Source organism: Nerophis ophidion, unplaced genomic scaffold (genome assembly GCF_033978795.1).
Source record: "Nerophis ophidion isolate RoL-2023_Sa unplaced genomic scaffold, RoL_Noph_v1.0 HiC_scaffold_45, whole genome shotgun sequence".
NCBI lineage: Eukaryota > Metazoa > Chordata > Actinopteri > Syngnathiformes > Syngnathidae > Nerophis > Nerophis ophidion.
The window spans coordinates 796,886-868,974 of record NW_026906967.1 but is presented as its reverse complement, the minus strand read 5'-3'; positions in this window follow the sequence as shown (position 1 = coordinate 868,974).

Genomic DNA, 72,089 nt, shown 5'->3' with positions numbered 1-72,089 from the left:
AAAAATCCTACCCAGGATGGAGTTCCAGAAGCCCCGCAGCGAGCTGCGCGAGCCGCAGGAACACCGGGAATGACCAAAAGGCACCCAGAAGTGAACCATCAAAAGTGGGGGACAATTTGAGAAAAAGTTGGAAAAAGGTCCGAAATTGTTTAAAAATCCTACCCAGGATGGAGTTCCAGAAGTCCCGCAGCGAGCTGCCCGAGCTCCGGGACCCCCGGGAATGACCAAAAGATACCCAGGAGTGAACCAGCGAAAGTGGGGGACAATTTGAGAAAAAGTTGGAAAAAGGTCCGAAATTGATTAAAAATCCTACCCAGGATGGAGTTCCAGAAGCCCCGCAGCGAGCTGCGCGAGCCCTGGGACCCCCGGGAATGACCAAAAGACACCCAGGAGTGGACCATCGAAAGTGGGAGGGAAATGGAGGGAAAGTCGGAAAAAGGTCCAAAATGGGTTGAAAATCATATGATCCCACCCAGGGTAGAGTTCCACAAGTCCCGCAGCGAGCTGCACGAGCTGCAGGAACACCGGGAATGACAAAAAAGCACCCAGAAGTGAACCATCAAAAGTGGGGGACAATTTGAGAAAAAGTTGGAAAAAGGTCCGAAATTGATTAAAAATCCTACCCAGGATGGAGTTCCAGAAGTCCCGCAGCGAGCTGCACGAGCCGCAGGAACACCGGGAATGACCAAAAGGCACCCAGAAGTGAACCATCAAAAGTGGGGAACAATTTGAGAAAAAGTTGGAAAAAGGTCCGAAATTGTTTAAAAATCCTACCCAGGATGGAGTTCCAGAAGCCCCGCAGCGAGCTGCACGAGCCGCAGGAACACCGGGAATGACCAAAAGGCACCCAGAAGTGAACCATCAAAAGTGGGGGACAATTTGAGGAAAAAGTTGGAAAAAGGTCCGAAATTGTTTAAAAATCCTACCCAGGATGGAGTTCCAGAAGCCCCGCAGCGAGCTGCCCGAGCCGCGGGAACACCGGGAATGACCAAAAGGCACCCAGAAGTGAACCAGCGAAAGTGGGGGGAAAATGGAGGAAAAGGAGGAAAAAGTACCAAATTGTTTAAAAATCCTACCCAGGATGGAGTTCCAGAAGCCCCTCAGCGAGCTGCGCGAGCCGCGGGAACACCGGGAATGACCAAAAGGCACCCAGAAGTGAACCATCAAAAGTGGGGGACAATTTGAGAAAAAGTTGGAAAAAGGTCCGAAATTGATTAAAAATCCTACCCAGGATGGAGTTCCAGAAGCCCCGCAGCGAGCTGCCCGAGCCGCGGGAACACCGGGAATGACCAAAAGATACCCAGGAGTGAACCAGCCAAAGTGGGGGACAATTTGAGAAAAAGTTGGAAAAAGGTCCGAAATTGTTTAAAAATCCTACCCAGGATGGAGTTCCAGAAGCCCCGCAGCGAGCTGCGCGAGCCGCAGGAACACCGGGAATGACCAAAAGGCACCCAGAAGTGAACCATCAAAAGTGGGGGACAATTTGAGAAAAAGTTGGAAAAAGGTCCGAAATTGTTTAAAAATCCTACCCAGGATGGAGTTCCAGAAGCCCCGCAGCGAGCTCCGGGGCCCCCGGGAATGACCAAAAGATACCCAGGAGTGAACCAGCCAAAGTGGGGGACAAATGGAAGAAAAGCCTGGCCAAGTCCAAAAAAGTTGGATTTTTTGCCTAAGTGTCAACATGCGTGATTTTGTCAGAGTGTCCACTTTTGGGATTTTTTCTAAGTCCAACAACGAGAGAGGCCTGGCCTCCAGCCTGTCTAGCCTCTTCCATGTGACACTTAGAAAAAATCCCGTGCAAAAAAAGTGGATTTTTTCTAAGTCCAACAACGAGAGAGGCCTAAGTTCCAGCCTCCTTAGCCTCTTTCTTCCGTGGAGCAAAAGTTGGATTTTTTGCCAAAGTGTCAACATGCGTGATTTTGTCAGTGTCCACTTTTGGGATTTTTTCTAAGTCCAACAACGAGAGAGGCCTAACTTCCTGTTACGCCACCTACTGTTTCCCCGCCTCTTCTTCTTCTTCTGACGTTAACTGACGGCAAACAACTCGTCATGTCCGCCGCCGTCTGATAGAAAGCGTAGATTTTCTAAATTGCCTTCCTTTGAAAGTTACTCATAGCCAAAAATGGCTATTTTCAGATGGTCATATAAGGAGAAAATCAACTTTATCTAAATTCTGAGATGTGCATCTCCCCGGTCCCAAAAATGCCATTTTTTTCAAAAAATACCCAAAAAATGCGGGGGCCGGATTTCGAAACCGGCGTACCGCTTTCGGCCCGCGTGCCCTAGATTGGAGACCGATGTCAAAAATGGACGCCGGTCGGGTATTTTTTTCCTTGGGGTCTATAGAGAGTAAATCCGGAGGAAAATTGGCCTTACAAGCAAAGGGAGAGATTTTAGGGGGCATAACGTCGAGCCGCGTGCCTCCCGGGTCCCGGGGAAGAGAAAGTCCAGAAAACTCATAAAATCATGCCCAGCATGGAGATCCACAAGTCCCGCCGCAGGCCCGAGGCTTCCCGGGTCCCGGGAATGACCAAAAGACAGCCAGGAGTGGACCATCGAAAGTGGGAGGGAAATGGAGGGAAAGTCGGAAAAAGGTCCAAAATGGGTTGAAAATCATATGATCCCACCCAGGGTAGAGTTCCACAAGTCCCGCAGCGAGCTGCACGAGCCGCAGGAACACCGGGAATGACCAAAAGGCACCCAGAAGTGAACCAGCGAAAGTGGGGGAAAAATGGAGGAAAAGTCGGAAAAAGTACCAAATTGTTTAAAAATCCTACCCAGGATGGAGTTCCGGAAGTCCCGCAGCGAGCTGCCCGAGCCGCGGGAACACCGGGAATGACCAAAAGGCACCCAGAAGTGAACCATCAAAAGTGGGGGACAATTTGAGAAAAAGTTGGAAAAAGGTCCGAAATTGTTTAAAAATTCTACCCAGGATGGAGTTCCAGAAGCCCCGCAGCGAGCTGCACGAGCCGCAGGAACACCGGGAATGACCAAAAGGCACCCAGAAGTGAACCAGCGAAAGTGGGGGAAAAATGGAGGAAAAGTCGGAAAAAGTACCAAATTGTTTAAAAATCCTACCCAGGATGGAGTTCCAGAAGTCCCGCAGCGAGCTGCCCGAGCCGCGGGAACACCGGGAATGACCAAAAGGCACCCAGAAGTGAACCATCAAAAGTGGGGGACAATTTGAGAAAAAGTTGGAAAAAGGTCCGAAATTGTTTAAAAATCCTACCCAGGATGGAGTTCCAGAAGCCCCGCAGCGAGCTGCACGAGCCGCAGGAACACCGGGAATGACCAAAAGGCACCCAGAAGTGAACCAGCGAAAGTGGGGGGAAAATGGAGGAGAAGGAGGAAAAAGTACCAAATTGTTTAAAAATCCAACCCAGGATGGAGTTCCAGAAGTCCCGCAGCGAGCTGCCCGAGCCGCGGGAACACCGGGAATCAACAAAAGGCACCCAGAAGTGAACCAGCGAAAGTGGGGGACAATTTGAGGAAAAGTTGGAAAAAGGTCCGAAATTGTTTAAAAATCCTACCCAGGATGGAGTTCCAGAAGTCCCGCAGCGAGTTGCCCGAGCCGCGGGAACACCGGGAATGACCAAAAGGCACCCAGAAGTGAACCATCAAAAGTGGGGGACAATTTGAGAAAAAGTTGGAAAAAGGTCCGAAATTGTTTAAAAATCCTACCCAGGATGGAGTTCCAGAAGCCCCGCAGCGAGCTGCACGAGCCGCAGGAACACCGGGAATGACCAAAAGACACCCAGGAGTGGACCATCAAAAGTGGGTGACAATTTGAGAAAAATTTGGAAAAAAGGTCCGAAATTGATTAAAAATCCTACCCAGGATGGAGTTCCACAAGTCCCGCAGCGAGCTGCACGAGCCGCAGGAACACCGGGAATGACCAAAAGGCACCCAGAAGTGAACCAGCGAAAGTGGGGGACAATTTTAGAAAAAGTTGGAAAAAGGTCCGAAATTGATTAAAAATCCTACCCAGGATGGAGTTCCAGAAGCCCCGCAGCGAGCTGCACGAGCCGCAGGAACACCGGGAATGACCAAAAGGCACCCAGAAGTGAACCATCAAAAGTGGGGGACAATTTGAGAAAAAGTTGGAAAAAGGTCCGAAATTGTTTAAAAATCCTACCCAGGATGGAGTTCCAGAAGCCCCGCAGCGAGCTGCGCGAGCCGCGGGAACACCGGAAATCAACAAAAGGCACCAAGAAGTGAACCAGCGAAAGTGGGGGACAATTTGAGAAAAAGTTGGAAAAAGGTCCGAAATTGTTTAAAAATCCTACCCAGGATGGAGTTCCAGAAGTCCCGCAGCGAGCTGTGCGAGCTCCGGGACCCCCGGGAATGACCAAAAGATACCCAGGAGTGAACCAGCGAAAGTGGGGGACAATTTGAGAAAAAGTTGGAAAAAGGTCCGAAATTGTTTAAAAATCCTACCCAGGATGGAGTTCCAGAAGTCCCGCAGCGAGTTGCCCGAGCCGCGGGAACACCGGGAATGACCAAAAGGCACCCAGAAGTGAACCATCAAAAGTGGGGGACAATTTGAGAAAAAGTTGGAAAAAGGTCCGAAATTGATTAAAAATCCTACCCAGGATGGAGTTCCAGAAGCCCCGCAGCGAGCGGCGCGAGCCGCAGGAACACCGGGAATGACCAAAAGGCACCCAGAAGTGAACCAGCGAAAGTGGGGGAAAAATGGAGGAAAAGGAGGAAAAAGTACCAAATTGTTTAAAAATCCTACCCAGGATGGAGTTCCAGAAGTCCCGCAGCGAGTTGCCCGAGCCGCGGGAACACCGGGAATGACCAAAAGGCACCCAGAAGTGAACCATCAAAAGTGGGGGACAATTTGAGAAAAAGTTGGAAAAAGGTCCGAAATTGATTAAAAATCCTACCCAGGATGGAGTTCCAGAAGCCCCGCAGCGAGCTGCGCGAGCCACAGGAACACCGGGAATGACCAAAAGGCACCCAGAAGTGAACCAGCGAAAGTGGGGGAAAAATGGAGGAAAAGGAGGAAAAAGTACCAAATTGTTTAAAAATCCTACCCAGGATGGAGTTCCAGAAGCCCCGCAGCGAGCTGCACGAGCCGCAGGAACACCGGGAATGACCAAAAGGCACCCAGAAGTGAACCATCAAAAGTGGGGGACAATTTGAGAAAAAGTTGGAAAAAGGTCCGAAATTGATTAAAAATCCTACCCAGGATGGAGTTCCAGAAGCCCCGCAGCGAGCTGCACGAGCCGCAGGAACACCGGGAATGACCAAAAGGCACCCAGAAGTGAACCAGCGAAAGTGGGGGAAAAATGGAGGAAAAGGAGGAAAAAGTACCAAATTGTTTAAAAATCCTACCCAGGATGGAGTTCCACAAGTCCCGCAGCGAGCTGCACGAGCCGCAGGAACACCGGGAATGACCAAAAGGCACCCAGAAGTGAACCATCAAAAGTGGGGGACAATTTGAGAAAGGGTTGGAAAAAGGTCCGAAATTGATTAAAAATCCTACCCAGGATGGAGTTCCAGAAGCCCCGCAGCGAGCTGCACGAGCCGCAGGAACACCGGGAATGACCAAAAGGCACCCAGAAGTGAACCATCAAAAGTGGGGGACAATTTGGAAAAAGTTGGAAAAAGGTCCGAAATTGATTAAAAATCCTACCCAGGATGGAGTTCCAGAAGTCCCGCAAAGAGCTGCACGAGCCGCAGGAACACCGGGAATGACCAAAAGGCACCCAGAAGTGAACCATCAAAAGTGGGGGACAATTTGAGAAAAAGTTGGAAAAAGGTCCGAAATTGATTAAAAATCCTACCCAGGATGGAGTTCCAGAAGTCCCGCAGCGAGCTGCACGAGCCGCAGGAACACCGGGAATGACCAAAAGGCACCCAGAAGTGAACCAGCGAAAGTGGGGGAAAAATGGAGGAAAAGGAGGAAAAAGTACCAAATTGTTTAAAAATCCTACCCAGGATGGAGTTCCACAAGTCCCGCAAAGAGCTGCACGAGCCGCAGGAACACCGATAATGAACAAAAGGCACCCAGAAGTGAACCATCAAAAGTGGGGGACAATTTGAGAAAAAGTTGGAAAAAGGTCCGAAATTGATTAAAAATCCTACCCAGGATGGAGTTCCAGAAGCCCCGCAGCGAGCTGCACGAGCCGCAGGAACACCGGGAATGACCAAAAGGCACCCAGAAGTGAACCATCAAAAGTGGGGGACAATTTGAGAAAAAGTTGGAAAAAGGTCCGAAATTGATTAAAAATCCTACCCAGGATGGAGTTCCAGAAGTCCCGCAGCGAGCTGCACGAGCCGCAGGAACACCGGGAATGACCAAAAGGCACCCAGAAGTGAACCAGCGAAAGTGGGGGGAAAATGGAGGAAAAGGAGGAAAAAGTACCAAATTGTTTAAAAATCCTACCCAGGATGGAGTTCCAGAAGTCCCGCAGCGAGCTGCACGAGCCGCAGGAACACCGGGAATGACCAAAAGGCACCCAGAAGTGAACCAGCGAAAGTGGGGGGAAAATGGAGGAAAAGGAGGAAAAAGTACCAAATTGTTTAAAAATCCTACCCAGGATGGAGTTCCACAAGTCCCGCAAAGAGCTGCACGAGCCGCAGGAACACCGATAATGAACAAAAGGCACCCAGAAGTGAACCAGCGAAAGTGGGGGACAATTTGAGAAAAAGTTGGAAAAAGGTCCGAAATTGATTAAAAATCCTACCCAGGATGGAGTTCCAGAAGCCCCGCAGCGAGCTGCCCGAGCCGCGGGAACACCGGGAATGACCAAAAGGCACCCAGAAGTGAACCATCAAAAGTGGGGGACAATTTGAGAAAAAGTTGGAAAAAGGTCCGAAATTGTTTAAAAATCCTACCCAGGATGGAGTTCCAGAAGCCCCGCAGCGAGCTGCGCGAGCCGCGGGAACACCGATAATGAACAAAAGGCACCCAGAAGTGAACCAGCGAAAGTGGGGGACAAGTTGAGAAAAAGTTGGAAAAAGGTCCGAAATTGTTTAAATTTGGACATTGCTTGTGGGGTTCCACAGGGAGCCGTTCTTGGTCCCAAGTTATTTAACTTATATATTAATGACATATTTACAGTATCAAATGTATTAAAATTAGTCATATTCGCAGACGACACTAATATTTTCTAATCTAACGATAATTATACAAATTTTGTACCCACCCTAAATAATGAACTTGCAAAATTAAAAACATGGTTAGATATAAACAAATGATCCCTTAATTTAAAGAAAACAAAAGTTATGTTATTCGGCTATTCCAATCCAGGACCAGCAATAAATATAGATGGCGTCATTCTAGAAACGGTGTCAGAAATTAAATTCTTAGGAGTCACTATTGATAATTAATGAAGCTGGAAACCACACATAAGAAGACATACAGTATACAAAGCAAAATCTCCAAAACCATCTCTATTATCAATAAATCCAAATTCTTCTTAAATGACACAGCTCTGCATTTATTATATTGTTCATTGGTCTTGCCATATCTAAATTACTGCATAGAAATCTAGGGCAACAACTACAAAACTTCACTACATCCCCTGGTTACACTCCAAAACAACTACAAAACTTCACTACATCCCCTGGTTACACTCCAAAACAACTACAAAACTTCACTACATCCCCTGGTTACACTCCAAAACAACTACAAAACTTCACTACATCCCCTGGTTACACTCCAAAACAACTACAAAACTTCACTACATCCCCTGGTTACAGTCCAAAACAACTACAAAACTTCACTACATCCCCTGGTTACACTCCAAAACAACTACAAAACTTCACTACATCCCCTGGTTACACTCCAAAACAACTACAAAACTTCACTACATCCCCTGGTTACACTCCAAAACAACTACAAAACTTCACTACATCCCCTGGTTACACTCCAAAACAACTACAAAACTTCACTACATCCCCTGGTTACACTCCAAAAACCTGCAATAAGAATTCTACACAAGGTGGGATATTGTGACCACACAAATATTTTATTTTTACAATCTAAATTATTAAAACTGCCTGATCTAGTTGATTTTAATACAGCTCAATTACTATTTAAAGCCAACAAAAAGGTTCTACTTGCCAATATTCAAATACATTTCAAACACAGAGAAGGAGTTGATAATCTAAGGGGGTGTAGTACCTTTACTATTCCAACAGTAAGAACTACCAGGGAAAGTTTGTGTGTGTCCGTGTGTGGAGTGAAACTTTGGAAGGGATTGGATGTGGAGCTCAAGCAATGTTCAAATGTCCATCAGTTCAAAACAAGATACAAAAAAATGGTATGTGCAATGTATATGAATGTGAACATGGAGGCCTAAGTGCTAAACTCCATCACTGGCTAATAAGGATTATTGTTATTATTATTATTATTGTTGTTATTATCATCATCATCTTCATTATTTTATATGTATTATTGTCATCATTTATTGTCATTGCTATTGCTATTGTTCATATTGTTATTATTATTGTTATCATTATCGATATTATTATTGTTTAGTCATTGTTGATATTACCATTATTATTATTACTTCTATGACATCACCCAACTAGTTAAACTATATGAATTAGTATCAACGAGAGGAATACATTGAATTGTGTGTGTGTGTGTGTGTGTGTGTGTGTGTGTGTGTGTGTGTGTGTGTGTGTGTGTGTGTGTGTGTGTGTGTAAAAACAATCCTATATGCAATTTGAGTAATACTAATATTCTGCAAATGTAAAAACAAATATGAATTCTGACTAAAGAATTGGTGCCGATGGAAACTAAGAAAAGGGATTAGGGTCCACTATCTGGAGTACAGGGCAGGCAAGTGGGGGATCTTATGTTGGTGGATAACTCCTCTGGCAGGGGGCTCCCCTCGTCTCTTTTAATGCACAGCATAGGACACATAATAAGTACACTATCTGGAGTACAGGGCAGGCAAGTGGGGGATCTTATGTTGGTGGATAACTCCTCTGGCAGGGAGCTCCCCTCGTCTCTTTTAATGCACAGCATAGGACACATAATAAGTACACTATCTGGAGTACAGGGCAGGCAAGTGGGGGATCTTATGTTGGTGGATAACTCCTCTGGCAGGGAGCTCCCCTCGTCTCTTTTAATGCACAGCATAGGACACATAATAAGTACACTATCTGGAGTACAGGGCAGGCAAGTGGGGGATCTTATGTTGGTGGATAACTCCTCTGGCAGGGGGCTCCCCTCCTCTCTTTTAATGCACAGCATAGGACACATAATAAGTACACTATCTGGAGTACAGGGCAGGCAAGTGGGGGATCTTATGTTGGTGGATAACTCCTCTGGCAGGGGGCTCCCCTCCTCTCTTTTAATGCACAGCATAGGACACATAATAGGTACACTATCTGGAGTACAGGGCAGGCAAGTGGGGGATCTTATGTTGGTGGATAACTCCTCTGGCAGGGGGCTCCCCTCCTCTCTTTTAATGCACAGCATAGGACACATAATAGGTACACTATCTGGAGTACAGGGCAGGCAAGTGGGGGATCTTATGTTGGTGGATAACTCCTCTGGCAGGGGGCTCCCCTCCTCTCTTTTAATGCACAGCATAGGACACATAATAAGTCCACTATCTGGAGTACAGGGCAGGCAAGTGGGGGATCTTATGTTGGTGGATAACTCTTCTGGCAGGGGGCTCCCCTCGTCTCTTTTAATGCACAGCATAGGACACATAATAAGTACACTATCTGGAGTACAGGGCAGGCGAGTGGGGGATCTTATGTTGGTGGATAACTCCTCTGGCAGGGGGCTCCCCTCCTCTCTTTTAATGCACAGCATAGGACACATAATAAGTCCACTATCTGGAGTACAGGGCAGGCAAGTGGGGGATCTTATGTTGGTGGATAACTCCTCTGGCAGGGAGCTCCCCTCGTCTCTTTTAATGCACAGCATAGGACACATAATAAGTACACTATCTGGAGTACAGGGCAGGCGAGTGGGGGATCTTATGTTGGTGGATAACTCTTCTGGCAGGGGGCTCCCCTCGTCTCTTTTAATGCACAGCATAGGACACATAATAAGTACACTATCTGGAGTACAGGGCAGGCGAGTGGGGGATCTTATGTTGGTGGATAACTCCTCTGGCAGGGGGCTCCCCTTGTCTCTTTTAATGCACAGCATAGGACACATAATAAGTACACTATCTGGAGTACAGGGCAGGCGATTGGGGGATCTTATGTTGGTGGATAACTCTTCTGGCAGGGGGCTCCCCTCGTCTCTTTTAATGCACAGCATAGGACACATAATAAGTACACTATCTGGAGTACAGGGCAGGCGAGTGGGGGATCTTATGTTGGTGGATAACTCCTCTGGCAGGGGGCTCCCCTCCTCTCTTTTAATGCACAGCATAGGACACATAATAAGTCCACTATCTGGAGTACAGGGCAGGCGATTGGGGGATCTTATGTTGGTGGATAACTCTTCTGGCAGGGGGCTCCCCTCGTCTCTTTTAATGCACAGCATAGGACACATAATAAGTACACTATCTGGAGTACAGGGCAGGCGAGTGGGGGATCTTATGTTGGTGGATAACTCCTCTGGCAGGGAGCTCCCCTCGTCTCTTTTAATGCACAGCATAGGACACATAATAAGTCCACTATCTGGAGTACAGGGCAGGCGAGTGGGGGATCTTATGTTGGTGGATAACTCCTCTGGCAGGGGGCTCCCCTCGTCTCTTTTAATGCACAGCATAGGACACATAATAAGTACACTATCTGGAGTACAGGGCAGGCGAGTGGGGGATCTTATGTTGGTGGATAACTCCTCTGGCAGGGAGCTCCCCTCGTCTCTTTTAATGCACAGCATAGGACACATAATAAGTACACTATCTGGAGTACAGGGCAGGCAAGTGGGGGATCTTATGTTGGTGGATAACTCCTCTGGCAGGGGGCTCCCCTCCTCTCTTTTAATGCACAGCATAGGACACATAATAAGTACACTATCTGGAGTACAGGGCAGGCGAGTGGGGGATCTTATGTTGGTGGATAACTCCTCTGGCAGGGGGCTCCCCTCCTCTCTTTTAATGCACAGCATAGGACACATAATAAGTACACTATCTGGAGTACAGGGCAGGCCAGTGGGGGATCTTATGTTGGTGGATAACTCCTCTGGCAGGGGGCTCCCCTCCTCTCTTTTAATGCACAGCATAGGACACATAATAAGTACACTATCTGGAGTACAGGGCAGGCAAGTGGGGGATCTTATGTTGGTGGATAACTCCTCTGGCAGGGAGCTCCCCTCGTCTCTTTTAATGCACAGCATAGGACACATAATAAGTACACTATCTGGAGTACAGGGCAGGGGAGTGGGGGATCTTATGTTGGTGGATAACTCCTCTGGCAGGGGGCTCCCCTCGTCTCTTTTAATGCACAGCATAGGACACATAATAAGTACACTATCTGGAGTACAGGGCAGGCAAGTGGGGGATCTTATGTTGGTGGATAACTCCTCTGGCAGGGGGCTCCCCTCGTCTCTTTTAATGCACAGCATAGGACACATAATAAGTACACTATCTGGAGTACAGGGCAGGCGAGTGGGGGATCTTATGTTGGTGGATAACTCCTCTGGCAGGGGGCTCCCCTCCTCTCTTTTAATGCACAGCATAGGACACATAATAAGTACACTATCTGGAGTACAGGGCAGGCCAGTGGGGGATCTTATGTTGGTGGATAACTCCTCTGGCAGGGGGCTCCCCTCCTCTCTTTTAATGCACAGCATAGGACACATAATAAGTACACTATCTGGAGTACAGGGCAGGCAAGTCGGGGATCTTATGTTGGTGGATAACTCCTCTGGCAGGGAGCTCCCCTCGTCTCTTTTAATGCACAGCATAGGACACATAATAAGTACACTATCTGGAGTACAGGGCAGGGGAGTGGGGGATCTTATGTTGGTGGATAACTCCTCTGGCAGGGGGCTCCCCTCGTCTCTTTTAATGCACAGCATAGGACACATAATAAGTACACTATCTGGAGTACAGGGCAGGCAAGTGGGGGATCTTATGTTGGTGGATAACTCCTCTGGCAGGGGGCTCCCCTCGTCTCTTTTAATGCACAGCATAAGACACATAATAAGTACACTATCTGGAGTACAGGGCAGGCAAGTGGGGGATCTTATGTTGGTGGATAACTCCTCTGGCAGGGGGCTCCCCTCCTCTCTTTTAATGCACAGCATAGGACACATAATAAGTCCACTATCTGGAGTACAGGGCAGGCGATTGGGGGATCTTATGTTGGTGGATAACTCTTCTGGCAGGGGGCTCCCCTCGTCTCTTTTAATGCACAGCATAGGACACATAATAAGTACACTATCTGGAGTACAGGGCAGGCGAGTGGGGGATCTTATGTTGGTGGATAACTCCTCTGGCAGGGAGCTCCCCTCGTCTCTTTTAATGCACAGCATAGGACACATAATAAGTCCACTATCTGGAGTACAGGGCAGGCGAGTGGGGGATCTTATGTTGGTGGATAACTCCTCTGGCAGGGGGCTCCCCTCGTCTCTTTTAATGCACAGCATAGGACACATAATAAGTACACTATCTGGAGTACAGGGCAGGCGAGTGGGGGATCTTATGTTGGTGGATAACTCCTCTGGCAGGGAGCTCCCCTCGTCTCTTTTAATGCACAGCATAGGACACATAATAAGTACACTATCTGGAGTACAGGGCAGGCAAGTGGGGGATCTTATGTTGGTGGATAACTCCTCTGGCAGGGGGCTCCCCTCCTCTCTTTTAATGCACAGCATAGGACACATAATAAGTACACTATCTGGAGTACAGGGCAGGCGAGTGGGGGATCTTATGTTGGTGGATAACTCCTCTGGCAGGGGGCTCCCCTCCTCTCTTTTAATGCACAGCATAGGACACATAATAAGTACACTATCTGGAGTACAGGGCAGGCCAGTGGGGGATCTTATGTTGGTGGATAACTCCTCTGGCAGGGGGCTCCCCTCCTCTCTTTTAATGCACAGCATAGGACACATAATAAGTACACTATCTGGAGTACAGGGCAGGCAAGTGGGGGATCTTATGTTGGTGGATAACTCCTCTGGCAGGGAGCTCCCCTCGTCTCTTTTAATGCACAGCATAGGACACATAATAAGTACACTATCTGGAGTACAGGGCAGGGGAGTGGGGGATCTTATGTTGGTGGATAACTCCTCTGGCAGGGGGCTCCCCTCGTCTCTTTTAATGCACAGCATAGGACACATAATAAGTACACTATCTGGAGTACAGGGCAGGCAAGTGGGGGATCTTATGTTGGTGGATAACTCCTCTGGCAGGGGGCTCCCCTCGTCTCTTTTAATGCACAGCATAGGACACATAATAAGTACACTATCTGGAGTACAGGGCAGGCGAGTGGGGGATCTTATGTTGGTGGATAACTCCTCTGGCAGGGGGCTCCCCTCCTCTCTTTTAATGCACAGCATAGGACACATAATAAGTACACTATCTGGAGTACAGGGCAGGCCAGTGGGGGATCTTATGTTGGTGGATAACTCCTCTGGCAGGGGGCTCCCCTCCTCTCTTTTAATGCACAGCATAGGACACATAATAAGTACACTATCTGGAGTACAGGGCAGGCAAGTCGGGGATCTTATGTTGGTGGATAACTCCTCTGGCAGGGAGCTCCCCTCGTCTCTTTTAATGCACAGCATAGGACACATAATAAGTACACTATCTGGAGTACAGGGCAGGGGAGTGGGGGATCTTATGTTGGTGGATAACTCCTCTGGCAGGGGGCTCCCCTCGTCTCTTTTAATGCACAGCATAGGACACATAATAAGTACACTATCTGGAGTACAGGGCAGGCAAGTGGGGGATCTTATGTTGGTGGATAACTCCTCTGGCAGGGGGCTCCCCTCGTCTCTTTTAATGCACAGCATAAGACACATAATAAGTACACTATCTGGAGTACAGGGCAGGCAAGTGGGGGATCTTATGTTGGTGGATAACTCCTCTGGCAGGGGGCTCCCCTCCTCTCTTTTAATGCACAGCATAGGACACATAATAAGGGTGGTCCTCAGGTCCTGTTGATCAGGGGAAGTAGCTCCACAGCCACAGATCCACTATTAACCACTAATATCACAGTCAAAATGAAAGCTTGTTCCCATAGGCACCATAAACTGTTAATAATGTTTAGACAAAAGTGTATATTATATATACTATTATATGTATAGTATTTATATAGTGTGTGTGTGTGTGTGTGTGTGTGTGTGTGTGTGTGTGTGTGTGTGTGTGTGTGTGTGTGTGTGTGATGGATATGTATGTATTTTGGGTATATGCATGTGTGTATGTATGTGATTGTGTGTGTATGTGTATATGTATATATATAGATTGTATATATATATATATCTATATATATATATATATATATATCTATATATATATCTATATATATATATATATATATATATATATATAGATATATATATAGATATATATATAGATATATATATATGTATATATATATGTATATATATATATATAAATTGTATACATGTGTGTGTGTATATGTGTGTGTATCTATGTAAGTGTGTGTGAATTTAAATGTATTTTATATAGACAATATATAGCAGCAACCACTGATTTGAATTATATTGTATATATTATTGTATTATATATTGTATATATATATATATATATATTGTACATGTATAGGGGTGGGACCTAATAAGTTTACTTCTTCCCACTCCCTTTTGAGCCAATCTTGACATCTACAAAAGATTAGTCACATGTAATGTTTTCAATGTAGGTGTACAAATAATGTATCTATATATTTATTTTGTATTTTATGTCATTCTCTTGTTTTGTTTACATGGCTCAAAATAAACCCATTCATTCATTCATTCATTCATTCATTCATTCATGTTTAGTGTATTTATAGTAAATATATGTTTAGTTTATTAAAATTAAATACATGTTTTTTGTATTAATATTAAATACATGTTTAGTGTATAAATATTAAATACATGTTTAGTGTATAAATATTAAATATATGTTTAGTTTATTAAAATTAAATACATGTTTTTTGTATTAATATTAAATACATGTTTAGTGTATAAATATTAAATACATGTTTAGTGTATAAATATTAAATACATGTTTAGTGTATAAATATTAAATACATGTTTAGTGTATGATTATTAAATACATGTTTAGTGTATGAATATTAAATATATGTTTAGTGTATGAATATTAAATAGATGTTTAGTGTATAAATATTAAATATATGTTTAGTGTACGAATAGTAAAAATATGTTTAGTGTATTAATATTAAAAACTATGTTTAGTGTATGAATGACCAGACTTATGAAGCGGGAACGTGCGCCCTCCAGTGGACTTCTGCCGCAACTGCACACAAATAAATTAATTATTTCCGAGTGTGCCTTATTTAGAGAATATTAAATACATGTTTAGTGTATAAATGTTAAATAAATGTTTAGTGTATTAATATTAAATACATGTTTAGTGTATAAATAATAACTACATGTTTAGTGTATGAATATTAAATACATGTTTAGTGTATTCATATAAATACGTGTTTAGTGTATTCATATTAAATATATGTTTAGTTTATTAAAATTAAATACATGTTTTTGTATTAATATTAAATACATGTTTAGTGTATAAATGTTAAATAAATGTTTAGTGTATTAATATTAAATATATGTTTAGTTTATTAAAATTAAATACATGTTTTTGTATTAATATTAAATACATTTTTAGTGTATTAATATTAAATACATGTTTATTGTATACATGTTAAATATATGTTTAGTTTATTAAAATTAAATACATGTTTTTGTACTAATATTAAATACATGTTTAGTGTATTAATATTAAATACATGTTTAGTGTATTAATATTAAATACATGTTTAGTGTATAAATATAAGTGTATGAGAAACCAAACTTATGTAAAAAAAAATAAAAGAAACAAAAAAAAAGGAAAAAGAGAGAGAGAGAGACGGAGAGGACCGGACTTATTAAGAGGGAACGTGCGCCCTCCTGTGGACTTCTGCCGCAACTGCACACATAAAGAAATTCATTATTTCCAAGTGTGCCTTATTTAGAGGATAATAAATACATGTTTACTGTATGAATATTAAATATATGATTAGTATATAATTACATATATGTTTAGTATATGATTATTAAATACATGTTTACTGTATGAATATTAAATATATGATTAGTATATAATTACATATACGTTTGGTATATGATTATTAAAGACATGTTCAGTGTATTAATATTAAATACATGTTTACTGTATGAATATTAAATACACTTTTAGTGTATAAATATTAAATACACGTTTAGTGTAAAAATATTAAATACATGTTTAGTGTATTAATATTATATATATGTTTAGTTTATTAAAATTAAATACATGTTTTTGTATTAATATTAAATACATATTAAGTGTAAGAATAATAACTACATGTTTAGTGTATTAATATTAAATACATGTTTAGTGTATTAATATTAAATATACGTTTAGTTTATTAAAATTAAATACATGTTTTTAAATTAATATTAAATAAATTTTTAGTGTATTAATATTAAATATATGTTTAGTTTATTAAAATTAAATACATGTTTTTGTATTAATCTTAAATACATGTTTAGTGTATTAATATTAAATACATGTTTTTGTATTAATATTAAATACATGTTCAGTGTATTAATATTAAATACATGTTTAGTGTATGAATATTAAATACATGTTTAGTGTATGAATATTAAATACATATTCAGTGTATAAATATTAAATACATGTTTAGTGTATAAATATTAAATACATGTTAAGTGTATAAATATTAAATACATGTTTAGTGTATTAATATTAAATTCATGTTTAGTGTATAAATGTTAAATATATGTTTAGTGTATAAATATTAAATATATGTTTAGTTTATTAAAATTAAATACATGTTTTTGTATTAATAGTAAATACATGTTTAGTGTATTAATATTAAATACATGTTTAGTGTATAAATATAAGTGTATGAGAAACCAAACTTATGTAAAAAAAATAAATAAAAGAAACAAAAAAAAAGGAAAAAGAGAGAGAGAGACGGAGAGGACCGGACTTATTAAGAGGGAACGTGCGCCCTCCTGTGGACTTCTGCCGCAACTGCACATATAAAGAAATTCATTATTTCCAAGTGTGCCTTATTTAGAGGATAATAAATACATGTTTACTGTATGAATATTAAATAAATGATTAGTATATAATTACATATATGTTTGGCATATGATTATTAAATACATGTTCAGTGTATTAATATTAAAAACATGTTTAGTGTATAAATGTTAAATACTTGTTTATTGTATTATTATTAAATATATATTCAGTTTTCTAAAATTAAATGCATGTTTTGTATTAATATTAAATACATGTTTAGTGTATTAATATTAAAAACATGTTTAGTGTATAAATGTTAAATACTTGTTTATTGTATTAATATTAAATATATATTCAGTTTTCTAAAATTAAATGCATGTTTAGTGTATGAATATTAAATGTTTAGTTTATTAAAATTAAATACATGTTTTTGTATTAATATTAAATACATGTTTAGTGTATGAATATTAAATACATGTTTGTGTATAAATATTAAATACATGTTTAGTGTATTAATATTAAATATATGTTTAGTTTATTAAACTTAAATACATGTTTTTGTATTAATATTAAATACATGTTTAGTGTATGAATATTAAAGACACGTTTAGTGTATGAATATTAAATACATGTTTAGTTTATGAATATTAAATACATGTTTACTGGATAAATAATGAATAAATATTTAGTGTATTAATATTAAATACATGTTTAGTGTATAAATATTAAATACATGTTTAGTGTATTAATATTAAATATGTGTTTACTTTATTAAAATTAAATAAATGTTTTTGTATGAATATTAAATACATGTTTAGTGTATAAATATTAAATACATGTTTAGTGTATTAATATTAAATACATGTTTAGTGTATAAATATTAAATACATGTTTAGTGTATTGATATTAAATATATGTTTAGTTTATTAAAATTAAATACATGTTTTTGTATGAATATTAAATACATGTTTAGTGTATAAATATTAAATACATGTTTAGTGTATTAATATTAAATACATGTTTAGTGTATAAATAGTAAATACACGTTTAGTGTAACAATATTAAATATATGTTTAGTGTATTAATATTAAATATATGTTTAGTTTATTACAATTAAATACATGTTTTTGTATTAATATTAAATACATGTTTAGTGTATGAATATTAAATACATGTTTAGTGTATGAATATTAAATACATGTTTAGTGTAAAAATATTAAATACATGTTTAGTGTATGAATAATAACTACATGTTTAGTGTATTAATATTAAATATATGTTTAGTTTATTAAAATTAAATACATGTTTTTTTATTAATCTTAAATACATGTTAAGTTTATAAATCTCAAATACATGTTTAGTGTATTAATATTAAATTCATGTTTAATGTATGAATATTAAATACATGTTTAGTGTATGAATATTAAATACATGTTTAGTGTATAAATATTAAATACATGTTTAGTGTATGAATATTAAATACATGTTTAGTGTATAAATATTAAATACATGTTTCGTGTATGAATATTAAATACAAGTTTAGTGTATAAATATTAAATACATGTTTCGTGTATGAATATTAAATACATGTTAAGTGTATGAATATTAAATACATATTTAGTGTATAAATATTAAATACATGATTAGAGTATTAAGATTAAATACATGATTTGTGTATAAATATTAAATACATGTTTAGTGTATGAATAATAACTACATGTTTAGTGTATTAATATTAAATATATGTTTAGTTTATTAAAATTAAATACATGTTTTTTTATTAATCTTAAATACATGTTAAGTTTATAAATCTCAAATACATGTTTAGTGTATTAATATTAAATTCATGTTTAATGTATGAATATTAAATACATGTTTAGTGTATGAATATTAAATACATGTTTAGTGTATAAATATTAAATACATGTTTAGTGTATGAATATTAAATACATGTTTAGTGTATAAATATTAAATACATGTTTCGTGTATGAATATTAAATACAAGTTTAGTGTATAAATATTAAATACATGTTTCGTGTATGAATATTAAATACATGTTAAGTGTATGAATATTAAATACATATTTAGTGTATAAATATTAAATACATGATTAGAGTATTAAGATTAAATACATGATTTGTGTATAAATATTAAATACATGTTTAGTGTATGAATATTAAATACATGTTTAGTGTATAAATATTAAATACATGTTTAGTGTAATAATATTAAATATATGTTTAGTTTATTAAATATAAATACATGTTTTTGTATTAATATTAAATACATGTTTAGTGTATTAATATTAAATACATGTTTAGTGTATGAATATTAAATACATGTTTAGTGTATGAATATTCAATACATGTTTAGTGTATTAATATTAAATATATGTTTAGTTTATTAAACTTAAATACATGTTTTTGTATTAATATTAAATACACGTTTAGTGTATTTAATATTAAATACATGTTTTGTGTATAAATATTAAATACATGTTTAGTGTATGAATATTAAATACATGTTTAGTGTATTAATATTAAATGTTTGGTTTATTAAAATTAAATACATGTTTTTGTATTAATATTAAATACATGTTTAGTGTATTAATATTAAAAACATGTTTAGTGTATGAATGTTAAATACATGTTTAGTGTATGAATATTAAATACATGTTTAGTGTATTAATATTAAATATATGTTTAGTTTATTAAACTTAAATACATGTTTTGTATTAATATTAAATACATGTTTAGTGTATTAATATTAAATACATGTTTAGTGTATTAATATTAAAAACATGTTTAGTGTATAAATATTAAATACTCGTTTAGTGTAAAAATATTAAATACATGTTTAGTGTATTAATATTAAATGTTTGGTTTATTAAAATTAAATACATGTTTTTGCATTAATATTAAATACATGTTTAGTGTATTAATATTAAATACATGTTTAGTGTATTAATATTAAAAACATGTTTAGTGTATAAATGTTAAATACATGTTTAGTGTATTAATATTAAATATATGTTTAGTGTATTAATATTAAATACATGTTTAGTGTATAAATATTAAATACATGTTTAGTGTATTAATATTAAATACATGTTTAGTGTATAAATATAAGTGTATGAGTAACCAAACTTATGTAAAAAAATAAATAAAAGAAACAAAAAAAAAGGAAAAAGAGAGAGAGAGAGACGGAGAGGACCGGACTTATTAAGAGGGAACGTGCGCCCTCCTGTGGACTTCTGCCGCAACTGCACACATAAAGAAATTGATTATTTCCAAGTGTGCCTTATTTAGAGGATAATAAATACATGTTTACTGTATGAATATTAAATATATGATTAGTATATAATTACATATACGTTTAGTATATGATTATTAAATACATGTTTAGTGTATTAATATTAAATACATGTTTAGTGTATAAATATTATATACATGTTTAGTGTATGAATATTAAATATATGTTTAGTGTATTAATATTAAATACATGTTTAGTGTATTAATATTAAATACATGTTTAGTGTATAAATATTAAATACACTTTTAGTGTATAAATATTAAATACACATTTAGTGTAAAAATATTAAATACATGTTTAGTGTATTTATATTTAATATATATTTAGTTTATTAAAATTAAATACATGTTTTTGTATTAATATTAAATACATATTAAGTGTAAGAATAATAACCAAATGTTTATTGAATGAATATTAAATACATGTTTAGTGTATAAATATTTAATACATGTTTACTGTATTAATATTTAATACATGTTTACTGTATAAATATTAAATACATGTTTAGTGTATGAATATTAAATACATGTTTTTGTATTAATATTAAATACATGTTTAGTGTATTAATATTAAATACATGTTTAGTGTATAAATAATAACTACATGTTTAGTGTATGAATATTAAATACATGTTTAGTGTATAAATAATAACTACATGTTTAGTGTATGAATATTAAATACATGTTTAGTGTATTCATATTAAATACATGTTCAGTGTATTAATATTAAATATATGTTTAGTTTATTAAAATTAAATACATGTTTTTGTATTAATATTAAATACATGTTTAGTGTATAAATAATAACTACATGTTTAGTGTATGAATATTAAATACATGTTTAGTGTATAAATATTAAATACATGTTTAGTGTATAAATGTTAAATACATGTTTAGTGTATGAATAATAACTACATGTTTAGTGTATGAATATTAAATACGTGTTTAGTGTATTCATATTAAATACATGTTTAGTGTATTAATATTAAATATATGTTTAGTTTATTAAAATTAAATACATGTTTTTGTATTAATATTAAATACATGTTTAGTGTATTAATATTAAAAACATGTTTAGTGTATGAATGTTAAATACATGTTTAGTGTATAAATATTAACTACATGTTTAGTGTATTAATATTAAATATATGTTTAGTTTATTAAAATTAAATACATGTTTTTGTATTAATATTAAATACATGTTTAGTGTATAAATATTAAATACATGTTTAGTGTATTAATATTAAATATATGTTTAGTTTATTCAAATTAAATACATGTTTTTGTATTAATATTAAATACATATTAAGTGTAAGAATAATAACTACATGTTTATTGTATGAATATTAAATACATGTTTAGTGTATGAATATTAAATACATGTTTGGTGTATAAATATTAAATACATGTTTAGTGTATTAATATTAAATATATGTTTAGTTTATTCAAATTAAATACATGTTTTTGTATTAATATTAAATACATATTAAGTGTAAGAATAATAACTACATGTTTATTGTATGAATATTAAATACATGTTTAGTGTATGAATACTAAATACATGTTTAGTGTATAAATATTAAATACATGTTTTGTGTATGAATATTAAATACATGTTTTTGTATTAATATTAAATACATGTTTAGTGTATTAATGTTAAATACATGTTTAGTGTATAAATAATAACTACATGTTTAGTGTATGAATATTAAATACATGTTTAGTGTATTCATATTAAATACATGTTTAGTGTATTAATATTAAATATATGTTTAGTTTATTAAAATTAAATACATGTTTTTGTAATTATATTAAATACATATTTAGTGTATTAATATTAAAAACATGTTTAGTGTATGAGTGTTAAATACATGTTTAGTGTATAAATATTAAATACATGTTTAGTGTATTAATATTAAATATATGTTTAGTTTATTAAAGTTAAATACATGTTTTGTATTAATATTAAATACATGTTTAGTGTATGAATATTAAATACATGTTTACTGTATGAATATTAAATATATGATTAGTATATAATTACATATACGTTTAGCATATGATTTTTAAAGACATGTTCAGTGTAGTAATATTAAATACATGTTTAGTGTATGAATATTAAATATATGTTTAGTGTATTAATATTAAATACATGTTTAGTGTATTAATATTAAATACATGTTTAGTGTATAAATATTAAATACATGTTTAGTGTATTAATATTAAATATATGTTTAGTTTATTAAAATTAAATACATGTTTTTGTATTAATATTAAATACATATTAAGTGTAAGAATAATAACTACATGTTTATTGAATGAATATTAAATACATGATTAGTGTATTAATATTAAATACATGATTAGTGTATGAATATTAAATACATGTTTAGTGTATGAATAATAACTACATATTTAGTGTATGAATATTAAATACATGTTTAGTGTATTAATATTAAATACATGTTTGGTGTATTAATAATAAATATATGTTTAGTTTATCAAAATAAATACATATTTTATATTAATATTAAATACATGTTTAGTGTATAAATGTCAAATACATGTTTAGTGTATAAATATTAAATACATGTTTAGTGTATAAATAATAACTACATGTTTAGTGTATTCATATTAAATACATGTTTAGTGTATTAATATTAAATATATGTTTAGTTTATTAAAATTAAATCCATGTTTTTGTATTAATATTAAATACATGTTTAGTGTATTAATATTAAATACATGATTAGTGTATAAATGTTAAATACATTTTCAGTGTATAAATATTAAATATATGTTTAGTTTATTAAAATTAAATACATGTTTTTGTATTAATATTAAATACATGTTTAGTGTATTAATATTAAATACATGTTTAGTGTATTAATATTAAATACATGTTTAGTGTATAAATGTTAAATACATGTTTAGTGTATGAATATTAAATACATGTTTAGTGTATTAATATTAAATATGTTTAGTTTATTAAAATTAAATACATGTTTTTGTATTAATATTAAATACATGTTTAGTGTATAAATATTAAATACATGTTTAGTGTATTAATATTAAATATATGTTTAGTTTATTAAAATTAAATACATGTTTTTGTATTAATATTAAATACATGTTTAGTGTATTAATATTAAATACATGTTTCGTGTATGAATATTAAATACATGTTTTTGTATTAATATTAAATACATGTTTAGTGTATGAATATTAAATACATGTTTAATGTATTCATATTAAATACATGTTTAGTGTATTAATATTAAATATATGTTTTGTTTATTAAAATTAAATACATGTTTTTGTATTAATATTAAATACATGTTTAGTGTATAAATATTTAATACATGTTTACTGTATTAATATTAAATACATGTTTATTGTATGAATAATAACTACATGTTTAGTGTATGAATACTAAATACATGTTTAGTGTATGAATATTAAATACATGTTTAGTGTATTAATATTAAATACATGTTTCGTGTATGAATATTAAATACATATTTATTGTATAAATATTAAATACATGTTAAGTGTATGAATATTAAATACATATTTATTGTATAAATATTAAATACATGTTTAGTGTATGAATATTAAATACATGATTAGTGTATTAATATTAAATACATGATTAGTATATGAATATTAAATACATGTTTAGTGTATAAATATTAAATACATGTTTGGTGTAATAATATTAAATATATGTTTAGTTTAAATAAAATTAAATACATGTTTTTCTATTAATATTAAATACATGTTTAGTGTATAAATATTAAATACATGTTTAGTGTATGAATATTAAATACATGTTTAGTGTATAATATTAAATATATGTTTAGTGTATAAATATTAAATACATGTTTAGTGGATATATAATAAATACATGTTTACTGTATGAATATTAAATATATGATTAGTGTATGAATAATAACTACATGTTTAGTGTAAAAATATTTAATACATGTTTACTGTATTAATATTAAATACATGTTTAGTGTATAAATAATAACTACATGTTTAGTGTATGAATATTAAATACATGTTTAGTGTATGAATATTAAATACATGTTTAGTGTATTAATATTAAATACATGTTTAGTGTATAAATATTTAATACAAGTTTAGTGTATTAATATTAAATATATGTTTAGTTTATTAAAATTAAATACATGTTTATTGTAGGAATATTAAATACATGTTTAGTGTATGAATATTAAATACATGTTTAGTGTATAAATTTTAAATACATGTTTAGTGTATTAATATTAAATACATGTTTCATGTATGAATATTAAATACATGTTTATTGTATGAATATTAAATACATGTTAAGTGTATGAATATTGAATACATATTTAGTGTATAAATATTAAATACATGATTAGTGTATTAATATTAAATACATGATTAGTGTATGAATAGTAAATACATGTTTAGTGTATGAATATTAAATACATGTTTATTGTATAAATATTAAATACATGTTAAGTGTATGAATATTAAATACATATTTAGTGTATAAATATTAATTACATGATTAGTGTATTAATATTAAATATATGTTTAGTTTATTCAAATTAAATACATGTTTTTGTATGAATATTAAATACATATTTAGTGTATGAATATTAAATACATGTTTAGTGTATTAATATTAAATACATGTTTAGTGTATAAATAATAACTACATGTTTAGTGTATGAATATTAAATACATGTTTAGTGTATAAATATTAAATACTTGTTTAGTGTAATAATATTAAATATATGTTTAGTTTATTAAAATAAATACATATTTTGGTATTAATATTAAATACATGTTTAGTGTATTAATATTAAATACATGTTTAGTGTATAAATATTAAATACATGTTTAGTGTATTAATATTAAATATATGTTTAGTTTATTAAAATTAAATACATGTTTTTGTATTAATATTAAATACATGTTTAGTGTATAAATATTAAATATATGTTTAGTTTATTAAAATTAAATACATGTTTTTGTATTAATATTAAATACATGTTTAGTGTATTAATATTAAAAACAAGTTTAGTGTATAAATGTTAAATACATGTTTAGTGTATTATTATTAAATATATGTTTAGTTTATTAACATTAAATACATGTTTTTGTATTAATATTAAATACATGTTTAGTGTATTAATATTAAATACATGTTTAGTGTATAAATATTTAATACAAGTTTACTGTATTAATATTAAATACATGTTTAGTGTATAAATAATAACTACATGTTTAGTGTATGAATATTAAATACATGTTTAGTGTGTAAATATTAAATACATGTTTAGTGTATTAATATTAAATTTATGTTTAGTTTATTAAAATTAAATACATGTTTTTGTATTAATATTAAATACATGTTTAGTGTATAAATAGTAAATACATGTTTAGTGTATAAATATTAAATACATGTTTAGTGTATTAATATTAAAAACAAGTTTAGTGTATAAATGTTAAATACATGTTTAGTGTATTATTATTAAATATATGTTTAGTTTATTAACATTAAATACATGTTTAGTGTATTCATATTAAATACATGTTTAGTGTATAAATATTAAATACATGTTTACTGTATTAATATTAAATACATGTTTAGTGTATGAATATTAAATACATGATTAGTGTATTAATATTAAATACATGATTAGTGTATGAATATTAAATACATGTTTAGTGTATTAATATTAAAAACAAGTTTAGTGTATGAATATTAAATACATGTTTAGTGTATGAATATTAAATATATGTTTAGTTTATTAAAATTAAATCAATGTTTAGTGTATGAATATTAAATACATGTTCAGTGTATGAATATTAAATACAAGTTTAGTGTGAAAATATTAAATACATGTTTAGTCTATTATTAAATTACATTTTAGTGTATAATTATTAAATACATGTTTAGTGTATTAATATTAAATATATATTTAGTTTATTAAAATTAAATACATGTTTTTGTATTAATATTAAATACGTGTTTAGTGTATGAATATTAAATACATGATTAGTGTATAAATATTAAATACATGTTTAGTGTATGAATAATAACTACATGTTTAGTATATGAATATTAAATACATGTTTATTGTATAAATATTAAATACATGATTAGTGTATTAATATTAATTATATGTTTAGTTTATCAAAATAAATACATATTTTATATTAATATTAAATACATGTTTAGTGTATAAATGTTAAATACATTTTTAGTGCATAAATATTAAATACATGTTTATTGTATAAATATTAAATACATGATTAGTGTATTAATATTAAATATATGTTTAGTTTATTAAAATTAAATACATGTTTTTGTACGAATATTAAATACATATTTAGTGTATAAATATTAAATACATGATTAGTGTATTAATATTAAATACATGATTAGTGTATGAATATTAAATACATGTTTAGTGTATGAATATTAAATACATGTTTTGTGTATTAATATTAAATACATGTTTAGTGTATTAATATTAAATACATGTTTAGTGTATAAATGTTAAATACATGTTTAGTGTATGAATATTAAATACATGTTTAGTGTATTAATATTAAATACATGTTTAGTGTATTAATATTAAATATATGTTTAGTTTATTAAAATTAAACACATGTTTTTTTATTAATATTAAATACATGTTTAGTGTATTAATATTAAAAACATGTTTAGTGTATAAATGTTAAATACATGTTTAGTGTATAAATGTTAAATACATGTTTAGTGTATTAATATTAAATACATGTTTAGTTTATTAAAATTGAATACATGTTTTTGTATTAATATTAAATATATGTTTAGTTTAGTAAAATTAAATAAATGTTTAGTGTATGAATATTAAATAATTGTTTAGTTTATGAATATTAAATACATGTTTAGTGGATCAATAATAAATACATGTTTACTGTATTAATATTAAATACATGTTTAGTGTATTAATATTAAATATATGTTTAGTTTATTAAAAGTAAATACATGTTTTGTATTAATATTAAATACATGTTTAGTGTATAAATATTAAATACATGTTTAGTGTATTAATATTAAATATATGTTTAGTTTATTAAAATTAAATACATGTTTTTGTATTAATATTAAATACATGTTTAGTTTATAAATATCAAATACATGTTTAGTGTATGAATATTAAATACATGTTTAGTGTATTAATATTAAATATATGTTTAGTTTATTAAAATTAAATACATGTTTTGTATTAATATTAAATACATGTTTAGTGTATAAATATTAAAAACATCTTTAGTGTATTAATATTTAATATATGTTTAGTTTATTAAAATTAAATACATGTTTTTGTATTAATATTAAATACATGTTTAAAAAATACATGTATACTGTATTAATATATATAATTGGTATATAATTCAATAAATGTTTAGTGTATTAATATTAAATACATGTTTAGTTTATTAATATTACATATATGTTTAGTGTATAAATATTAAATACATGTTTTTGTATTAATATTAAATACATGTTTAGTGTATTAATATTAAATACATGTTTAGTGTATAAATATAAGTGTATGAGAAACCAAACTTATGTAAAAAAAATAAAAGAAACAAAAAAAAGGAAAAAGAGAGAGAGAGACGGAGAGGACCGGACTTATTAAGAGGGAACGTGCGCCCTCCTGTGGACTTCTGCCGCAACTGCACGCATAAAGAAATTCATTATTTCCAAGTGTGCCTTTTTAGAGGATAATAAATACATGTTTACTGTATGAATATTAAATATATGATTAGTATATAATTACATATACGTTTAGTATATGATTATTAGATACATGTTCAGTGTATTAATATTAAATACATGTTTAGTGTATGAATATTAAATACATGTTTAGTGTATACATTTTAGATACATGTTTAAAAAATACATGTATACTGTATGAATATTAAATATATAATTAGCATATAATTAAATATGTTTAGTGTATTAATATTAAATACATGTTTAGTGTATAAATATTAAATACATGTTTAGTGTATAAATATTAAATATATGTTTAGTTTATTAAAATTAAATCCATGTTTTTGTATTAATATTAAATACATGTTTAGTGTATTAATATTAAATACATGATTAGTGTATAAATGTTAAATACATTTTCAGTGTATAAATATTAAATATATGTTTAGTTTATTAAAATTAAATACATGTTTTTGTATTAATATTAAATACATGTTTAGTGTATTAATATTAAATACATGTTTAGTGTATTAATATTAAATACATGTTTAGTGTATAAATGTTAAATACATGTTTAGTGTATGAATATTAAATACATGTTTAGTGTATTAATATTAAATATGTTTAGTTTATTAAAATTAAATACATGTTTTTGTATTAATATTAAATACATGTTTAGTGTATAAATAATAACTACATGTTTAGTGTATTCATATTAAATACATGTTTAGTGTATTAATATTAAATATATGTTTAGTTTATTAAAATTAAATCCATGTTTTTGTATTAATATTAAATACATGTTTAGTGTATTAATATTAAATACATGATTAGTGTATAAATGTTAAATACATTTTCAGTGTATAAATATTAAATATATGTTTAGTTTATTAAAATTAAATACATGTTTTTGTATTAATATTAAATACATGTTTAGTGTATTAATATTAAATACATGTTTAGTGTATTAATATTAAATACATGTTTAGTGTATAAATGTTAAATACATGTTTAGTGTATGAATATTAAATACATGTTTAGTGTATTAATATTAAATATGTTTAGTTTATTAAAATTAAATACATGTTTTTGTATTAATATTAAATACATGTTTAGTGTATAAATATTAAATACATGTTTAGTGTATTAATATTAAATATATGTTTAGTTTATTAAAATTAAATACATGTTTTTGTATTAATATTAAATACATGTTTAGTGTATTAATATTAAATACATGTTTCGTGTATGAATATTAAATACATGTTTTTGTATTAATATTAAATACATGTTTAGTGTATGAATATTAAATACATGTTTAATGTATTCATATTAAATACATGTTTAGTGTATTAATATTAAATATATGTTTTGTTTATTAAAATTAAATACATGTTTTTGTATTAATATTAAATACATGTTTAGTGTATAAATATTTAATACATGTTTACTGTATTAATATTAAATACATGTTTATTGTATGAATAATAACTACATGTTTAGTGTATGAATACTAAATACATGTTTAGTGTATGAATATTAAATACATGTTTAGTGTATTAATATTAAATACATGTTTCGTGTATGAATATTAAATACATATTTATTGTATAAATATTAAATACATGTTAAGTGTATGAATATTAAATACATATTTATTGTATAAATATTAAATACATGTTTAGTGTATGAATATTAAATACATGATTAGTGTATTAATATTAAATACATGATTAGTATATGAATATTAAATACATGTTTAGTGTATAAATATTAAATACATGTTTGGTGTAATAATATTAAATATATGTTTAGTTTAAATAAAATTAAATACATGTTTTTCTATTAATATTAAATACATGTTTAGTGTATAAATATTAAATACATGTTTAGTGTATGAATATTAAATACATGTTTAGTGTATAATATTAAATATATGTTTAGTGTATAAATATTAAATACATGTTTAGTGGATATATAATAAATACATGTTTACTGTATGAATATTAAATATATGATTAGTGTATGAATAATAACTACATGTTTAGTGTAAAAATATTTAATACATGTTTACTGTATTAATATTAAATACATGTTTAGTGTATAAATAATAACTACATGTTTAGTGTATGAATATTAAATACATGTTTAGTGTATGAATATTAAATACATGTTTAGTGTATTAATATTAAATACATGTTTAGTGTATAAATATTTAATACAAGTTTAGTGTATTAATATTAAATATATGTTTAGTTTATTAAAATTAAATACATGTTTATTGTAGGAATATTAAATACATGTTTAGTGTATGAATATTAAATACATGTTTAGTGTATAAATTTTAAATACATGTTTAGTGTATTAATATTAAATACATGTTTCATGTATGAATATTAAATACATGTTTATTGTATGAATATTAAATACATGTTAAGTGTATGAATATTGAATACATATTTAGTGTATAAATATTAAATACATGATTAGTGTATTAATATTAAATACATGATTAGTGTATGAATAGTAAATACATGTTTAGTGTATGAATATTAAATACATGTTTATTGTATAAATATTAAATACATGTTAAGTGTATGAATATTAAATACATATTTAGTGTATAAATATTAATTACATGATTAGTGTATTAATATTAAATATATGTTTAGTTTATTCAAATTAAATACATGTTTTTGTATGAATATTAAATACATATTTAGTGTATGAATATTAAATACATGTTTAGTGTATTAATATTAAATACATGTTTAGTGTATAAATAATAACTACATGTTTAGTGTATGAATATTAAATACATGTTTAGTGTATAAATATTAAATACTTGTTTAGTGTAATAATATTAAATATATGTTTAGTTTATTAAAATAAATACATATTTTGGTATTAATATTAAATACATGTTTAGTGTATTAATATTAAATACATGTTTAGTGTATAAATATTAAATACATGTTTAGTGTATTAATATTAAATATATGTTTAGTTTATTAAAATTAAATACATGTTTTTGTATTAATATTAAATACATGTTTAGTGTATAAATATTAAATATATGTTTAGTTTATTAAAATTAAATACATGTTTTTGTATTAATATTAAATACATGTTTAGTGTATTAATATTAAAAACAAGTTTAGTGTATAAATGTTAAATACATGTTTAGTGTATTATTATTAAATATATGTTTAGTTTATTAACATTAAATACATGTTTTTGTATTAATATTAAATACATGTTTAGTGTATTAATATTAAATACATGTTTAGTGTATAAATATTTAATACAAGTTTACTGTATTAATATTAAATACATGTTTAGTGTATAAATAATAACTACATGTTTAGTGTATGAATATTAAATACATGTTTAGTGTGTAAATATTAAATACATGTTTAGTGTATTAATATTAAATTTATGTTTAGTTTATTAAAATTAAATACATGTTTTTGTATTAATATTAAATACATGTTTAGTGTATAAATAGTAAATACATGTTTAGTGTATAAATATTAAATACATGTTTAGTGTATTAATATTAAAAACAAGTTTAGTGTATAAATGTTAAATACATGTTTAGTGTATTATTATTAAATATATGTTTAGTTTATTAACATTAAATACATGTTTAGTGTATTCATATTAAATACATGTTTAGTGTATAAATATTAAATACATGTTTACTGTATTAATATTAAATACATGTTTAGTGTATGAATATTAAATACATGATTAGTGTATTAATATTAAATACATGATTAGTGTATGAATATTAAATACATGTTTAGTGTATTAATATTAAAAACAAGTTTAGTGTATGAATATTAAATACATGTTTAGTGTATGAATATTAAATATATGTTTAGTTTATTAAAATTAAATCAATGTTTAGTGTATGAATATTAAATACATGTTCAGTGTATGAATATTAAATACAAGTTTAGTGTGAAAATATTAAATACATGTTTAGTCTATTATTAAATTACATTTTAGTGTATAATTATTAAATACATGTTTAGTGTATTAATATTAAATATATATTTAGTTTATTAAAATTAAATACATGTTTTTGTATTAATATTAAATACGTGTTTAGTGTATGAATATTAAATACATGATTAGTGTATAAATATTAAATACATGTTTAGTGTATGAATAATAACTACATGTTTAGTATATGAATATTAAATACATGTTTATTGTATAAATATTAAATACATGATTAGTGTATTAATATTAATTATATGTTTAGTTTATCAAAATAAATACATATTTTATATTAATATTAAATACATGTTTAGTGTATAAATGTTAAATACATTTTTAGTGCATAAATATTAAATACATGTTTATTGTATAAATATTAAATACATGATTAGTGTATTAATATTAAATATATGTTTAGTTTATTAAAATTAAATACATGTTTTTGTACGAATATTAAATACATATTTAGTGTATAAATATTAAATACATGATTAGTGTATTAATATTAAATACATGATTAGTGTATGAATATTAAATACATGTTTAGTGTATGAATATTAAATACATGTTTTGTGTATTAATATTAAATACATGTTTAGTGTATTAATATTAAATACATGTTTAGTGTATAAATGTTAAATACATGTTTAGTGTATGAATATTAAATACATGTTTAGTGTATTAATATTAAATACATGTTTAGTGTATTAATATTAAATATATGTTTAGTTTATTAAAATTAAACACATGTTTTTTTATTAATATTAAATACATGTTTAGTGTATTAATATTAAAAACATGTTTAGTGTATAAATGTTAAATACATGTTTAGTGTATAAATGTTAAATACATGTTTAGTGTATTAATATTAAATACATGTTTAGTTTATTAAAATTGAATACATGTTTTTGTATTAATATTAAATATATGTTTAGTTTAGTAAAATTAAATAAATGTTTAGTGTATGAATATTAAATAATTGTTTAGTTTATGAATATTAAATACATGTTTAGTGGATCAATAATAAATACATGTTTACTGTATTAATATTAAATACATGTTTAGTGTATTAATATTAAATATATGTTTAGTTTATTAAAAGTAAATACATGTTTTGTATTAATATTAAATACATGTTTAGTGTATAAATATTAAATACATGTTTAGTGTATTAATATTAAATATATGTTTAGTTTATTAAAATTAAATACATGTTTTTGTATTAATATTAAATACATGTTTAGTTTATAAATATCAAATACATGTTTAGTGTATGAATATTAAATACATGTTTAGTGTATTAATATTAAATATATGTTTAGTTTATTAAAATTAAATACATGTTTTGTATTAATATTAAATACATGTTTAGTGTATAAATATTAAAAACATCTTTAGTGTATTAATATTTAATATATGTTTAGTTTATTAAAATTAAATACATGTTTTTGTATTAATATTAAATACATGTTTAAAAAATACATGTATACTGTATTAATATATATAATTGGTATATAATTCAATAAATGTTTAGTGTATTAATATTAAATACATGTTTAGTTTATTAATATTACATATATGTTTAGTGTATAAATATTAAATACATGTTTTTGTATTAATATTAAATACATGTTTAGTGTATTAATATTAAATACATGTTTAGTGTATAAATATAAGTGTATGAGAAACCAAACTTATGTAAAAAAAATAAAAGAAACAAAAAAAAGGAAAAAGAGAGAGAGAGACGGAGAGGACCGGACTTATTAAGAGGGAACGTGCGCCCTCCTGTGGACTTCTGCCGCAACTGCACGCATAAAGAAATTCATTATTTCCAAGTGTGCCTTTTTAGAGGATAATAAATACATGTTTACTGTATGAATATTAAATATATGATTAGTATATAATTACATATACGTTTAGTATATGATTATTAGATACATGTTCAGTGTATTAATATTAAATACATGTTTAGTGTATGAATATTAAATACATGTTTAGTGTATACATTTTAGATACATGTTTAAAAAATACATGTATACTGTATGAATATTAAATATATAATTAGCATATAATTAAATATGTTTAGTGTATTAATATTAAATACATGTTTAGTGTATAAATATTAAATACATGTTTAGTGTATAAATATTAAATAATGATACCCACATATCCACATGACATATTTTCCGTGCCGCGTGCCACAAATGGAGGAGCGACGATCACTTTCGAGAAAGGGGACAATCGCATGGTCACAAGGGACGGTAGCAGGTTTGACATACACCAAAGTGGTCATCTGTATTACTTGCCTACTGTTCAAACTGATATTGATCAATGTAAAGTGTGTCATGATGTACAAACCTGGCATGAAATGTTGGGCCATTGTAATTATGAAGATGTGCAGAAATTATAAGGTGTAGTGAGAGGCATGGAGATAATAGGGAGTGTGGCTAAACCAGCACAATTATGTGAAGTGTGCACAAAAGGCAAATTTACCCAGACGAGAAACAAGGAGCCTGACAGGTGGGCTAAGAAACCCTTGGAGCTAGTCCACACTCACCTAGCCGGTCTCATGCAAACGCCTAGCATCAATGGTCACAAATATTTACTGATGACTATTCTGGTACCATGATGGTGTACTTTCTAAGGTCTAAGAGTAATGCAGGTCTCGCAACAGAACGGTTCTTAGCTGACGTAGCACCATACAGTGAGGTTCGGTGCATCAGATCAGATAATGCTTCTGAGTATACAAGCAAAGAGTTCCAGGCACTGTTAATAAAGAATAGGATTAGACATGAAACGTCTTCACCCTATTCACCACACTAAAATGGCACGGCCTAGAGAGGGTGGAGAACCCTTCATGAGATGGGTAGACGCTTACTGCTAGAAAGTAACTTACCTGTTGAACTACGCTGTACAGACGGCAGCCTTTGTACGGAACAGATGCTACTCTAGGCGTACACAGAAGACGCCATACGAGTTGTTTGTAGGGAAAGAACCAAACATTTCCAAAATGCAAACATTTGGATCAGTGTGCTATGCTTACCAGCAACAAGCCAAGGGCAAGCTAGACTCCAGGTGTGAGCAGGGTGTTTTTGTGGGTTATGATAAAAACTGCCCAGACTACCTAGTGTACTACCCAGAACAAGAGAAAGTTCAGAAACACAGATTGGTAAAATTCACAACCAAAACTGCAACAGAAAAAGAAACACAAACATGTGAGTCATACACGGGGTATGGTGATGTAAACCCCAGGGTTAATGAAAGAGAAATTTGTGTTGATGATGACAAGGTTGAAAATGTACCAGATCAAGGTTTACAGGGTGTTTCTCAGACTTTACCTGAACAGACTGAACGCACAGAGTCCCTGACACTGTAAATGGAAGGAACCCACCACGAACCCGGAGGAGGCCGGTTCACTTACAGGACTTTGAGACTGAGGATACATTGGACAAATTTGTAACATGCGTGGACTCTTGCTACAGAGCAGTATGTGACATTCCTCAAACCTACAAGGAAGCGATAATGTCAAACAAATCAGGGCACTGGAAAAATGCTATGGATGATGAGGTAAAGTCACTGGAGGAAAACGACACCTTTACCCTCACCCATTTGCCACCAGACAGTGGGGGGAAAATGGGTCTATGGCCTCAAGAGTGACATTGACGGAACAGATAAATACAAAGCGAGGTTCGTAGCGAAAGGCTACAGTCAGAAAAGGGAACTGACTACAAAGAGACATTTTCACCCACAGCAGACATGACAATTGTGAGGGTGATCATGCAAAAGGCGGCACAAGAGGAGCTAGTGCTGCACCGGCTTGATGTGAAGACTGCTTATCTTCACGCTCCGATCGATTGTGAAATTCATATCGAACAGCCAGAAGGCTACGACAAAGAATCAGTCACAGGTGAAAAGCTAGTGTGTAAATTGCACAAGTCTCTCTACGGCTTGAAACAGTCCGGTAGAAATTGGAATGCAATGTTGCACACATGTCTAACTGAGAATGGTTTTGTACAAAATTCTGCTGATCATTGTGTGTACTTACGAGAGAAGTATTATGAGAACGTGATTTTACTAGTATGGGTAGACCATCTCATCATAGCATCTAAAAACAATGGTGTACTCAACAGTGTGAAAATGATGCTCACTGAAAGATTCAAAATGAAGGATCTAGGAAAATTGAAACATTTTCTGGGAATAGATTTTGACCAAACAAATGGTAAAGTCACAATGTCTCAAGAGAGATATGTTCACAACATCTTAGAGAGATTTGAAATGCAAAATTGCAAGTGCAGAGAGACTCCACGTGAACCAAAACTAGAGTACACAGATGTTGCAGACAAAACGACAGATCAAAGAAGGTTCAGGGAGGCAGTTGGAAGCCTAATTTACTTGTCCACATGCACACGTCCAGACAGAAGTTTTGTGGTCAGGAAGTTATCTCAACACTTTGCTGAGCCAACACAGTAAAATATGTCTTTAGATACCTCAAAGGTACAGCAGAAAACAAGTTATGTTTCAAAAGAAATGAAAGTGAAAAACTGGGATTGAGAGTGTACAGTGACGCTGACTGGGCTTCAGATGTGTCTGACAGGAGAAGCACATCAGGTTATTGTGCTAGTCTAAGCGGAGGTAGCTCTCTAATCTCATGGAAAACAAGAAAACAAGCTACTGTTGCTATATCCACATGTGAGGCAGAGTACATGTCGTTGGCAGTTGGGGGCGGCATGGCGTAGTGGGTATAGCGGCCGTGCCAGAAACCTGAGGGTTGCAGGTTCGCTTCCCACCTATTGACATCCAAATCGCTGCCGTTGTGTCCTTGGGCAGGACACTTCACCCTTGCCCCCGGTGCCGCTCACACTGGTGAATAGATGATGAATGAATGATAGGTGGTGGTCGGAGGGGCCGTAGGTGCAAACTGGCAGCCACGCTTCCGTCAGTCTACCCCAGGGCAGCTGTGGCTACAGATGTAGCTTACCACCACCATCGTGTGAATGAATGATGGGTTCCCACTTTTCTGTGAGCGCTTTGAGTATCTAATAATAGAAAAGCGCGATATAAATCTAATCCATTATTATTATTATAATGTATTTACCTAGGACAGTGTGATAAAAAAAATACGTATACTCGTTTAAATAGATGATTTTCTTTGAATTGGGTACCAAAAGTTGTTTATTAGACTCAGAAATGTGACACTCAGCAGGAGATCTCTTATCTGATCAAGGTCTGGCTCCTGTGTCTTTGATGTGACATGTGGACTTTAGTTGACCTGGACATGTGTGTTTTCTCTCCCTGGTACCCCCCCCGTGCTAAACTGTTGCCCTTTCCCGAGTGACCCCCCTCCCCTTCTGGGCAAACGACACCCTCTCCTTCTTCACAGGACTTTGGGTATTCATTCCACTGGTGTACTGTATGTAAATGAGCATGGAGGGTGGGACTTCTGAGAATGTATAATTGTCATGTCCAATTCTAAAAGATTTAGAACAAGCTGGAACGAACGGATGTGTCGTTCTGGTTTGGTCTCGCTTTGCAAAGCTTGTTATTATTTGTTTGTTACTTTGATAAATTATTTTAAAGCTATTTGTCACTAAAGGATCGTCTTTAAGAAATTTCCACGACAAGTTGGTGTGCAGAAGCGGGATCCCAAGAAGATCGCTGTTCCCGTTGGCAGAGGCCGCTGAAATGGACTAATCAACCCGGCAGCACAAAAAAGCTGACTTCTCCTTCCCAGAAATTTGAAAGGACGGGAGAGTTTTCGAGGCCCCTGCGAATCGAACGGCCGTCTCTTCGAGATCACCTTTAACCCGCTGCAACATCGTAACGGTAAATTAATTGAATCATCCTGACTGAAATTTTAAGACGAATCTCTGACATTTGAATTTTAAACAAAAGACGATTCCACAAAAGGTTTTTTTGTGTGACAAAGCTTGAGTGATTTATATGTTTCATACATGGGAAATTAGCCGTTCTTTTTCCGTCTCCCTACGATTTTTAATGCCGGGTTAGAGTCCCTGGGTTAGAGTCCCAAAATGTAGCGCTGGGTTAGAGTCCCTGGGTTAGAGTCCCAAAATGTAGCGCTGGGTTAGAGTCAATGGGTTAGAGTCCCAAAATGTAGCGCTGGGTTAGAGTCAATGGGTTAGAGTCCCAAAATGTAGCGCTGGGTTAGAGTCAATGGGTTAGAGTCCCAAAATGTAGCGCTGGGTTAGAGTCCCTGGGTTAGAGTCCCAATTGTAGCGCTGGGTTAGAGTCCCTGGGTTAGAGTCCCAATTGTAGCACTGGGTTAGAGTCCCTGGGTTAGAGTCCCAATTGTAGCGCTGGGTTAGAGTCCCTGGGTTAGAGTCCCAATTGTAGCGCTGGGTTAGAGTCCCAAAATGTAGCGCTGGGTTAGAGTCCCTGGGTTAGAGTCCCGATTTTAATGCCGGGTTGGAGTCCCAATGAAAGTAGCCGTGTCTTCATAAAAACGTATCTATATGCCCGGTTAGAGGCCGGAACAAATAACACGGATTTAGGGTTGGAGCCGTCTCGTCATAAATTTTAATGGGTTAGAGTCCCGATGATTAACAGTGTCTATAAGGCCGTGAATGTATGCCCGGTTAGAGGCCGGAAGAAACAACACACATTTTAGTATGTTAAGTTTAAACAAAAAGAGCGGAAAATTAAAACGAGCTCGAATATGTAGTCCAGGAAAGTTAAGCCTGAGGTATTCGATTGTGATTTCCCATGTATGTGCACAATGAAAGAAAATATGTAGAGGGAGCCCTAATGTGTGTGAAAGTATGGGTGAATGAATTGGGATTTCCCAAGACTGGTTCATTTAGGATGAATCAATTGAGTAAAATTCAAGAAAAGTTAGCGCTACAAGAGGTCAACATGCGAAAGGGAAAGACTGTGGGTGTGAAAGATTTGAATTGTTTGAACAACATAAAGAAACATTAGATGAGTGAAGCAGAAAATAAAGAAAAGATCGATCTTGCAACTGATATTTTTCCCAGTACTCTGTTTTCGAGCCAATCTCAGGGCCTGAGTCGCAGTCGAAGGGTTTCTGAGGACTGGACGCCACTTTACCCCACTCTGCCCCCGCACTACGACCAGCAGCAGCAGCAGCAGCAACAGCAACAGCAGCACCAGCACCAACAACAGCACCAGCACCAACAACAGCACCCGCCGATGTCACCCCTCCAGCTCCAGCTTCAGCAGCTCCCAACTCTACCCCTCACAACGCCGTTTTCGCCCACTAACTACCAGCGGGCAGTCTCGGGGCACGGCGCAGCAGCCCCGGCGGGGTCCTCCCACTCACATCAGGATGACAATCAAGGAGCATCGGGCTCATCAATTCAACATGTGACCAACGAAGTGAATAAAATGTCTCTGAGTGAGGACAGTGCTGGCAGGACTCTGAGAAGTGGCAGAACCTTCCAGGCTCCGATGATGGAATATCCAGGACCGCAAGGGACTCCCGCTTTGGTCTTACACCAGATGGACCAGGAAATGCGTGAAGCGATCAGAGACTGGCCGTCACCACACAGAGGTGGAGACGCGCTTGCAGCCGCATTCCAGGCTTTCTGTCGGGCATGGCGTCCCACAGGAGCAGAAATACAAAAACTTCTGCTGGTGCATCTGGGACCGGAGCAGTTGGCAAAGATAGCAGCAGAGGTGCACGCGGGACGTTTTGCCCCCTCCAAACTCCCTCTCTTTGTTTAAAATGCCAATTTTCTGCTAGATTTGCTCTCTATGAACTCCAAGGAAAAGATACCCGGCCGGGGGCAATTTTTGAAATAGGTGTCCAAGCTATGGCACGCCGGGGTCCAAATCCGGCCCCTGTTTTTTTTATTCATTTTTTTGCATTTTTGGGACATGGGGGACTTGTGGGACCCCACCAAGGACTGATTTCTGAACACTTTGAGGACTGCCACTGTGAAATGAACGCGGGATGGAGGCAAGAAGAAAGATGGACGTGGCCGTAACTATTGTTTCACGTGCGGAAAGGAAGGTCACTGGAGGCGCGACTGTCCTGAGAATAAACGGGATGGACAGCGGGACTATTGGGGCAGAGCGGATGGAGGCCAACTCAGAAACAATTCAGATTGACTGACCGGCTCGGGACCTGAGACAACGAAACAGATAAGTGTTGCACCCACACCTTCTCACGACAACACCATACTAACCGCTAACCGCAACGAAGACGCACTTGCTTTTACTGATACATTGCTGCTTGCTAAGGTGCAGGACAGAATTAAGGAATTAGAAGAGTGTGAACAGCCAATGATTGGGACGTATGCTTTTTGTGAGGACTTAGCCTATAAGAAAATGCCGATGATTGTGTGTGATGTGGGTGGAAGGTCATTGACGTTTCTTGTCGATTCTGGAGCGACAAACAGCGTAATTCAAACGAGTGAATTCTCTACAAAATTGAGTGGTAGAGCTATGTTTTCCACTAGTGCGAGTGGGCAAACTGTCTAGAAAAGTTTTCAATACCAATTCGTTGTACATGGGCGACGGCTGATTGTACAATGACAACAAAACATTTGTTTTTAATGTCTGATCTTTGTCCAATCAATCTGTTGGGTCGTGATTTAATGTTAAAATGGGGTATCGGAATCACTCCGATGCCAGAAGGCCTCAAAGTGGAGAGGAATGCAAATGGGTCGAATTTTGTCTCATTGGAGGTGAATTGTCCGCTCTATATCTATCAGTGGTGGGTAACGACCACTGCTTTGCAGGATCTAGAGAGCACAATATCACCCTGTTTGAATCCAGTATCTGACAGAATTGAATCTGAAAGCATGTATTGTGTGTCACATGTTCACGAAGGTCCGGACCAAGAATAGGAAGCTTCATTCTATCATGGTTTGAATGATAGTTTGTTTATTAATGACGTCTATTTTGATGGATGCAAATGTGCAGTTGCAGTAAAATTAACTCCATCACAAGAAATATTGGATCATGTTGAAAATTCCAGTCCGCACATTCCGATAGCAAAAGCTAAATCTGATAATTGGCGGGATTTAAATCCTTTTATGCATGACTGTTTATTGGCAAAGGATTGGCAACCGTGTGCACGCGGGAAAAAATGTATTCTATTCACAATCAGTTGATGCATATAGAATTAATTATGCGGCAAAAATTCATTTGCTACGTTCGGTGCAATTAGCATCTTCGACTGACGAAAAGTATGACGCACACCTGACTTTGACTGCGGTGACTTCTCCGACTGAGATTTCCTCCTTGTTGGCGCAAGTGCCGAGTTGTTTGTGGGCGAGGAACGACAGGCATGGGCTAATTCTGGTGCTGTTTTCCGGGATGGAGCCGGGTTTGGCCCTGACGCCTGAAGCTTTGTATGAATGTTGTCTGTCTATCTGTGTTGGCCCTGCGATGAGGCGGCGACTTGTCCAGGGTGTACCCCGCCTTCCGCCCGATTGTAGCTGAGATAAGCACCAGCGCCCCCCGCGACCCCTAAGGGAATAAGCGGCAGAAAATGGATGGATGGATGGGAAGCCTTGTCTTCCTAAAGGCTTGTTTGATTGTTATGTGAAATTGAGTGATGGGTTGGACCATGTGTCAAAGGGAGGGATGTGTCGAGCAGTACAGCAATTCTGGTTTACTAAGGGCTTTTACGCTTTCACAGAACATCTCTGTAAAAGTTGTTTGATTTGTGCTCAAAATAATCCAGGTAAACTTAGACCATTACCACAAGCAGCACACCCACCGCCAAGTAGGGCTTTTGAGCATGTCATGATGGATTTCATTGAACTTACACCCAGTGAAGGGAAAAAATATTGTCTAGTGATGTGTAAATGGTCCTTAGTGTGTGAATGTGAGTATGAATGTTGTCTGTGTATCTGTGTCGGCCCTGCGATGAGGTAGCGACTTGTCCAGGGTGTACCCCGCCTTCCGCCTGATTGTAGCTGAGATAGGCGCCAGCGCCCCCCGTGACCCAAAAAGGGAATAAGCGGTAGCAAATGGATGGGTGGATGGATGGTTGATATGTTTTCAGAATGGGTAGAAGCCTTCCCAGCGAAACATGCTTCTTCCGCTGCAGTGGCAAAAGCACTTTTAACTGAAATTGTGGCAAAGTGGGGCATTCCGAAGAAGTTATGGAGTGACAATGGTTCACATTTTGTAAATGAGGTGATACAGCAATTGTCTGATTATTTGCAAATTGATTTGAGAACTCATTGCAGCTACCATCACAATCCGGAGGTGCTGTTGAAAGAGGAAACGGAACAATTCAATTAAAACTTGCCAAATGTTGTGAAGAGACTAAGCTCAGCTGGCCTAAATGTTTGCGGATAGTTGTCATGTACATGCGTATGCAGGTGTGCACGCGTCATAACCTGTCACCTTTTGAGATTCTGTTTGCAGTCCCCCCTAATGTGGGGATAGGACCATCAGGACCGCCAATTGAGACGACCCTCTGTGAACACGGACTGGTAAGATATTGCATATCTTTAACAAAGTGTTTTGCTAATATTCGAAGGCAAGTCTCTTTGGCGCTTCCGGGGCGAGCGGATCATCCTCTACCCACCATTGTGCCGGGCGACTTCGTGCTTATCAAGAACTTCAGACGGAAGAGCTGGAAACAATGAGGCTGGCTCGGCCCGTTCCAAGTTCTCCTCGTCACCCACACTGCAGTGAAAGTGGAAGAACGGCCGACGTGGGTCCACGCTTCGCAATGCAAGGCGATTTCGGGCCCTGTAGCGGTGGCCGCAGAGGAGTGAGGAGCTGTAAAATCGCTTTTGGCTCCTACGGCAGGATCCGCGGCTGCAGAGACGAGGGTTACACACACCTCCCTCGCATCACATCTTTAGAGAAACACTACTAGTTTGCAGACACAGGTGAAGGCGCTGAGGGCCAAAATCACCAGGACAAATTAATATTCATACACTAAACATGTATTTAACAATCATACACTAAAGATGTATTTTAATATTTATACAATAAACATGTATTTAATATTTTTATACCAAAAATGTATTTAACATTCATACACTAATCATGTATTTAATAATCATACACTAAACACATATGTAATGTTCGTACAATAAACATGTATTTAATATTTATACACTAAACATGTATTTTAATATTTATACAATAAACGTGTATTTAATATTCATACACTAAACATTTATTTAATATTCATGCACTAAACATGCATTTAATATTAATACAATAAACATGTATTTAATATTCATACACTAATAATTCATTTAATATTCATACACTAAACAGGTATGTAACATTCATACACTAAACATGTATTTTAATATTCATACACTAAACATGTATTTAATATTTATACACTAAACATGTATTTAATATTTATATATTAAAATGTATTTACATTCATACACTAAACATGCATTTAATATTCATGCACCAAACATATATTTAATATTTATATAATAAACATGTATTTAATATTCATACACTAAACATGTATTTAATATTCATACACTAAACATTTATTTAATATTAGTACATTAAGCATGTATTTAATATTCATACACTAAATATGTATTTAATATTCATACACTAAACACATATTTAATATTAATACAATAAACATGTATTTAATATTCATACACTAAACATGTATTTGATATTCATACACTAAACATGTATTTAATATTAGTACATTAAGCATGTATTTAATATACATACACTAAACATGTATTTAATATTTATACACTAAACATGTATTTAATATTCATACACTAAACATGTATTTAATATTCATACACTAAACACATATTTAATATTAATACACTAAACATGTATTTAATATTAATACACTAAACATGTATTTAATATTTATACACTAAACATGTATTTAATATTTATACACTAAACATGTATTTAATATACATACACTAAACATGTATTTAATATTTATACACTAAACATGTATTTAATATTCATACACTAAACATGTATTTAATATTCATACACTAAACATGTATTTAATATTAATACACTAAACATGTATTTAATATTTATACACTAAACATGTATTTAATATTCATACACTAAACACATATTTAATATTAGTACATTAAGCATGTATTTAATATACATACACTAAACACATATTTAATATTCATACACTAAACATGTATTTAATATTATTACACTAAACATGTATTTAATATTCTTACACTAAACATGTTGTGGAGAGGGGCGTGTCCTACGCGTCCCCTGAGGGCGAGGTGTTGCAGGGGCCAACCACGAAGCAGCAGACAGGTGAGCAGATACCTCAGCTGGAGCGAGTCATCTAATCACCTGTCCCCTTTATCAGCAGCCTTGGAGATTTTGAGAGGGGAGATGATGAGAGTGACGGAGGAAAAAGAACACACAGCGAGAGACAGTGGACGCATTGGAGAGCAATGGACTGATGCAGGTGTATGTACTGCAAGTCATTAAAGAGTGTGATTCACTGAGGCCCAGTGTGGTCATTCCAGCCAAGCAATGGGGGATCTGGGAAAGAGTCCTCCCACACATGTATTTAATATTCATGCACTTAACACGTTTTTAATATTCATATATTAAACAGATGTTTAATTAATACTTATACACTAAACATGTAAAGGAGGAATTGGAAGTCTGGGACACTAAATAAGGCACACTTGGAAGTAATGAATTTATTTGTGTGTGCAGTTTCGGCAGAAGTCCACAGGAGGGCGCACGTTCCCTCTTCAAAAGTCTGGTGCCCCCTCCCCCCACATAAGTTATGTGTCTAGTTTTATCAGCCAGCCCTATTGGCCATTTTCCTACTTTTTTAACATCAGTTATGTGTCTATCATTATATATATTGTATTGTTTTACAGCCCAGCCCTATCGGCCTTTTTTTTTTTTCACATAAGTTAGGTTTCTCATACTCTTATATTTATACACTAAACATGTATCTAATATTCATACACTAAACATGTATTTAATATCCATCCATCCATCCATTTTCTACCGCTGATTCCCTTTCGGGGTCGCGGGGGGTGCTGGCGCCTATCTCAGCTACAATCGGGCGGAAGGCGGGGTACACCCTGGACAAGTCGCCACCTCATCGCAGGGCCAACACAGATAGACAGAGAACATTCACACTCACATGCACACACTAGGGCCAATTAATATTTATACACTAAACATGTATTTAATATTTATACACTAAACAGGTATTTAATATTCATATTTTAACAGTTGTTTAATTAATACTTATACACTAAACATGTAAAGGAGGAATTGGAAGTCTGGGACACTAAATAAGGCACACTTGGAAGTAATGAATTTATTCGTGTGTGCAGTTGCGGCAGAAGTCCACAGGAGGGCGCACGTTCCCTCTTAATAAGTCCGGTTCTCTCTCTCTCTCTCTCTCTCTCTCTCTCTCTCTCACTCTCTGCCTCTCTCGCTCTCTCTCTCTGTCCCTCTCCCCCTCCCTTCCCCCCACATATTGGCCATTTTCCTATTTTTTTTTACATCAGTTATATGTCTATCATTATATATTATATTATTTTACAATCCAGCCCTATGGGTTTTTTTTCAAATTACTGTTTTTTTAATTGATTTCTATTTGATGTCTTTTGCAATACATATTGACATCGTTTTATCGCCCAGCTCTATCGGCTTGTTTCCATTTTTTTCTATTTGTTTCTCTCTATGTGTCATGTTATATATTGGTTTAGTTTAACGGCCCAGCCCTTTAGGGATTTTTTTTCAAAAATATATTTTTTTCAATTGATCTTTTTCGATAATTATTGATATCGTTTCATCGCTCAGCCCTATTGGCCTTTTTCTTTTTTTTATTCAATGTTTTTGTAATTATATATTTTTTTTTACATAAGTTAGGTTTCTCATACACTTATATTCATGCACTAAACATGTTTTTACTATTTATACACTGAACAGGTATTTAATATTTATACACTAAACAAGTATTTAATATTCATATATCAAACAGCTGTTTAATGAATATTTATCCACTAAATATGTAAATGACAAATTCGAAGTCTTGGACACTAAATAATGCACACTTGGAAGTAATGAATTTGTTTGTGTGTGCAGTTGCAGCAGAAGTCCACAGGAGGGCGCACGTTCCCTCTTCAAAAGTCTGGTGCCCCCCTCCCCCCACATAAGTTATGTGTCTAGTTTTATCAGCCAGCCCTATTGGCCATTTTCCTACTTTTTTAACATCAGTTATGTGTCTATCATTATATATATTGTATTGTTTTACAGCCCAGCCCTATGTATTTTTTTCAAATGACTGTTTTTTTAATTGGTTTCGATTTGATGTCTTTTGCAATATTTATTGACATCGTTTAATCGCCCAACCGTATCGACTTTTTTCCATTTTTTTCTATTTTTCTATCTATGTGTAATGCTATTAAATTGATATATCGGTGTCAGCCAGCGATCCTTGGTCCGCTTCCGATGGTGCGGAGGCTTGGAGGCGTGTGTGGACTAATGGAGGGGGTGTTTCCACCAGGCGTGTATGGAGGCCTATTTCATTCAGGGGAGGAGCCAGAAATGATGACGTAAGAAGCCCCGTGACCGCTTCAGGAAGCAGTACAGATTTGCCGGGAAATTCGACAAGTTATAAACCGCCCAAGCTCCATCGAAAATGTTGTCTTTTGAGTCTTGTGGTCAGTTGGGAATATGGAGAGAGAATAAAAACAGTTATTTAAATGCCACTAGAATCAAAGAAGGATGACAAACTGAATCAAAACAACAAACTTGATGTCCATTTCATAAACATTAGATTACTGATTGTTGTTGGTAACGTCAACAAAACTTTGATAGCACAAAGTCTTGCGCGTTGGCCTTTTATTCTACAAGACGTGAGTTCCATTCTTGGCAACATCAGTTCCCAATTGTGTTTATCAGTGGAAAACAATACTCTTATTAAAGTAAAGCTTTCCGTATTAATTATTTTCAAGCAGCTACCAGAAATCCATAGCTGGATAAGGGAGAGGTTTTTGAAATAATAAAAAAAAGAATCACCTATAACCAAAAATAGAAATGAACTAAATCTCCTCTGTTCTGTACATCATTGTCCAAGTGACATTACATTGTCATCTTCCTCTTTATGCCATTTCCTCAAGGTGACAGAAAAACATGATACAACCTGCCTATCATGTGATTCTACCATGTTGGCAAAATACAAACACAGAATATATTGACATATATAACACATAAAACATGGAATTAGAAGTGAACAGTACCCATCCCTACCAGCAAGTGTTGTTGTACTGGAAACTAATTTACAAACACAACTTCATCACACACAATACTCCACTGTGGAATTGTTCTTATATTAAAATGAGAAACAAATCCATCTTTGTACAGCAATGGTTTGAAAAAGGCATTTGGTCACTGATGCACTTATTGACTGATAAAACTATTTTAATATTTCAAGATTTCATTAAGCACAACCTGCAAATAAAAAATATTACACAATTTAAAAAGGCTTTCATTCCAAATATTCTAGTTACTGCGTCTGTCACGGCTCGGACACACACAAGTGCGCAATCTGTCGGGAGCCGCGCTGCGCGCGTCATCCGGCGCGCCTCTGACCGCGCGCATGTCACTCAAACCGCGGCAGGCAGCTGCGCTCCATCTGTAATCAACGCAGCCGGCACTAATGAAAGAGAGGAGTACAAGAACCCCCGCCACCAGTGATCCTCTGCCAGAACGTAGCAACTGTACCGTAAGCTCGTCTCCAGCATCCTAGTTGAATTTTTGATCCTGATCTCTGTGCCTTTTCCCCATGCGTTAATTGTCGTGTCTTTCCTCACCCCGCAGCTCCTTGTGTGCGTTCCCGAACCACGCTGTGTGTCGTGTGCCTTTTTGGATTCCCCTTGTCTTCCTCTGGCTTCCTGGTTTTCGATCCCTTGCTCGCCCCCGGACAAACGACGACTCTCTCCTGCCTCTCAACCACGCTTCCGCCTTGGACTTCCCTACCTGCCTTGCCCGCGCCTGACCGCTCAGCTCCTCTCAACACGCACCTCCAACACTTGCGGTAAATAACACCTCCCGTTAAATTCCACACATAGTCTTGCACCCATTTCATCTTTGTTACATACACATCAGATTTGACATACACACACATATATATATATATATATATATATATATATATATATATATATATATATATATATATATATATATATATATATATATATATATATATCCTTGTTAAAATAAAGACGCCCCAGGCTATAAGCTTTTCCCAGTCTCTGTGCCGTCTCCTTCTCCCTGAAACCTTCACAGCGTCTCTTTTAATTATTTTCTATTTCTTCTTCTTCTTATTTTCTCTGGAACAAAAAAATACTTAAAAGTTTCCATTCTTTCTGAGGCAAAAGAGTTAATCTAAGAAAAAAAAAGATGGAAGTGAAGTGACCACTTAAAATAATATTTAGGATGTTTTTTTTTGCAATTGAAGACAACAATTGTTGGTTCTGTGATTGGGAAACACAATAAACAGTTTATTTTAAGAATGTATGCAAAGTAAATATCTGTGGGATGATGTACAATATTGGCTTTGGCTTGACACTCCAAACTTTGACTGATATTGATGTTATTTTGGGGATGTTGAAAAAGAGAAAAAAAACATTAAAACCTTTTTTAAAACACAATACTGGATTTATTTGATACATCCACATATGTAAGTTTGTGAAAACAAAACCATCCTTTCACAAAATAAAAATCAGCTATTTTCTCTCACTTGTATGTTGCATAAAGGTCTGGAGACATACATATAAAACAATCACAAAACAATCATAATACAGAGTAATAACGATAATGAATAAAATAGATTATAGAGACCCAACAAATGATTCATAAAGTCACACATTTTAAAATTGTATAAAAGACAACTGTTCAAATGATGTATAAAGTAAATAATAATATGCTTCCTGAAGTGGTCCAGAAGATGTTTCAGATGTGAACCAGTACATATGTATATCATATAAAGGTGATAATCCATGGGATCATTAACAATTAGAAATACAAATATGTAATATTTTCAAATTTCAAACTATGTAATTTATAAATGTAGACTCATATTAACCAGATTGTTAGACAAACAACAATGTCACACATGTTATATGTGCTGATGTTGTTAGAAAGTCAAAATGAAAGTCTGGACAGTTTATTTCAAATCCTGCAGTTTCATTTGCTGCTGCTGTTCTCACCAGCACACTTGTGTTTCTTACACTGCTACTTAGAAGACAATCTTTCACCACACACACTGCAACTCAACACTTTCTCTCCTGGGTGTCTTCTCATGTGTGCTACAAGGCTTGATCGCTCACTAAAGCTTCTGTTGCAGATTGAACAGGAATGTGATTTTTCAGCAGTGTGTGTTCTCTTGTGTACTTTCAAATATCGACTTTGTGTAAAACATTTACCACAGGTTGAACAGGAAAAAGGTTTTTCTCCAGTGTGTGTTCTCATGTGTCTTTTCAAATTGTGACTTTGTGTATAACTTTTACCACAGGTTGAACAGATAAAAGGTTTATCTCCCCAGTGTGTTCTCATGTGTAATGTCATAATGTTGACTTGTTACTAAACATTTACCACATTCTGAGCAAGAAAAAGGTCTTTCTCTAGTGCTCCCGTCCAAAGGCAAAACCCAGTAACTCAATTTTGGTCAAAACTGAGCTGAAAATAATTTTGGAGTTCCTAGGTGATATGCTTTATGTTAGTGTATGCGATATTGTAATTTGTTCCATAAGTAAGCTGTTACGCGCATGGCAGGACCTAGCAACTAACACATAACCACGTAGATACAACAGAAAAACCTAGTATCTCAAGGGACCAATCGGAGCTTCCCTGTCAGTCGCCTTTTTGTCTTTAATGAGACATTTGCACGAATGGGGGCCGACGGTCAAGCTGATTATGTGATATTATGGCAGGAGGGGATATTTGGAAGATTGGCCCAGGACGTTGCAAGCACCTTCATTAAATGTTTTGTTCTTGATTCTTCCCCTTGCATACTCTTTTGGGCAGATAACTGTGGAGGTCAAAATAAAAACTGGACGCTGTACACGGCTCTTGCCCGATGTGCAAACGCATAATGGTGCCCACCCGAGATTGTGATAAAATATCTGGAGAAAGAGCACACGTTCATGAGAGCAGATTCAATCCATGTGTGTCTCCTCATGTGTCTTTTCAGACGACAATGGTATTTAAAAGTTTTGTGAGAGTGAGAAGATGTGAAGTGAGTGTTGTCAGTGTGACATGTCTTATCATCTTTAGAGTCTTCATCATCAGTGTCAGGAGAGTGTGACGTTGTGTCCTCACTATCTGATAGTGGAGCTAAGAGCTTGTCTGCTTGTGATCCTCCACAGTGGTCTCCATCAGCTTCTGTTGTCATGTGTTGTGTTGAGCTGCTGCTTGGAGGCTCCCCCCCTCCCCTCTCCTCACTTTCACCTTTCACCTCATCATCTTCACTCTTCACAGGGACACCAGTCACTGGGAACTCCTCCAACCATTTAGGCTGACTGATGCCCTCTTCCTCCTCTTCCTCTTTAATGTGCGGCGGCTCTTGGTCCTCCTCTTCCTCTTTAAAGTAGGGGGTGAGTGGGTCCTCTTCTCCCTTTTTAATGTGAAGGGTCAGTTTAACATTATGGGTCTGTGGCGTCTCGTCTTCCTCTTTAATGTGGGGGGGCTGTGGCTCCTCTCCTCCGTCTTTGATGTGTTGGGAATATGGTACCTCTTCGTCCTCATGAATGTGGGGGGACTGTGGTTCCTCCTACTGCTCACGAGGAAGATGTTCTTCATCGAGGTCTGCGGGACAGGAGAAAACAAACATTCTTGATAAAAGTCCAGCTTTGCTCAGTCACATGAGACATTGTCTTGCACCAACATATGATCTCACAATCTCATCAGTTTCCCCTCACAACAGTCAGGGTACTTCCAGCTGACACATGAAGAAGACTTTCAGGGGAATGTCTTCCCAGGCCAACGTCCAATCCACCTTATTCATATAAAAACATCGTAAAAGTCATTCCTGCAATCCTTAAAGGGGAACTTAATCACAATTTCAAAATCGTTAACTCCAATAAAAATCAGTTCCCAGTGGCTTATTTTATTTTTTGAAGTTTTTTTCAAAATTTTACCCGTCTCAGAATATCCCTAAAAAAAAAAGCTTTAAAGTGCCTTATTTTCGCTCTCTCGAAGCTACTGTTCATTTTCCTGTGACGTCATAAAGTGCTGCCAATACAAACAAACAATAGCGGATACCATAGCAAGACATAGCGACATTAGCTCGGATTCAGCCTCGGATTTCAGCGGCTGAAGCGATTCAACAGATTACGCATGTATTGAAACGGATGGTTGGAGTATGGAGGCAGATAGCGAAAACGAAATTGAAAAAGAAACTGAAGCTATTGAGCGAATAGCTATTGACGCTATTCGGCCATGTCTGCGTTAGCATCGCCGGTAAAATGTGCGGACCAAACGATCAGGACTTTCGCATTGACACTGGAGCAACTTAAATCCGTCGATTGGTAAGTGTTTGTTTGGCATTAAATGTGGGTGGAAGGAAACGCTGGATGTAAATATAGTTTCAAATGTACATAGAGCGAGCCTAAATAGCATGTTAGCATCGATTGGCAGTCATGCCGCGACCAAATATGTCTGATTAGCACATAAGTCAATAACATCAACAAAACTCACCTTTGTGATTTCGTTGACTTTATTGTTGGTAATGCATCTGCTTTGAGTGTTGCAGGATATCTAGACATTCTTGTCATCTCTGTGCCATCTCTGTCATAGCATCGCCGGTAAAAACCAAACGAGGGACTTTCGCATCTCTTAACACTGGAGCAACTTAAATCCGTCGATTGGTATGTGTTTGTTTGGCATTAAATGTGGTTGGAGAGAAAGGCTTGATGCAAATAAAGCTGCAAATGAGGCATAATGCTGCAATATGTACATAAAGCTAGCCTAAATAGCATGTTAGCATCGATTAGCATGCCGTGCTAATCAATGCACATTCTACGTAAATCAACTTGAATCCGTCTCTGATGGTGTTGTTACACCCTCTGACAACACACCGACGAGGCATGATGTCTCCAAGGTACCGGAAAACAGTCGAAAAAACGGAAAATAACAGAGCCGATTTGACACGGTGCGTGTGATGTGGTAGGGAAAAATGGCGTTGAGTACCGATGTGACTTCACGTTCTGACGTCGTCGCTCAGAGAGGGATAAACAGAAAGGCGTTTAATTCGCCAAAAACTCACCCATTTAGAGTTCGGAAATCGGTTGAAAAAATATATGGTCTTTTTTCTGCAACATCAAGGTATATATTGACTCTTACATAGGTCTGCTGATAATGTTCCCCTTTAATGGTAGACGCCATACGTGAAAGTGTGCTGTTCTCCCTTTGAATAAGTCATGCACACATGCATCCATCATCTTCCGCTTATCCGAGGTCGGGTCGCGGGGGCAGCAGCCTAAACAGGGAAGCCCAGACTTCCCTATCTCCAGCCACTTCGTCCAGCTCTTCCCGGGGGATCCCGAGGCGTTCCCAGGCCAGCCGGGAGACATAGTCTTCCCAACGTGTCCTGGGTCTTCCCCGTGGCCTCCTACTAGCTGGACGTGCCCTAAACACATCCCGAGGGAGGCGTTCAGGTGGCATCCTGACCAGATGCCCGAACCACCTCATCTGGCTCCTCTCGATGTGAAGGAGCAGCGGCTTTACTTTGAGTTCCTCCCGGATGGCAGAGCTTCTCACCTGCTGCTGTGTTGGATCCGCTTTGGACTGGACTCTCGCGACTGTGTTGGATCCATTGTGGATTGAACTTTCACAGTATCATGTTAGACCCGCTCGACATCCATTGCTTTCCTCCTCTCTAAGGTTCTCATAGTCATTATTGTCACCGACGTCCCACTGGGTCATTATTGTCACCGATGTCCCACTGGGTGTGAGTTTTCCTTGCCCTTATGTGGGCCTACCGAGGATGTCGTGGTGGTTTGTGCAGCCCTTTGAGACACTAGTGATTTAGGGCTATATAAGTAAACATTGATTGATTGATTGATCTCTAAGGGAGAGCCCCGCCACACGGCGGAGGAAACTCATTTCGGCCGCTTGTACCCGTGATCTTATCCTTTCGGTCATGAGCCAAAGCTCATGACCATAGGTGAGGATGGGAACGTAGATCGACCGGTAAATTGAGAGCTTTGCCTTCCGGCTCAGCTCCTTCTTCACCACAACGGATCGATACAAGGTCCGCATTACTGAAGACGCCGCACCGATCCGCCTGTCGATCTCACGGTCCACTCTTCCCCCACTCGTGAACAAGACTCCTAGGTACTTGAACTCCTCCACTTGGGGCAGGGTCTCCTCCCCAACCCGGAGATGGCACTCCACCCTTTTCCGGGCGAGAACCATGGACTCGGACTTGGAGGTGCTGATTCTCATTCCGGTCGCTTCACACTCGGCTGCGAACCGATCCAGTGAGAGCTGAAGATCCCGGTCAGATGAAGCCATCAGGACCACATCATCTACAAAAAGCAGAGACCTAATCCTGCAGTCACCAAACCAGATCCCCTCAACGCCTTGACTGCGCTTAGAAATTCTGTCCATAAAAGTTATGAACAGAATCGGTGACAAAGGACAGCCTTGGCGGAGTCCAACCCTCACTGGAAAAGTGTCCGACTTACTGCCGGCAATGCGGACCAAGCTCTGGCACTGATCGTACAGGGAGCGGACCGCCACAATAAGACAGTCCGATACCCCATACTCTCTGAGCACTCCCCACAGGACTTCCCGAGGGACACGGTCGAATGCCTTCTCCAAGTCCACAAAGCACATGTAGACTGGTTGGGCAAACTCCCATGCACCCTCAAGAACCCTGCCGAGAGTATAGAGCTGGTCCACAGTTCCACGACCAGGACGAAAACCACACTGTTCCTCCTGAATCCGAGGTTCGACTATCCGGCGAAGCCTCCTCTCCAGTACACCAGAATAAACCTTACCGGGAAGGCTGAGGAGTGTGATCCCACGATAGTTGGAACACACCCTCCGGTCCCCCTTCTTAAAGAGAGGGACCACCACCCCGGTCTGCCAATCCAGAGGTACCGCCCCCGATGTCCACGCGATGCTGCAGAGTCTTGTCAACCAAGACAGCCCCACAGCATCCAGAGCCTTAAGGAACTCCGGACGGATCTCATCCACCCCCCGGGGCCTTGCCGCCGAGGAGCTTTTTAACTACCTCAGCGACCTCAGCCACAGAAATAGGAGAGTCCACTACAGATTCCCCAGGCACCGCTTCCTCAAAGGAAGACGTGTTGGTGGGATTGAGGAGGTCTTCGAAGTACTCCCTCCACCGATCCACAACATCCGCAGTCGAAGTCAGTAGAACACCATCCGCACCATACACGGTGTTGATAGTGCACTGCTTCCCCTTCCTGAGGCGGCGTATGGTGGTCCAGAATCGCTTCGAAGCCGTCCGGAATTCGCTTTTCATGGCTTCCCCGAACTCTTCCCATGTCCAAGTTTTTGCCTCCGCGACCGCTAAAGCTACACACCGCTTGGCCCGTCGGTACCCGTCTACTGCCTCCGGAGTCCTATGAGCCAAAAGAACCCGATAGGACTCCTTCTTCAGCTTGACGGCATCCCTCACTGCTGGTGTCCACCAACGGGTTCTGGGATTACCGCCACGACAGGCACCAACAACCTTGCGGCCACAGCTCCAATCAGCCGCCTCGACAATAGAGGTTCGGAACATGGTCCACTCGGACTCAATGTCCCGCACCTCCCTCGTGACATGTACAAAGTTCTCCCGGAGGTGTGAATTGAAACTCTCTCTGACAGGAGACTCTGCCAGACGTTCCCAGCAGACCCTCACAATGCGTTTGGGCCTGCCAGGTCTGTCCGGCATCCTCCCCCACCATCGCAGCCAACTCACCACCAGGTGGTGATCGGTAGAAAGCTCCGCCCCTCTCTTCACTCGAGTGTCCAAAACATAAGGCCGCAAATCCGATGACATAACTACAAAGTCGATCATGGAACTGCGGCCTAGGGTGTCCTGGTGCCAAGTGCACATATGGACACCCTTATGTTTGAACATGCTGTTCGTTATGGACAATCCGTGACAAGCACAAAAGTCCAATAACAAAACACCACTCGGGTTTAGATCCGGGCAACCATTCTTCCCAATCACGCCTCTCCAGGTTTCACTGTCGTTGCCAACATGAGCGTTGAAGTCTCCCAGTAGGACAAGGGAATCACCCGGGGGTGCACTTTCCAGTACTCCCTCGAGTGTTCCCAAAACGGGTGGGTATTCTGAACTGCTGTTTGGTGCGTAAGCACAAACAACAGTCAGGACCCGTCCCCCCACCCGAAGGCGAAGGGAAGCTACCCTCTCGTCCACTGGGTTGAACTCAAACGTGCAGGCTTTGAGCCGGGGGGGCAACCAGAATTGCCACCCCAGCCCGTCGCCTCTCACTGCCGGCAACGCCAGAGTGGAAGAGGGTCCAGTTCCACTCGAGAGAAGTGGTTCCAGAGCCCTTGCTGTGCGTCGAGGTGAGTCCGACTATATCCAGCCGGAACTTCTCTACCTCGCGGACTAGCTCAGGCTCCTTCCCCCCCAGTGAGGTGACGTTCCACGTCCCAAGAGCTAGCTTCTGTAGCCGAGGATCGGACCGCCAAGTGCCCTGCCTTCAGCTGCCGCCCAGCTCACAATGCACCCGACCTCTATGGCCCCTCCTATGAGTGGTGAGCCCATTGGAGGGATGACCCACGTTGCCTCTTTGGGCTGTGCCCGGCCGGGCCCCATGGGAACAGGCCCAGCCACCAGGCGCTCGCCATCGTGCCCCACCTCCGGGCCTGGCTCCAGAGGGGGGCCCCGGTGACCCACGTCCGGGCGAGGGAAATCTGGGTCCATTTTGTTGTAATTCCATAGAAGTCTTTGAGCTGCTCTTTGTCTGATCCCTCACCTAGGACCTGTTTGTCTTGGTAGACCCTACCAGGGGGCATGAAAACCCCCAGACAACATAGCTCCTAGGATCATTGGGACACGCAAACTCCTCTACCACGGTAAGGTAGCAGCTCAGAGAGGAGAATAGATGTTTAGTGTATAAATATTAAATGCATGTTTAGTGTATAAATATTAAATACATTTTTAGTGTATAAATATTAAATACACGTTTAAAGTATGAATATTAAATACATGTTTCGTGTACGAATATTAAATACATGTTTAGTGTATAAATATTAAATACATGTTTAGTGTACTAATATTAAATGCATGTTTAGTGTATTAATAATAACTACATGTTTAGTGTATTAATATTAAATATATGTTTAGTTTATCAAAATTAAATACATGTTTTTGTATTAATATTAAATACATGTTCAGTGTATAAATATTAAATACATGTTTCGTGTATGAATATAAAATACATGTTTAGTGTATAAATATTAAATACATATTTAGTGTATTAATATTAAATATATATTTAGTTTATCAAAATTAAATACATGTTTTTTGTATTAATATTAAATACATGTTTAGTGTATGAATATTAAATACATGTTTAGTTTATGAATATGAAATCCATGTTTAGTGGATAAATAACAAATACATATTTAGTGTATTAAAATTAAATACATGTTGTATTTATATTAATAGTTTATTAATATTAAATATGTGTTTAGTTTACTCAAATTAATACATGTTTTTTGTATTAATATTAAATACATATTTAGTGTATGAATATTAAATAAATGTTTAGTGTATAAATATTAAATACATGTTTAGTGTATGAATATTAAATACATGTTTAGTGTGAAACTATTAAATACATGTTTAGTGTATGAATATTAAATACATGTTTGGTTTATGAATATTAAATAAATGTATAGTGTATTAATATAAATATATGTTTAGTGTACATATAGTAAATATATGTTTAGTGTATGAATATTAAATACATGTTTAGTGTATAAATATTAAATACACGTTTAGTGTAAAAAAATTAAATAGATGTTTAGTGTATTAATATTATATACATGTTTTTTGTATGAATATTAATTCCATGATTAGTGTATGAATATTAAATACATGTTTAGTGTATGAATATTAAATACACTTTTAGTGTATAAATATTAAATACACGTTTAGTGTATAAATATTAAATATATGTTTAGTTTATTAAAATTAAATACATGTTTTTGTATTAATATTAAATACATATTTAGTGTATAAATAATAACTCCATGTTTAGTGCATTAATATTAAATACATGTTTAGTGTATTAATATTAAATACATGTTTAGTGTATAAATATTAAATACACGTTTAGTGTATTAATATTAAATATATGTTTAGTTTATTAAAATTAAATACATTTTTTGTATTTATATTAAATACATGTTTAGTGTATTAATATTAAATACATGTTTAATGTAATAATATTAAATATATGTTTAGTTTATTAAAATTAAATACATATTTTTGTATTAATATTAAATACATGTTTAGTGTATAAATGTTAAATACATGTTTGGTGTATAAATGTTAAATACATGTTTAGTTTATGAATATTAAATACATGTTTAGTGTATTAATATTAAATACATGTTTGGTGTATGAATATTAAATACATATTTATTGTATGAATATTAAATACATGTTTAGTGTATGAATATTAAATACATGTTTATTGTATGAAAATTAAATACATGTTTAGTGTTTGAATATTAAATACATGTTTAGTGTATGAATATTAAATATATGTTTTGTGTATTAATATTAAATATATGTTTAGTTTATTAAAATTAAATATATGTTTTTGTATTAATATTAAATACATGTTTAGTGTATTAATATTAAATACATGTTTAGTGTATAAATGTTAAATACATGTTTAGTGTATGAATATTAAATACATGTTTAGTGTATAAATATTAAATATATGTTTGGTTTATTAAAATTAAATACATGTTTTTGTATTAATATTAAATACATGTTTAGTGTATTAATATTAAATACATGTTTAGTGTATAAATATTTAATACGTGTTTAATGTATGAATATTAAATACATGTTTAGTTTATGAATATTAAATACATGTTTAGTGTATTAATATTAAAAACATGTTTAGTGTATGAATATTAAATACATGTTTAGTGTATAAATATTAAATACATGTTTAAAGTATGAATATTAAATACATGTTTAGTGTATAAATATTAAATACATGTTTCGTGTATGAATATTAAATACATGTTAAGTTAATGAATTTTAAATACATGATTAGTGTATTAATATTAAATACTTGTTTAGTGTATAAATATTAAATACATGTTTAGTGTATGAATATTAAATACATGTTTAGTGTATAAATAATAACTACATGTTTAGTGTACTAATATTAAATGCATGTTTAGTGTATTATTATTAAACACATGTTTAGTGTATAATTATTAAATACATGTTTAGTGTATTAATATTAAATATGTGTTTAGTTTATTAAAATTAAATAAATGTTTTGTATTAATATTAAATACATGTTTACTGTATAAATATTAAATACAGGTTTAGTGTATGAATGTTAAATACATTTTTAATGTATGAATATTAAATACACGTTTAGTGTATAAATATTAAATACATGTTTCGTGTATAAATATTAAATACAAGTTAAGTGTATGAATATTAAATACATATTTAGTGTATAAATATTAAATACATGATTAGTGTATTAATATTAAATACATGTTTAGTGTATGAATATTAAATACATATTTAGTGTATGAATATTAAATACATGTTTAGTGTATGAATATTAAGTACATGTTTAGTTTATGAATATTAAATACATGTTTAGTGTATTAAAATTAAATATATATTTAGTTTATTAAAATTAAATACATGTTTTGTATTAATATTAAATACATGTTTAGTGTATAAATATTAAATACATGTTTAGTGTAATAATCTTAAATATATGTTAAGTTTATTGAAATTAAATACATGTTTTTGTATTAATATTAAATACATGTTTAGTGTATGAATATTAAATACATGTTTAGTGTATAAATATTAAATACATGTTTAGTGTATATATATTAAATACATGGTTAGTGTATTAATATTAAATACATGTTTAGTGTATTAATATTAAATATATGTTTGGTTTATTAAACTTAAATACATGTTTTTGTATTAATATTAAATACATGTTTAGTTTATGAATATTAAATACATGTTTAGTGTGAAAATATTAAATACATGTTTAGTCTATTATTAAATTCCATTTTAGTGTATAATTATTAAATACATGTTTAGTGTATTAATATTAAATACATGTTTAGTGTATTAATATTAAATATATATTTAGTTTATTAAAATTAAATACATGTTTAGTGTATAAATATTAAATACATGTTTAGTGCATTAATATTAAATACATGTTTAGTGTATAAATATTAAATACACTTTTAGTGTATAAATATTAAATACACATTTAGTGTAAAAATATTAAATACATGTTTAGTGTATGAATATTAAATACATGTTTAGTGTATAAATAATAACTACATGTTTAGTGTATGAATATTAATTACATGTTTAGTGTATTAATATTAAATGTTTGGTTTATTAAAATTAAATACATGTTTTTGTATTAATATTAAATACATGTTTAGTGTATTAATATTAAAAACATGTTTAATGTATAAATGTAAATACATGTTTAGTATATAAATGTTAAATACATGTTTAGTGTATTAATATTAAATATATGTTTAGTGTATTAAAAGTAAATACATGTTTTTGTATTAATATTAAATACATGTTTAGTGTATGAATATTAAATACATGTTTAGTGTATTAATATTAAATACATGTTTAGTGTATTAATATTAAATACATGTTTAGTGTATAAATATAAGTGTATGAGAAACCAAACTTATGTAAAAAAAAATAAAAGAAACAAAAAAAAGGAAAAAGAGAGAGAGAGAGACGGAGAGGACCGGACTTATTAAGAGGGAACGTGCGCCCTCCTGTGGACTTCTGCCGCAACTGCACACATAAAGAAATTCATTATTTCCAAGTGTGCCTTATTTAGAGGATAATAAATACATGTTTACTGTATGAATATTAAATATATGATTAGTATATAATTACATATATGTTTGGTATATGATTATTAAATACATGTTCAGTGTATTAATATTAAATACATGTTTAGTGTATGAATATTAAATACATGTTTAGTGTATGAATATTAAATACATGTTTAGTGTATGAATATTAAATACATATTTAGTGTATGAATATTTAATACATGTTTGGTGTATAAATATTAAATACATGTTTAGTGTATGAATACTAAATACATTTTTAATGTATGAATATTAAATACATGTTTAGTGTATGAATATTAAATATATGATTAGTATATAATTACATATACGTTTAGTATATGATTATTAAATACATGTTCAGTGTATTAATATTAAATACATGTTTAGTGTATAAATATAAGTGTATGAGAAACCAAACTTATGTAAAAAAAATAAAAGAAACAAAAAAAAGGAAAAAGAGAGAGAGAGACGGAGAGGACCGGACTTATTAAGAGGGAACGTGCGCCCTCCTGTGGACTTCTGCCGCAACTGCACACATAAAGAAATTCATTATTTCCAAGTGTGCCTTATTTAGAGGATAATAAATACATGTTTACTGTATGAATATTAAATATATGATTAGTATATAATTACATATACGTTTAGTATATGATTATTAAATACATGTTCAGTGTATTAATATTAAATACATGTTTAGTGTATGAATATTAAATACATGTTTAGTGTATGAATATTAAATACATGTTTAGTGTATGAATATTAAATACATGTTTAGTGTATAAATATTAAATACATGTTTAGTGTATAAATATTAAATACATGTTTAGTGTATGAATACTAAATACATTTTTAATGTATGAATATTAAATACATGTTTAGTGTATAAATATTAAATACATGTTTCGTGTATAAATATTAAATACATGTTAAGTGTATAAATATTAAATACATATTTAGTGTATAAATATTAAATACATGATTAGTGTATTAATATTAAATACATGTTAAGTGTATAAATATTAAATACATGTTTAGTGTATTAATATTAAATACATGTTTAGTTTATGAATATTAAATACATGTTTAGTGTATTAATATTAAATATATATTAAGTTTATTCAAATTAAATACATGTTTTTGTATCAATATTAAATACATGTTAAGTGTATAAATATTAAATACATGTTTAGTGTATTAATATTAAATACATGTTTAGTGTATGAATATTAAATACACGTTTAGTGTAAAAATATTAAATATATGTTTAGTTTATTAAAATTAAATACATGTTTTTGTATTAATATTAAATACATATTAAGTGTAAGAATAATAACTACATGTTTATTGAATGAATATTAAATACATGTTTAGTGTATTAATATTAAATATATGTTTAGTTTATTAAAATTAAATACATGTTTTTGTATAAATATTAAAAAATTGTTTAGTTTATTAATATTAAATATATGTTTAGTTTATTAAACTTAAATACATGTTTTTGTATTAATATTAAATACATGTTTAGTGTATGAATATTAAATACACGTTTAGTGTATGAATATTAAATACATGTTTAGTTTATGAATATTAAATACATGTTTAGTGGATATATAATAAATACATATTTAGTGTATTAATATTAAATACATGTTTAGTGTATAAATATTAAATACATGTTTAGTGTATTAATATTAAATATATGTTTAGTTTATTAAAATTAAATACATGTTTTTGTATTAATATTAAATACATGTTTAGTGTATTAATATTAAATACATGTTTAATGTATGAATATTAGATACATGTTTAGTGTATGAATATTAAATACATTTTTAATGTATGAATATTAAATACATGTTTAGTGTAATAATATTAAAAATATGTTTAGTTTATTAAAATTAAACACATGTTTTTGTATTAATATTAAATAAATTTTTAGTGTATTAATATTAAATACATGTTTAGTGTATGAATATTCAATATATGTTTAGTTTATTAAACTTAAATACATGTTTAGTGTATAAATATTAAATACATGTTTGGTATAATAATATTAAATATATGTTTAGTTTATTAAAATTAAATACATGTTTTTGTATAAATATTAAAAAATTGTATAGTTTATTAATATTAAATATATGTTTAGTTTATTAAACTTAAATACATGTTTTTGTAATAATATTAAATACATGTTTAGTGTATGAATATTAAATACATGTTTAGTGTATTAATATTAAATACATGTTTAGTGTATTAATATTAAATACATGTTTAGTGTATACATATTAAATACATGTTTAGTGTATTAATATTAAATACATGTTTAGTGTATAAATAATAACTACATGTTTAGTGTATGAATATTAAATACATGTTTAGTGTATAAATATTAAATACATGTTTAGTGTATAAATATTAAATACATGTTTAGTGTATGAATGTTAAATACATGTTTAGTTTATGAATATTAAATACATGTTTAGTTTATTAATATTAAATATATATTTAGTTTATTAAAATTAAATACATGTTTTATATTAATATTAAATACATGTTTAGTGTATTAATAATAAATATATGTTTAGTTTATTAAAATTAAATACATGTTTTTGTATAATATTAAATACATATTAAGTGTAAGAATAATAACTACATGTTTATTGAATGAATATTAAATACATGTTTAGTGTATTAATATTAAATATGTGTTTAGTTTATTAAAATTAAATACATGTTTTTGTATTAATATTAAATACATGTTTAGTGTATTAATATTAAATATATGTTTAGTTTATTAAAATTAAATACATGTTTTTGTATTAATATTAAATACATGTTTAGTGTATGAATATTAAATACACGTTTAGTGTATGAATATTAAATACATGTTTAGTTTATGAATATTAAATACATGTTTAATGTATGAATATTAAATACATGTTTAGTGTATGAATATTAAATACATGTTTAATGTATGAATATTAAATACATGTTTAGTGTATAAATATTAAATACATGTTTCGTGTAAAAATATTAAATACATGTTAAGTGTATAAATATTAAATACATATTTAGTGTATAAATATTAAATACATGTTTGGTGTATTAATATTAAATATATGTTTAGTTTATTAAAATTAAATACATGTTTTTGTATTAATATTAAATACATGTTTAGTGTATTAATATTAAATACATGTTTAATGTATGAATATTAAATACATGTTTAGTGTATAAATATTAAATACATTTTTAATGTATGAATATTAAATACATGTTTAGTGTAATAATATTAAAAATATGTTTAGTTTATTAAAATTAAACACATGTTTTTGTATTAATATTAAATAAATTTTTAGTGTATAAATAGTAAATACATGTTTAGTGTATGAATATTAAATACATGTTTAGTGTATAATATTAAATACATGTTTAGTGTATGAATATTCAATATATGTTTAGTTTATTAAACTTAAATACATGTTTTGTATTAATATTAAATACATGTTTAGCGTATTGATATTAAATATATGTTTAGTTTATTAAACTTAAATAAATGTTTTTGTATTGATATTAAATACATGTTTAGTGTATGAATATTAAATACATGTTTAGTGTATAAATATTTAATACATGTTTGGTGTAATAATATTAAATATATGTTTAGTTTATTAAAATTAAATACATGTTTTTGTATAAATATTAAAAAATTGTTTAGTTTATTAATATTAAATATATGTTTAGTTTATTAAACTTAAATACATGTTTTTGTAATAATATTAAATACATGTTTAGTGTATGAATATTAAATACATGTTTAGTGTATACATATTAAATACATAATTAGTGTATTAATATTAAATACATGTTTAGTGTATAAATAATAACTACATGTTTAGTGTATGAATATTAAATACATGTTTAGTGTATGAATATTAAATATGTGTTTAGTTTATTAAAATTAAATACATGTTTTTGTATTAATAGTAAATACATGTTTAGTGTATTAATATTAAATACATGTTTAGTGTATTAATATTAAATACATGTTTAGTGTATAAATATAAGTGTATGAGAAACCAAACTTATGTAAAAAAAAATAAAAGAAACAAAAAAAAAGGAAAAAGAGAGAGAGAGAGACGGAGAGGACCGGACTTATTAAGAGGGAACGTGCGCCCTCCTGTGGACTTCTGCCGCAACTGCACACATAAAGAAATTCATTATTTCCAAGTGTGCCTTATTTAGAGGATAATAAATACATGTTTACTGTATGAATATTAAATATATGATTAGTATATGATTACATATACGTTTAGTATATGATTATTAAATACATGTTCAGTTTATTAATATTAAATACATGTTTAATGTATGAATATTAAATACATGTTTAGTGTATGAATATTAAATACATGTTTAATGTATGAATATTAAATACATGTTTAGTGTATAAATATTAAATACATGTTTCGTGTAAAAATATTAAATACATGTTAAGTGTATAAATATTAAATACATATTTAGTGTATACATATTAAATACATGATTAGTGTATGAATATTAAATACATGTTTAGTGTATAAATATTAAATATATGTTTAGTTTATTAAAATTAAATACATGTTTTTGTATTAATATTAAATACATGTTTAGTGTATAAATATTAAATACATGTTTGGTATATTAATATTAAATACATGTTTAGTGTATGAATATTAAATACATGTTTAGTTTATAAATATTAAATACATGATTAGTGTATTAATATTAAATACATGTTTAGTGTATGAATATTAAATACATATTTAGTGTATGAATATTAAATACATGTTTAGTGTATGAATATTAAGTACATGTTTAGTGTATTAATATTCAATACATGTTTAGTGGATATATAATAATTACATATTTAGTGTATTAATATTAAATACATGTTTAGTGTATTAATATTAAATATATGTTCAGTTTATTACACTTAAATACAGGTTTTTGTATTAATATTAAATACATGTTTAGTGTATGAATATTAAATACACGTTTAGTGTATGAATATTAAATACATGTTTAGTTTATGAATATTAAATACATGTTTAGTGGATATATAATAAATACATATTTAGTGTATTAATATTAAATACATGTTTAGTGTATAAATTTTAAATACATGTTTAGTGTATTAATATTAAATATATGTTTAGTTTATAAAACTTAAATACAGGTTTTTGTATTCATATTAAATACATGTTTAGTGTATGAATATTAAATACACGTTTAGTGTATGAATATTAAATACATGTTTAGTGTATAAATATTAAATACATGTTTAGTGTATTAATATTAAATACATATTTAGTGTATGAATATTAAATACATATTTACTGTATAAATATTAAATACACGTTTAGTGTAAAAATATTAAATACATGTTTAGTGTATTAATATTAAATATATGATTAGTTTATTAAAATTAAATGCATGATTTTGTATTAATATTGAATACATATTAAGTGTAAGAATAATAACTACATGTTTATTGAATGAATATTAAATAAATGTTTAGTGTATGAATATTTAATACATGTTTAGTGTATTAATATTAAATATATGTTTAGTTTATTAAAATTAAATACATGTTTTTGTATAAATATTAAATACATGTTTAGTGTATAAAAATTAAATACATGTTTAGTGTATAAATATTAAATACATGTTTAGTGTATAAATATAAGTGTATGAGAAACCAAACTTATGTAAAAAAAAATAAAAGAAACAAAAAAAAAGGAAAAAGAGAGATAGAGAGACGGAGAGGACCGGACTTATTAAGAGGGAACGTGCGCCCTCCTGTGGACTTCTGCCGCAACTGCACACATAAAGAAATTCATTATTTCCAAGTGTGCCTTATTTAGAGGATAATAAATACATGTTTACTGTATGAATATTAAATACATGTTTAGTGTATAATTACATATACGTTTAGTGTATGAATATTAAATACATGTTTACTGTATGAATATTAAATATATGATTAGTGTATAAATATTAAATACATGTTTAGTGTATAAATATTAAATACATGTTTAGTGTATGAATATTAAATACATGTTTACTGTATGAATATTAAATACATGTTTAGTGTATAATTACATATACGTTTAGTGTATGAATATTAAATACATGTTTACTGTATGAATATTAAATATATGATTAGTGTATAAATATTAAATACATGTTTAGTGTATAAATATTAAATACATGTTTAGTGTATGAATATTAAATACATGTTTAGTGTATGAATATTAAATATATATTTAATGTATGAATCTTAAATACATGTTTAGTGTATAAATATTAAATATATGTTTCGTGTACGAATATTAAATACATGTTTAGTGTATAAATATTAAATACATGTTTAATGTATGAATATTAAATACATGTTTAGTGTATGAATATTAAATACATTTTTAATGTATGAATATTAAATACATATTTAGTGTATAAATATTAAATACATGATTACTGTATTAATATTAAATACATGATTAGTGTATAAATATTAAATACATGTTTAGTGTATTAATATTAAATACATGTTTAGTGTATAAATATTAAATACATATTTAGTGTATAAGTATTAAATACATGTTTAGTGTATTAATATTAAATACATGTTTAGTGTATACATATTAAATACATGTTTAGTGTATAAATATTAAATACATGTTAAGTGTATAAATATTAAATACATATTTAGTGTATAAGTATTAAATACATGTTTAGTGTATACATATTAAATACATGTTTAGTGTATGAATATTAAATACACGTTTAGTGTATGAATATTAAATACATGTTTAGTGTATAAATCTTAAATACATGTTTAGTGTATAAATATTAAATACATGTTAAGTGTATAAATATTAAATACATATTTAGTGTATAAGTATTAAATACATGTTTAGTGTATGAATATTAAATACATGTTTAGTGTATGAATATTAAATACATGTTTAGTGTATGAATATTAAATATATATTTAATGTATGAATCTTAAATACATGTTTAGTGTATAAATATTAAATACATGTTTAATGTATGAATATTAAATACATGTTTAGTGTATAAATATTAAATACATGTTTAGTGTATAAATATTAAATACATGTTTAGTGTTTTAATATTAAATACATGTTTAGTGTGTAAATATTAAATACATGTTTAGTGTGTAAATATTAAATACATGTTTCGTGTATGAATATTAAATACATATTTAGTGTATAAATATTAAATACATGTTTAGTCTATGAATATTAAATACATGTTTAGTTTATTAATATTAAATACATGTTTAGTGTATAAATAATAACTACATATTTAGTGTATGAAAATTAAATACATGTTTAGTGTATTAATATTAAATACATGTTTAGTGTATTAATATTAAATATATGTTTAGTTTATTAAAATTAAATACATATTTTTGTATTAATGTTAAATACATGTTTAGTGTATGAATAATAAATACATGTTTAGTGTATAAATATCAAGTAAATGTTTAGTGTATTAATATTAAATATTTTTAGTTTATTAAAATTAAATACATGTTTTTGTATTAATATTAAGTACATGTTTAGTGTATGAATATTAAATAAATGTTTAGTGTATTAATATTAAATATTTTTAGTTTATTAAAATTAAATACATGTTTTTGTATTAATATTAAGTACATGTTTAGTGTATGAATATTAAATAAATGTTTAGTGTATAAATATTAAATACATGTTTAGTGTATTAATATTAAATATTTTTAGTTTATTAAAATTAAATACATGTTTTTGTATTAATATTAAGTACATGTTTAGTGTATGAATATTAAATAAATGTTTAGTGTATTAATATTAAATATTTTTAGTTTATTAAAATTAAATACATGTTTTTGTATTAATATTAAGTACATATTTAGTGTATGAATATTAAATACATGTTTAGTGTATAAATATTAAATACATGTTTAGTGTATGAATATTAAATATATATTTAATGTATGAATCTTAAATACATGTTTAGTGTATAAATATTAAATACATGTTTAATGTATGAATATTAAATACATGTTTAGTGTATAAATATTAAATACATGTTTAGTGTATAAATATTAAATACATGTTTAGTGTTTTAATATTAAATACATGTTTAGTGTGTAAATATTAAATACATGTTTCGTGTATGAATATTAAATACATATTTAGTGTATAAATATTAAATACATGTTTAGTCTATGAATATTAAATACATGTTTAGTTTATTAATATTAAATACATGTTTAGTGTATAAATAATAACTACATATTTAGTGTATGAAAATTAAATACATGTTTAGTGTATTAATATTAAATACATGTTTAGTGTATTAATATTAAATATATGTTTAGTTTATTAAAATTAAATACATATTTTTGTATTAATGTTAAATACATGTTTAGTGTATGAATAATAAATACATGTTTAGTGTATAAATATCAAGTAAATGTTTAGTGTATTAATATTAAATATTTTTAGTTTATTAAAATTAAATACATGTTTTTGTATTAATATTAAGTACATGTTTAGTGTATGAATATTAAATAAATGTTTAGTGTATTAATATTAAATATTTTTAGTTTATTAAAATTAAATACATGTTTTTGTATTAATATTAAGTACATGTTTAGTGTATGAATATTAAATAAATGTTTAGTGTATAAATATTAAATACATGTTTAGTGTATTAATATTAAATATTTTTAGTTTATTAAAATTAAATACATGTTTTTGTATTAATATTAAGTACATGTTTAGTGTATGAATATTAAATAAATGTTTAGTGTATTAATATTAAATATTTTTAGTTTATTAAAATTAAATACATGTTTTTGTATTAATATTAAGTACATATTTAGTGTATGAATATTAAATACATGTTTAGTGTATAAATATTAAATACATGTTTAGTGTATTAATATTAAATATGTTTAGTACCCCGCCTTCCGCCCGATTGTAGCTGAGATAGGCGCCAGCGCCCCCCGCGACCCCAAAAGGGAATAAGCGGTAGAAATGGATGGATGGATGGATGTTTAGTTTATTAAAATTAAATACATGTTTTTGTATTAATATTAAATACATGTTTAGTGTATAAATATAAGTGTATGAGAAACCAAACTTATGTAAAAAAAAAATAAAAGAAACAAAAAAAAGGAAAAAGAGAGAGAGAGAGACGGAGAGGACCGGACTTATTAAGAGGGAACGTGCGCCCTCCTGTGGACTTCTGCCGCAACTGCACGCATAAAGAAATTCATTATTTCCAAGTGTGCCTTATTTAGAGGATAATAAATACATGTTTACTGTATGAATATTAAATATATGATTAGTATATGATTACATATATGTTTAATATATGATTATTAAATACATGTTCAGTGTATTAATATTAAATACATGTTTAGTGTAGTAATATTAAATACATGTTTAGTGTATGAATATTAAATACATGTTTAGTGTATAAATATTAAATACACGTTTAGTGTATAAATATTAAATACACTTTTAGTGTATGAATATTAAATACACGTTTAGTGTAAAAATCATAAATACATGTTTAGTGTATTAATATTAAATATATGTTTAGTTTATTAAAATTAAATACATATTTTTGTATTAATATTAAATACATGTTTAGTGTATGAATATTAAATACATGTTTAGTGTATTAACATTAAATACATGTTTAGTGTATTAATATTAAATATATGTTTAGTTTATTAAAATTAAATACATATTTTTGTATTAATATTAAATACATGTCTAGTGTATTAATATTAAATACATGTTTAGTGTATGAATATTAAATACATGTTTAGTTTATTAATATTAAATATATGTTTAGTTTATTAAAATTAAATACATGTTTTTGTATTAATATTAAATATATGTTTAGTTTATTAAAATTAAATACATATTTTTGTATTAATATTAAATACATGTTTAGTGTATTAATATTAAATACATGTTTAGTGTATAAATAATAACTATATGTTTAGTGTATGAATATTAAATACATGTTTAGTGTATTCATATTAAATACATGTTTAGTGTATTAATTATAAATATATGTTTAGTTTATTAAAATTAAATACATGTTTTTGTATTAATATTAAATACATGTTTAGTGTATGAATATTAAATACATGTTTAGTGTATAAATATTTAATACATGTTTACTGTATTAATATTAAATACATGTTTAGTGTATAAATAATAACTACATGTTTAGTGTATGAATATTAAATACATGTTTAGTGTATAAATATTAAATACATGTTTAGTGTATTAATATTAAATACATGTTTCGTGTATGAATATTAAATACATGTTTAGTGTATTAATATTAAATATATGTTTAGTTTATTAAAATTAAATACATATTTTTGTATTAATATTAAATACATGTTTTGTGTATTAATATTAAATACATGTTTAGTGTATGAATATTAAATACATGTTTAGTGTATGAATATTAAATACATGTTTAGTGTATTAATATTAAATATATGTATAGTTTATTAAACTTAAATACATGTTTTTGTATAAATAATAAATACATGTTTAGTGTATGAATATTAAATACATGTTTAGTGTATAAATATTTAATACATGTTTACTGTATTAATATTAAATACATGTTTAGTGTATAAATAATAACTACATGTTTAGTGTATGAATATTAAATACATGTTTAGTGTATTAATATTAAATACATGTTTAGTGTATTAATATTAAATACATGTTTCGTGTATGAATATTAAATACATGTTTAGTGTATTAATATTAAATATATGTTTAGTTTATTAAAATTAAATACATATTTTTGTATTAATATTAAATACATGTTTTGTGTATTAATATTAAATATATGTTTAGTGTATGAATATTAAATACATGTTTAGTGTATTAATATTAAATATATGTATAGTTTATCAAACTTAAATACATGTTTTTGTATAAATAATAAATACATGTTTAGTGTATGAATATTAAATACATGTTTCATGTATGAATATTAAATACATGTTTAGTGTATAAATATTAAATACATGTTAAGTGTATTAATATTAAATACATGTTTAGTGTATAAATATTAAATACATTGTTGTATATCCTAGCTTCTATGCTAGCGTCCTTTATTTGTTTTATTCTACTAGCTCCAGCATTTTTGTTATATAGCTCTTTTTTGTTATTTAAATAAATTGTGTATATCTCATCTTTGCTGTGTTCACTTGACGCATCCTCGCGGGAATCGAACCCGGTACCACGATGCCGAACCGGCGTAACAGCTACCAAGGAATGTACAACAATTCTTCTCAACTAAAGAGGAGAAATATAACCTTAGAGGAAAATCTAACTTAAAACATTTGTATGCACGTACAACACTTAAAACTTTTAGCATATCAGTATGTGGAATTAAATGATGGAATGGATTAAGTAAAGAAGTTAAACATTGTACTGATATCAGCCAGTTTAAGAGGATGTTTAAATTAATAGTGCTTACAAAGTACAAAGAAGAAGTATTATGAGAAACACTTTCAAACTTATTGAAAATAAGATATTCTTCATCTTAGTATGTTAATAATGACTGAAATAATTAAGTACATGTTAAAAAACTGCTGTGTTACTCACTCACAGATGTCATTTTGCTATTTTGGTTTCCCCGAATTATAAATAACCTAATGTA